Genomic DNA, 72089 nt, shown 5'->3' with positions numbered 1-72089 from the left:
TACAGTCATGTGAGGCTCATCTGAGGGCAATGGTGCCTTCTGTCTATTGTCTCTGTAAGCCACAGGTTGTTCGTGCTCAGTTATGGAGCCACTCAGCTTTTCCATCACATAGGGAAAACCATTATCTGAATCAGAGTGAATAGGTACAACATCCACACGAGAGTAAGAGCACTCAGGAAGATCAGCCCCAGGACCCTGGGTGCTAAAGGTCCCAAGTTGTCTGTCGGGCTCAAACATCATACAATCAAAGCCCACATGGTCAAGTATTCCATCACCATTTTCCAATCCTGGGTTTTGAGATATTTTGTTCACACTCAGGTTTTTTATTGATTCTGGCAAGAGGCTGCGGTTGTCTGTTTCGCCACTCACCCATATACAAGAGCTGGCGTTCTCCTGTTTGCTGATTGGTTGAGCAGCCTCTGTGTCGATGTTGGAATGCCTTTCTCCTCCATCAACACTGTGATTTAAAGCTTCTACAAAATAAATAACAGTGTGTGAACGTGAACTGGATGCTCATCATGAAGGTAATCATCAAATATCACAAATCAGTAAGAGGACATGAGCAATTTCAGATAAATGTATTGGTATACAGTGCATTCGGAAAGTATTCAGACACCTTGACTTTTTCCACATTTTGTTACGTTACAGCCTTATTCTAAAATTGATAACATTATTTTTTTTCCTCAGTCTACACCGAATACACAACAATGACAAAGTGAAAACAGATTTATAGAAATTTTCAACAAAAATAACAAATACCTTATTTACATAAGAATCAGACCCTTTGCTATGAGACTTGAAATTGAGCTCAGGTGCATTCTGTTTCCATTGATCATCCTTGAGATGTTTCTATAACTTGAATGGAGTCCACCTGTGGTAAATTCAATTGATTGGACATGATTTGGAAAGGGACACACCTGTCTAAATAAGGTCCCACAGTTGACAGTGCATGTCAGAGCAAAAACCAAGCCATGAAGTCGAAGGAATTGTCCGTAAAGCTCTGAGACAGGATTGTGTCGAGACACAGATCTGGGGAAGAGTACCAAACAATTTCTGCAGCATTGAAGGTTCCTAAGAACACAGTGGCATCCATCATTCTTAAATGGAAGAAGTTTGAAACCATCAAGACTCTTCCTAGAGCTGGCCGCCCAGCCAAACTGAGCAATAGGGGGAGAAGGGCCTTGGTCAGGGAGGTGACCAATAACCCGACGGTGACTGACAGAGCTCCAGAGTTCCTCTGTGGAGATGGGAGAACCATCCAGAAGGACAACCATCTCTGCAGCACTCCAACAATCAGGCCTTTATGGTAGAGCGGCCAGACGGAAGCCACTCCTCAATAAAAAGGCACATGACAGCCCGCATGGAGTTTGCCTAAAGACACCTAAAAATTCTCAGACCATGAGAAACAAGATTATCTGGTCTGATGAAACCAAGATTGAACTCTTTGGCCTGAATGCCAAGCGTCATGTCTGGAGGAAACCTGGCACCATCCCTATGCAGAAGCCTGGTGGTGGCAGCATCATGCTGTGGGGATGTTTTTCAGCAGCAGGGACTGGAAGACTAGTCAGGATCAAGGCAAATATGAACGTACAGAGAGATCCTTGATGAAAACCTGCTCCAGAGCACTCAGGACCTCAGACTGGGGCGAAGGGTCACCTTCCAATAGGACAGCAACCCTAAGCACACAGCCAAGACAACACAGGAGTGGCTTCGGGGCAAGTCTCTGAATCTCCTTGAGTGGCCCAGCCAGAGCCCGGACTCTATCCCGATCTAACATATCTGAAGAGACCTGAAAATATATGTGCAGCGACGCTCCCCATCAACCTGACAAGACTGAGAGGATCTGCAGAGAAGAATGGGAGAAACTCCCCAAATACAGGTATGCCAAGCTTGTAGCGTCATACCCAAGAAGACTTGAGGCTGTAATCGCGGCCAAAGATTATTCAACAAAGTACTGAGTAAAGGGTCTTATGTAAATGTAATATTTCCATTTTATTAAAACATTTACAAAGATTTGTAAAAACCTGTTTTTGCTTTGTCATTATGGGGTATTGTGTGTAGATTGATAACGGGGGAAAAAACAATGTAATCAATTTTAGAATAAGGCTGCAACGTAACAAAATGTGGATGTAGTAAAGCAGTCTGAATACTTTCCGAACGCACTGTAAATCTTGAAAGCCAAAATATTGGCATGAAATATTGGCATGAAATCTGAAGTATTTATAATTAAATACATTCATGAATTGTATGCAGTACGCAGTCTAACATTATTACAATTTTTTCAGTATTCATTATTTGTTTTATATATATATATGTATATATATTTTTTTTATGTTAGTTTATTCATATTTATGTGAAAAGGCAAAATGGTACGGCCTAGAAACTAAGTGTAATGAGATGTGCGTAATACAACACTTTTTCCCAAAAGGCATAAGGAAAACACTTGATTAAGTCAGTCTCCCATTTACTTACCGGTACTTAGTCTCTCTCGTTGGTCATGATTCTCCCAGGCTTCTTCCCGCTTCTCCTCCTTGATGGTAGGTGATTTGGCCTTTATATCATCGAATGCTGCAGGCTGTTGGACACAAGGTAGGGTAACATCAGTTGGGATGCCAGATATACAGTGCCTTCAGAAAGTATTCATAACCCTTGACTTATTCCACATTTAGTTTTGTTACAGCCCGAATTCAAAATGGATTTTTAAAATTATATACACTACCGTTCAAAAGTTTGGGGTCACTTAGATTAGGAAGGTGTTCCTAATGTTTTGTACACTCATTATGTGATTGTATACTTGGGATGTAAGCAAGGTTTGAAATTATTATGTTTTAGTCAAATGTGATATCAATTTCGGCTTCTTGCGGTCAATTTGCAGTCTACAAATTGTAATTATGTTCCGGCCCCCTGACCATCCGCTCAAAAATAAATTAGGCCATGCCTTTATCTACACTGAACAAAAATATAAACGCAAGATGTAAAGTGTTGGTACCATGTTTTCATGAGCTGAAATAAAAGATTCCAGACATTTTCCATACGCACAAAAAGCTGATTTGGCTCAGATTTTGTACACAAATTAGTTTACATTCCTGTTAGTGAGCATTTCTCCTTTGCCAAGATAATGCATCCACCTGACAGGTGTGGCATATCAAGAAGCTGATTAAACAGCACGATCATTACACAGGTGCACCTTGTTTTGGGGACAATAAACGGCCACTCTCAAATTTGCAGTTTTGTCACAACAATGCCACAGATGTCTCATGTTTTGAGGGAGCATGCAATTGGCATGCTGACTGCATGAATGTCCACCACAGTTGTTGCCAGAGAATTGAATGTTAATTTCTCTACCATAAGCAGCCTCCAACGTCGTTTTAGAGAATTTGGCAGTACATCAAATCAAATCAAATCAAATTTTATTGGTCACATGCGCCGAATACAACAGGTGCAGACATTACAGTGAAATGCTTACTTACAGCCCTTAACCAACAGTGCATTTATTTTAAACAAAAAAGTAAGAATAAAACAACAACAAAAAAAGTGTTGAGAAAAAAAGAGCAGAAGTAAAAAATAAAGTGACAGTAGGGAGGCTATATATACAATAGAATAAAGTGACAGTAGGGAGGCTATATATACAGGGGGGTACCGTTGCATAGTCAATGTGCGGGGGCACCGGCTAGTTGAGGTAGTTGAGGTAATATGTACATGTGGGTAGAGTTAAAGTGACTATGCATAAATACTTAACAGAGTAGCAGCAGCGTAAAAAGGATGGGGTGGGGGGGCAGTGCAAATAGTCCGGGTAGCCATGATTAGCTGTTCAGGAGTCTTATGGCTTGGGGGTAGAAGCTGTTGAGAAGTCTTTTGGACCTAGACTTGGCACTCCGGTACCGCTTGCCGTGCGGTAGCAGAGAGAACAGTCTATGACTAGGGTGACTGGAGTCTTTGACAATTTTGAGGGCCTTCCTCTGACACCGCCTGGTATAGAGGTCCTGGATGGCAGGGAGCTTTGCCCCAGTGATGTACTGGGCCGTACGCACTACCCTCTGTAGTGCCTTGCGGTCAGAGGCCAAGCAGTTGCCATACCAGGCGGTGATGCAACCAGTCAGGATGCTCTCGATGGTGCAGCTGTAGAATTTTTTGAGGATCTGAGGACCCATGCCAAATCTTTTTAGTCTCCTGAGGGGGAATAGGCTTTGTCGTGCCCTCTTCACGACTGTCTTGGTGTGTTTGGACCATGATAGTTCGTTGGTGATGTGGACACCAAGGAACTTGAAGCTCTCAACCTGTTCCACTACAGCCCCGTCGATGAGAATGGGGGCGTGCTCAGTCCTCTTTTTTTTCCTGTAGTCCACAATCATCTCCTTTGTCTTGGTCACGTTGAGGGAGAGGTTCTTGTCCTGGCACCACACGGCCAGATCTCTGACCTCCTCCCTATAGGCTGTCTCATCGTACATCCAACCGGCCTCACAACCGCAGACCATGTGTATGGCGTCGTGTGTGCGAAGGGCGTGCTCAGTCCTCTTTTTTTTCCTGTAGTCCACAATCATCTCCTTTGTCTTGGTCACGTTGAGGGAGAGGTTGTTGTCCTGGCACCACACGGCCAGATCTCTGACCTCCTCCCTATAGGCTGTCTCATCGTACATCCAACCGGCCTCACAACCGCAGACCATGTGTATGGCGTCGTGTGTGCGAAGGGTTTGCTGATGTCAACGTTGTGAACAGAGTGCCCCATGGTGGCGGTAGGGTTATGGTATGGGAAAGGGATAAGCTACGGAAAACGAACACAATTGCATTTTATCGATGGCAATTTGAATGCACAGAAATATTGTGACGAGATCCTGAGGCCCATTGTGAAGCCCATTTTTTAAAGGTATCTGTGACCAACAGATGCATATCTGTATTCCCGGTCATGTGAAATCTATAAATTAGGGCCTAATGAATTTATTTCAATTGACTGATTTCCTCATATGTGACCCGTTTCAGGAAACTAGGCGTATGTCGCAAGTCACGACTTCACAGGAGAGCCATATATATATACACACAGTGAGGGAAAAAAGTATTTGATCCCCTGCTGATTTTGTATGTTTGCCCACTGACAAAGACATGATCAGTCTATAATTTTAATGGTAGGTTTATTTGAACAGTGAGAGACAGAATAACAACAAAAAAATCCAGAAAAACACATGTCAAAAATGTTATTAATTGATTTGCATTTTAATGAGGGAAATAAGTATTTGACCCCTCTACAAAACATTACTTAGTACTTGGTGGCAAAACCCTTGTTGGCAATCACAGAGGTCAGACGTTTCTTGTAGTTGGCCACCAGGTTTGCACGCATCTCAGGAGGGATTTTGTTCCACTCCTCTTTGCAGATCTTCTCCAAGTCATTAAGGTTTCGAGGCTGACGTTTGGCAACTCGAACCTTCAGCTCCCTCCACAGATTTTCTATGGGATTAAGGTCTGGAGACTGGCAAGGCCACTCCAGGACCTTAATGTGCTTCTTCTTGAGCCACTCCTTTGTTGCCTTGGCCGTGTGTTTTGGGTCATTGTCATGCTGGAATACCCATCCACGACCCATTTTCAATGCCCTGGCTGAGGGAAGGAGGTTCTCACCCAAGATTTGACGGTACATGGCCCCGTCCATTGTCCCTTTGATGCGGTGAAGTTGTCCTGTCCCCGTAGCAGAAAAACACCCCCAAAGCATAATGTTTCCACCTCCATGTTTGACGGTGGGGATGGTGTTCTTGGGGTCATAGGCAGCATTCCTCCTCTTCCAAACACGGCGAGTTGAGTTGATGCCAAAGAGCTCCATTTTGGTCTCATCTGACCACAACACTTTCCCCCAGTTCTCATCTGAATCATTCAGATGCTCATTGGCAAACTTCAGACGTCCCTGTATATGTGCTTTCTTGAGCAGGGGGACCTTGCGGGCGCTGCAGGACTTTAGTCCTTATCGGCGTAGTGTGTTACCAATTGTTTTCTTGGTGACTATGGTCTCAGCTGCCTTGAGATCATTGACAAGATCCTCCCGTGTAGTTCTGGGCTGATTCCTCACCGTTCTCATGATCATTGCAACTCCACGAGGTGAGATCTTGCATGGAGCCCCAGGCCGAGGGAGATTGACAGTTATTTTGTGTTTCTTCCATTTGCGAATAATCGCACCAACTGTTGTCACCTTCTCACCAAGCGGCTTGGCGATGGTCTTGTAGCCCATTCCAGCCTTGTGTAGGTCTACAATCTTGTCCCTGACATCCTTGGAGAGCTCTTTGGTCTTGGCCATGGTGGAGAGTTTGGAATCTGATTGATTGATTGCTTCTGTGGACAGGTGTCTTTTATACAGGTAACAAGCTGAGATTAGGAGCACTCCCTTTAAGAGTGTGCTCCTAATCTGAGCTCGTTACCTGTATGAAAGACACCTGGGAGCCAGAAATCTTTCTGATTGAGAGGGGGTCAAATACTTGTTTCCCTCATTAAAATTTAAATCAATTTATAACATTTTTGACATGCGTTTTTCTGGATTTTTTTGTTATTCTGTCTCTCACTGCTCAAATATACCTACCACTAAAATTATAGACTGATAATTTCTTTGTCAGTGGGCAAACTTACAAAATCAGCAGGGGATCAAATACTTTTTTCCCCTCACTGTGTATATATATATATATATATATATATATATATATATATATATATATATATATATATATATATATATATATATATATATATATATATATATAAATGCATTTTGGGGAAGAAATGCCTTCTGGAGCATGTGAACTTTCATGTGCCTTAATAACAAACTTGTATGCCATCTGTAAATACGAATAAAATTGTTAAATTACGAGCCTTGTTGGTTAAGCCACAGAAAGAGACAGCAACCTTCCCACTAGCCATGATTGGCTGAAATAATGAGTGGAATGGACATGCCGAGAGAGGAGTTCGGATTGGTCTGTCATATAGAAGGCTTCTGTCAGTCTGTGTTGGTAATCCTGTCGAACGCGGCTTTAAAAAAAACATATATGGTGTAGCGGAGCTGCATATGTATTGCTCTCCACTTTCTGGAGGTTTGAGTTTTGAAATCAGTGGAATTAAGACTATGATAGCTAAAGAGATGGCGAAAACACCCGTCTCCGGATTACATCTTCAAACTAAAGGCAACCGTGGCATGGCATCCGAGGGAGACGCGTCCATCATGCATGATGATGTACGGGTTAGATAGTGTAGCTAGCTACATTTTCAGATATTACACGTTTCTAATTTTGACAAAGTGGTTTTATTTCAGGCTAAAGTGTACTGTTAGCTAGCTAGCTAGCTAATGTTTCGTGTATGACGTTATTATTCGTATCCCAGAACCGTTTGCTTTGCTAGTTATAGCCTAATGTTAGCTAGCTAACATTGAACCTGGTTGGTTAGCTCCCAGCAGATTAATGCAGGGTAGTAACGACATGATTTGGCACTATGTTCATTGTTCTCTAACTAGCTAACAGCTGGCTGGCTCGATAGCTAACGTTACGTGTGTGATCTTACACGTTGTTTAGGCCCTGTGTAGCTCAGTTGGTAGAGCATGGCGTTTGCAACGCCAGGGTTGTGGGTTCGATTCCCACGAGGGGCCAGTATGAAAATGTATGCACTCACTAACTGTAAGTCGCTCTGGATAAGAGCATCTGCTAAATGACTAAAATGTAAATGTTTACCTAGCTAGGTTCATTGTTTACCTAGCTAGCTAGCTACATGTCTTAAGCTAAAGTGTACAACACCTGTTGAATATGGCCGGTGTCAGTAGACGTCGGCATAAAAGCGTAATGTAATTGTTGCCAGCAGAGCTGGTTAGGCTGTTTTCATGTTATCCAGAGGTAAACAAATCATCAGCCAGAGCGTCAAGTGTGCGCTCTGAACGCTCCGAGAGCGAAACGAGATGGGTGAGGCTAAAGCTTAAGAGGGTGTGAACGATGATGAATGGGTGTAGACAAAGCAGAGCGCTTCACTAGATACCAAAACATTCAAATGCCATTTTCTCAAAAGTGAGTTTACAAGTATATCAACTTTCAAAGCAGAATTACTTTCCCATTGTTCCTCAAAAATACAGTGTATGATATACCATTTTGTAGCTCTGAGTCTCTACTTTTATCCAATGTAAAAAACAGCATTTCAAATGTTGCTACATAAGACCAATTCCAGGTGGTGAGTCACATATGAACTGTAACTCAGTAAAATCTTTCAAATTGTTGCATGTTGGGTTTATATTTTTGTTCAGTATAGTTGATGATCCCTGATGTAAAGGTTATTCCAAGTTTCTGTGTGGCCTTGGAATAATGTTAGTTTAAAGAGCACTACACACCAAACGTTTGCCCCCTGTTCTATTGATTTCAGCATGATATTGATGGAAGTGATTAACAAAAAGTGTTGCGCTACACTTAGTGTTGGTGACCCACTTGAATCAAAATGAAACACGTAATGTGATTGTCCTCTAACCAGTGATGTACACATTATTCCCAGATGGTTTTTGAGCTGTGTTATTCCTCATCTCCCCCCTCTCGCACAATTTATTTCAAAGAGATTGACAAAGCAGTGTTTCGTTTCTCTTTCTGTTTTGGTGACCCCTGTATCCAAATGTAACATTCCAAAATGTAGCTTACTGTGTTCTGCAGGTTGTCCTTTAACGAGTGATTTAAAACTACATACAGTTTCCATGTGGTTTTTTAGTTTTGGTAGTTTCAAGTGGCAATAAATTAATGACTGATTTATTTCCACTTCTCAAAACAACATGGTTTTTGGTATGTGTGCAGTTTATAAGGTTCTTGTTTAAAAATATACAAGTAATATGATTAGTATTGTTGCACATGAGTGTAGATAGTACATTTATATATATATCAAACTGTTTCTGCATATTGGTTATTGACTTGGACACTAAAATTGTGTTTTGACATTGAGCCATTTATCAAAATGTATTGTCAACAGGAAGCAGTGACAGCATAATTTTCAACTTAAGTTTTAGGCATTTAAATGTAACTTTCAAAACGTATTTCCAATAGTATTGTACTTAACCAGGTAATAACTGCTGAATGAGTCCAAAAAACGTGCTGTGATTTATTTATTTTGATGACATACCAGAAATCACCAGAACGGGTTTGCCCTGCCTACAGGTTATTTTTGCTTCCAGACCTGGTTGTGTTGATAAGCACTTTAATCGTGTGGAAAAATGGGGAACACGTGTAAAAGTAAAACGTACCTTTCTCTGTGTGGTAGTCTGTCCAGTTTCACCTGAGGACTTTCCCTCCCTAAACAGGCTGGTGACCAATTGGGAATCAACTGCTCTCAGACATTGTACATCGCCTAAAATGAGTAGACAAGGGAAATTGTTTGCATTCACACACACAACACACTTTATCAACGTTGTCTTGATAAAGTGGTTTCTAAAATGATGTTTTAACTAATAAATGTAGCTAGTATGTGCTCTATTGGCACGCCCAAATCTTACTGCTTGATGTCCTTTTCGATTCCATGCCAAAGTGAGCTTGAGAGCAACCGTGCGCGAGGGTGGAGCTTCCTATTTCTGCTCTCATAGCACTTCCACGAGACACTTTCAGGTCCATCAGCCGTAGTTTTCTCCTCAATGCTTCATTCTCCTTCTGCCCTCGAGATATCTCCAAATGCAGTATTGCATAGCCATTGTCAACAAGCTCGCAGATTTCAGCCACGGCCGCGTTGGCCAAAACCTCCATGATGGAGGCTAGCTGAGTGTGAAGGGCAACGGAATTTGCCATTTTTGGACCAGAAATTCCCTCAGAATAAGTTAATGGACGAACTGTGGGAAAAAAATAGATGTAGAAGTATAGATGTATAGAAGGCGATGCATCGAAATCACATTTATTGTAGCATCACTAAAATGTAAACATACAGTGGCGGCCTTATTCTTGCTAAGTCTTGCTTATTCTGATCAGCGTCTTCTTCGAGGTTTATTGGCAGACTACACTCATAAGGTGAACTTCCGCCACGCGCCACCTACTGTACCGGGGTAGTAAAAAAAAGACCCTCCCAAATGTGTTTTTGTTTTGGATGAACAAATTCATACTTATTACCAAAAACACTACCCAAATTCACGCTACTACCCTGAATTTAAAACAAAAACAAAAAAACGGTACTCCTCCAGTCGGATTTAAATGTATATTCAGATCCCTACACAGGGTCAGGAACCTGGGAGGGAGGACCCTCTTCATTCAGTACTCCCTGTAACATTTCGGCTGTAAAGTCCTGGAGATCCAGAAATCTATTTGCTGACTTCACAATGATGTCTAGCTTCTTAGATGTTGTAATAGTTTGACTAGTGCAATTTATCACTTGCGCTATAAACGCAACAAATGTCACCTTCTTCACTATTAGTGTGTCGGGATCCTTCTCCTGCATAGCATTCACTGCAGACTGTGGGACATCCACTACCATCTACTTAAGCTATTTTCACTGCCTCTACATAGGATACCTGCTGGATGGCCCTGATCCTAGCTACTGCGACCTTCATCGTACAGGGCACTCCGAGAAATCGGGAACATGATTCCCATCACAATTACAACAACATGCGAGCCGAATAGGTGAACAATCTGTCGATGTGCCCTTGAGCAAGGCACTTAACCCTAATTGTTCCTGTAAGTCGTTCTGGATAAGAGCGTCTGCTAAATGACAAAAAATGTAAATGTTATGCTTCATCTGACTCTTCAACTACTACATATTTATTCCTTCGCCAAACACTGCAGCGGCTTCTGTACATACGGTCTCACCGCATATATCACATATATATATAAGTTTTACATACGTTTGGGGAACCACTTCATCAAACGACAGTAAAACCGATAGGCTTTGCTCCTTCTTTCCGTCTATCATTCAACTCAAGCTACGTACGTCTACCACTCCTAGCATGTTATCCCTAAACCACACATCCTCTGTCCAAAGAAACACCTCGATCAGCGTCTCATTAGCAACACAAAAAAAGTACTTCCGGGTCACGATATTCCGATTTTTAAAAATAAAAGTCCCCCACGTCATAGTAGACAAGTGTCAATAGCAGTGCTTAATATGAGCCGGCACCTCTCCGTTTTTAACTGTTTTGTTGCGGAACCTATTTGGCCAGATAATAAAAGCGATCAAAGTTCATTCGAGTTGCCTCTTCGTTGCCTGCCCCCACAAAGAAACGTCATTTGAAAAAGTAGATTTTCAGCCCGGTACTAATATTCTAAGAGTTTATTCGGATTGACAGCCGTCCCATATATATTGGAAAATAGTTGGGAAGAGATTTTTGACGTACCGATCCCATGGCATAGTGTCTATTTAAATTATTATATACAATTCTTGCTACCAATAGAATGTTATTTATATGGGGGATACAATCTTCCCAGCTCTGCAGATTTTGCTGTGAAGAGACAGAATCATTAGATCATTTGTTTTGGTACTGTCCATTTGTAGCTTGTTTTTGGACACAGGTCCAGGAATGGCTAAAGGATTGCAATATTTACCTGGCGCTAACCCTGCAGATAGCATTACTGGGTGATCTGAAAAGTCATAGTCAATCGATCAATAATATAATAATACTTTTAGCAAAAATGTTTATTTAAAATGTACAATTTGTAGAAACAATGAGAATAGTAAGGTTCAGAACTTTTGTAAAACATCACAGTCCAGTTGAAAAATATATGGCAAATAAAAATCCAAAATGGATGGTGTTAAGCTATAGAGCGGTGGTGTTGAATGGAGCTGAAGGATGGGACTAATAACAACAACTAATAACAACAAGATAACTAATGTAAAGCATTCTGTGTCCATAATAAGTATATAGGTTATAGGTTGAGAGCTTTTGTGAAAGAGCACAGTTCGAAAGATATGGCATATAGAAGCAAACCGGATGGACATCATGAAAATGATCGGAGAGGTTGAGGGTAGAGGAAGTTCAGGAGTAAAAACAAACAAAATATAATTATTGTAAAATTGACTGTGTCCATAAAATGTATATAGTATGTATAAGCTGGAAGTAGAGGTCTAAGCATTGTTGTTCACTAGTTTACTCCAATTAGGGAAGGGGTGGTGGGGTTGGAAAGTAATAAAGGGAAATATATTTTTAAAAAGGAAATGTATATTTACATTTTAGTCATTTAGCAGACGCTCTTATCCAGAGCGACTTACAGTAGTGAGTGCATTCATTTATGTATATGTATATATATATATATATATATATATATATATATATATATATATATATATATATATATATATATATATATTTGCGAGAGAAAAAAAAAACATATGGGGGATTGGAAGTGATGCAGACAATTACATTGATGGAAGTTACAATCTATCTGCTATATTAAAGCTGATCTTCCCCCTAAAAAAATCATTTAAAAAAATGAAAAGTTGATTCGGGTTGGGCCGGCCGGTTTATGGTTTGCGCAACATTGTAACCTGTTTGAGACCAACGCGTGCCGTGGCTGTGTGAGAAGCAAGCAAGTATCTCTCACATAACTAGAATGAGATTCACTTTCTATGAACTCTCTCCTTCTCTGCTCTGATAGACATGAGCCTACAACAATCATCTCTCCGGCGTTGCACTTTTACATTTATTTCCTTATAGAATCATAGCCGCGTGAAGGGTTCTGAAGGAACTGCAGCACCCCGATACATTTAAATACATTTGCCAAAGTTATAGAATAACCGCTGTCTGTTCAGAAATAAATGAAGTCAACTACACCATGAGAAGGCCTATAATTTAGCCACAGAGGATCAATAGCTTCTTTTTTAAAATAGCTTAGCTGTGGATTGTAGCCCAATAACAAGGAATAGCCTACAGTCGGGAACACGTGGCAAATCTGCAAGCAGACAAAACAGGACTTTCGCAATATTTCAAATAAAATCGAGGAAAAACACAGGTTTGAAAGCAAAATGGCTCCTGTTGAAAACAGAAGACCAAAATATTTGATCAACTTCCAAATATTGTTTTACAAAAAAGAGAGGGGAGAGATAGGCTTTTGGCAGGAGCGCATTGGCCATCACCAGCAAGTGAGCTGCGCATAATTGGGTGAGTCAGTGAAACTGGAAAGTCTTTTTATTACTATAATTTCCTCCTCATATTGTAGGCTACAATACAGTATGTCTACACACACCTAGGCCTAGGCTATTGATGGATTCAAGACAAGGTCGTTTTTATTGATCTCAGATTCTCAGTTTGTCAGTGTCAAAGTAGCCTGCTATTTCTATCATTTGTGAGGTATTAAAAAAGATTCTGCCTAAGTCTCCAGTCATGTAAAATGATGTAGAATTGCATGGAATGCTTTTTTAAAAGGACATTTTTTTCCTGGATCCTAGCCTACCCATTTTTTCCCCCCCATGTGTGCAACTTCTGTAAGTGCCTCCACTCTACTGCTCTATGCCAATAAGCAAACGCGATGATATGCATGCAATGCTTCATTATAGAGGAGTTTATTTTTATTTTTCATGCATTCAGGTACCTCAGAACTCCCCAGGTCACCCCCCTCTTGCGCACACTTTTTGTTCTGGCACCTCCTGATTGACAAATTAAGTGTAAATTAAAAGTATTTTACACACATCATATATGTGTTCATTACAATCTATGCAAGAATCGGAATGCATGACTTGTCACCGGTACTTGAAAACATGTGAATAAAACAGTAAATACATTATTATCCATATATTCATACGGTGTGCTACAGCACACCTCTGGTTTCCACCCCGAGTCTAATGGGCAGGTGGAACGGGTAAATCAGGATGTGGGTAGGTTCCTGCGGTCCTACTGCCAGGAGTGTTCTTGCCATGGGCCGAATATGCCCAGAACTCTCTCCGTCACTCCTCCACTAACCTAACGTCATTCCAATATGTTTTAGGTTACCAACCGGTTCTGGCACTGTGGCACCAGAGCCAGACCGAGGCTCCTGCGGTGGATGACTGGTTTTGGCGCGAAGAGGAGACGTGGGACGCTGCCCACATCCACCTCCAACACGTCGTGTGTCTTCAGAAAGCCAACGCTGACCACCACCACAGTGAGGCCTCGGTCTTCGTACCGGGTGATCGGGTCTGGCTCTCGACCCGGAATCTGACCCTCCGCCTGCCCTGCTGGAAGCTGATCCCGCGGTTTGTGGGGCCGTTCAAAGTCCTGAGGAGAATCAACGAGGTTACCTATAGGTTATTACTCCCCCATGATTACCGTATTAACCCCTCGTTTCATGTGTCTCTCCTCCGGCCGGTGCTGGCTGGTCCGCTCCAGGAGTTTGAGGTGCGGGAGGTCCCTCCGCCTCCTCTGGACATCGAGGGGGCCCCGGCGTACTCCATCCGTTCCATCCTGGATTCGAAGCGTCGGGTGGGGGGCCTTCAGTACCTCGTGGAGTGGTAGGGGTACGGTCCGGAGGAACGGTGCTGGGTCCCGGTGAGGGATATCCTCGATCCCTCCCTGTTGCGGGATTTCCACCGTCGCCATCCGGCTCGCCCTGCTCCGCGTCCTCCTGGCCGTCCCTGTCCCCAGGTCGGCGCGCTGCTGGAGCTGCGTGTCAAGGGGGGGGGGGGAAGCTGCCTCCCCTCCTTGTTCAGGCAGGCTTCGGCGTTCGTCGTCACCGGCCGTCTAGCCACTGCCGCTCCATATCTAATCATTCCATTTGTCTTGTCAATTACACACACCTGGGTCATATTCCCCTCATTAGTATGTGTTTAAGTGTTCCCTCTGCCCCCTTGTCCTTGTGGGTGATTTTTCATTGTGAGGATTAGTAGCTCGGTTGAGCTCAGTATTTTGTATTGCCGGGGTATTTTCCCCGTGTGCATGTTTGTTCCAGTGCGCCTGTTTTGCACACTGGACTGGTTACGCTGGATTACAGAATAAACTCTGTATACTGTGATTTGCCCTCCTGCGCCTGACTCCTTCAAATCACGCATCACAAAGGCAACAAAGAGACCAAAGATAACCCTGAAGGAGCTGCAAAGCTCCACAGCGGAGATTGGAGTATCTGTCCATAGGACCACTTTAAGCCGTACACTCCACAGAGCTGGGCTTTACGGAAGAGTGGCCAGAAAAAAGCCATTGCTTAAAGAAAAAAATAAGTAAACACGTTTGGTGTTCGCCAAAAGGCATGTGGGAGACTCCCCAAACATATGGAAGAAGGTACTCTGGTCAGATGAGACTAAAATTGAGCTTTTTGGCCATCAAAGGAAAACACTATGTCTGGCGCAAACCCAACACCTCTCATCACCCCGAGAACACCATCCCCACAGTAAACATGGTGGTGGCAGCATCATGCTGTGGGGATGTTTTTCCATCGGCAGGAACTGGGAAACTGGTCAGAATTGAAGGAATGCTGGATGGCGCTGAATATAGGGAAATTCTTGAGGGAAACCTGTTTCAGACTTCCAGAGATTTGAGACTGGGACGGAGGTTCACCTTCTAGCAGGACAATGACCCTAAGCATACTGCTAAAGCAACACTCGAGTGGTTTAAGGGGAAACATGTACATGTCTTGGAATGGCCTAGTCAAAGCCCAGACCTCAATCCAATTGAGAATCTGTGGTATGACTTAAAGATTGCTTACACCAGCAGAACCCATCCAACTTGATGGAGCTGGAGCAGTTTTGCCTTGAAGAATGGGCAAAAATCCCAGTGGCTAGATGTGCCAACCTTATAGAGACATACCCCAAGAGACTTGCTGCTGTAATTGCTGCAAAAGTGGGCTCTACAAAGTATTGACCTGCGTTATGCACGCTCAAGTTCTGTTTTTTTGTCTTATTTCTTGTTTGTTTCACAATAAAAATGAAAGTGGTAGGCATGTTGTGTAAATCAAATGATACAAACCCCCCAAAAATCCAGGTTGTAAGGCAGGGGTGTCAAACGTCCGGCCCGTGGGCCGGATCAGGCCCGCAAACGGGTTTAATCCGGCCCGCGAGATGATTTAAAAAAAAAAAAAAATATATATAAATATTTGTAAAGTATAAAAATGCGCTGCAATTTTTCAATAAAATAAACTGCTGTTCCAATTGTGTCCACTGGATGGCGCAATAGCAATTGTGTTAAGCAAGCAAACTGTTTATACCGGGGCAGAGCAAGTAGGTCAAGCACGTGCAGCCAATGAGCTACTTTGTTTTGCCCGCGATATTTATTACGGCTTCTACTTTTAACATGATGTGCTTTGGCACCCTCATTGCCCCAATATGTCTCTGTCAAAAAAGAGAAAAGTGGACGCAGAGTGCAGAGTGTTCCAAGAAAAATGGTCATCCTATTTATGCTGAAAGAATATAACCTTCGTCGCCACTATGTGAGTCTTCATGCCGACAAATATGACAACTTTCAAGGACAGCGGAGATGAGAGAAGGTGAATGAACTGTTGGCGGGTCTGAAGAAACAGCAGTCTGTGTTTACTCACAGCCGAGACATCAGTGACGCTGCAGTGAAAGCTAGCTACCTCATTGCTAATGAAATCGCAGTGGCTTCAAAACCATTTAGTGAGGGTGAATTTGTAAAAACATGCATGATGAAGGCAGCGGAGATTGTGTGCCCTGAAAAGCGGCAGGCTTTTGCAAATATCAGCCTGACAAGAAACACAGTTGCAGACAGGATTTCCGATCTTTCAGTGGATTTGGACAGCCAGTTGAAGCAAAAAGTAAAGTCATTTATTGCGTTTTCGGTTGCAATTGATGAAAGCACGGACATTACAGATGTTGCACAACTGGCCATTTTCATCCGCGGAGTTGATGACACATTGACCGTCACCGAGGAGTTCGTGGAGTTGGTGCCGATGACAGATACAACGACAGCAGCTGATATTTTTACCGCACTCATCGGCGCGCTGGACAGGGTCGGAGTGGACTGGTCCCGCGCTGTCAGCCTGGCTACAGATGGTGCGCCCTCAATGATCGGGAAAAAAGCAGGCGTTGTGACAAAGTTCAGAGAGAAAGTGCAATCTGCAAATGGAGGACGTGATTTTTTGACTTTTCACTGTATTTTGCACCAGGAGGCTTTGTGTTGCAAGTCATTAAAGATGGATAACGTCATGAAGGTGGTCATCCAAACTGTTAATTTCATCCGATCCAGAAGCCTGAATCACCGTCAGTTTGACAGCCTTCTCAGAGAGAAAGACCACATCTATGGCCTGCCATACCACACTGAGGTAAGATGGTTAAGCCGAGGTGCTGTGCTGAGGCGTTTCTTTGATTTACGAGAAGAAATTGAACAGTTCATGGAAGAAAAGGGCAAACCAGTGTTAGAATTTCAGTCCGCAGAATGGATGCAGGACCTTGCATTTATGGTGGATGTTACAGAGCACCTGAATAACTTGAACAAACAGCTGCAAGGGCGCAACAAAGTTGTCACGCAGTATTATGACAGCATACGTTCTTTCAAGTTGAAGCTGTCATTGTGGGAGACGCAACTTGCCGGTGGTGATGCAGCTCACTTCCCCTGTCTGAAAAATGTGTGCGCGACCCAACATGTGGCAGACATGAAGCGGTTCAAAGATAAAATAACGGGACTGTTACGGGAGTTTGAGCAACGCTTTCAGATTTATGTTTATATGTTTTTATGTTGATGTGCTATTGTTTTTAATTGATTTTATTTTATTTGTATATTTAACCTATTCTTGACTCTGTGGTTCTTGCACTTGTTTGGGGAACAGGATTTCATTATTTTTATCTACATTTCTGCCTGAGAAATGACACCCTGATATAGTTCTGTGATATACTTCTGTGAATCACTGAGGCATTGTGTGTTTGTGTGTTCTTTGTCCTCAGAACTTTCAAATAACTTGAGGTGTTTTATGATTAATAGTGATGTTGTGCTTTTGGACACTGTCCTCAGGCTCCAGCTTTATGTTTATATGTTTTTATGTTGATGTGCTATTGTTTTTAATTGATTTTATTTTATTTGTATATTTAACCTATTCTTGACTCTGTGGTTCTTGTACTTGTTTGGGGAACAGGATTTCATTCTTTTTATCTACATTTCTGCCTGAGAAATGACACCCTGATATAGTTCTGTGATCTGTGAAACAGTTCTGTTAATCACTGAGGCATTGTGTGTTTGTGTGTTCTTTTTCTTTAGAATTTTCAAATAAACTTGACGTGTTTGATGATTATTAGTGATGTTGTGCTTGTACTATTTTGGACACACTGTCCTCAGGCTCCAGCTTTATGTTGTATGTTGATCGTATTAAAACAAAGAAAACAATCTGAAGTTGTTGTTTTTAAGTTATATATACACCATGATTTTTCCGGTCCGGCCCACTTGGGAATAGATTTTCCTCCATGTGGCCCCTGAGCTAAAATGAGTTTGACACCCCTGTTGTAAGGCAACAAAATAGGAAAAGTCACTGTAAATATTTGTATATTTTTCCATTTGTTTGCTGGTAAATATTTGAAACTTGCTCGAATTGGCTGTAAATGTACACATTTGCATATTAAATGTATTCATTGCAAGTAACATTTTCAATTGACTGAAATTGAATGTTCCGTTACCCAGTTCCTTACTGGTCCTTAACCTGTTCTCCCTAGCCATTCATCTTTTGTGCTCAATTCCAAATAAAATTTTAGGCCAGGGTTTGTATGGAATTGGACATTGGTTTCTAGTTAGTGTTTGCATATCTGGAGGTTCTAGATGTGTACGTAATATGGCAGAAGTGTCCCAGAGTCCATTACAGAGCAGGGTTGAGTCATCACCATATTCCTACACCTATCCAAGCCCCATCAGGTCAAACACTAAAAAGATAGAGTAGGGGGTTAAAGGCCTTAATTAAACTGGCCTGTACCTTGACGTGGTGAGAGGGCTTCCAACTAAACCAGGCCCATGTTATTGAAAATGAAGTATTCTTTGTTTGCTTTTCCGTCCCACCACCCCTGACTGAGACTGGCTGCCTGTCGAGGTCAAGTGACAGGAAGAACTAGCCGCAGCACCTGTCTCTTGATTCTGCCTCTTTCCTCTCTCCTCATCCTTTAACTCTTTCTCTCCTCTCCCTCCAGATGAAATTCTGCATTTGTGACGTCTGATTGCCCAAAAATCTGCCCACTCATCCCATCCCCTCCTCCATGTCATTACATCATCTAAAACTACTGTTATTGTCATGTTGTCATTATCTGCTAATAAAGTTTGCTAGCCGTATCATACTGGGCACATAATATGTGACATACACAGATGAACTAAAAACACTAGCACTGCAAACACTCAGAAAAATAGAGCAGCAGTGCCTGGACTTTGCAGTCTCCCTCTTCAAATCCCCCTTCAGAGACTGGCTGCCTGTTGAGAACAAGTGACAGGCAGAACCTTCCAACCACACAGCACCCACCACCTCAAAATTCCACACACCAGAATGAAGTATTTCAGTCTGATTGCCATGTGACAAACAATTATCTGTGAAAATAAATGATTGACACACCTGTATCACAAAAATATAAAAGTTTATGTATTAAAATCTTAAATATTGCCAGGTTGGTTTTCACAGCTGTTTCACAAGGTGTTCATTATTGTAAGTTGTAAGGTAGCCTTTGATGGTATTTATTTGTTCCACATTATTCATTGTTGTATCCTAGGACCTACAATAGATACATATATTCAACCACAAGGGTGTACTAATGAGCTATGCGAGATAGAAAAAATGAATCATAATAGAGGACTACTGAAATTATATTATTTCAGTGTAGATAAGGGAAGGTTAAAATAAAACATGACAGCCAGACAAGCCAGTGTATGAATCAAACGGATTTGCATATGAATGGAGTGGAAATTAGCTGACTATGTGATCTGTAAGGTAAGTAACTTTAATGTGTCAAGAAGATTACATGTTTTCTTTGCCATTTTCGAAACATAGCAACGTTTAAGACATGGATTTCATGTTGTAATGTTAACAAGGTAGCCAAAAGTAGTTTGAAGTAATGTTTTCATTTTATTAGCTAAACAAAACTTGTTTAAACAGCGAAATTGTTGCAGAAATCAGCCTTGTTTGCATAGCGATGATAAAAATAACATAATTTAGGCTGTAACGATCTCCAAAATTCTAATCATTAGGTCATCACACCGTTGATATAGCAATAGTTTATCGAATCCCATTGTGACACAGAGGGGAACACTTTTTGGCCAGGGGACATTATTTGGCATGACAGGCCCAAGCTCCTCCATTTCCCAATGCTTAATCTAGATGCAGGGCGTTTAAGAGTGTGCTTAGATGTCTCTTTCCTTTTCTCACCCTGGAAGATACTGTTATCTTCATTCCCTTGCCAGGGAACTTCTCGTTCCTGAACTGTGCTGGACTTTTCTCTTCCTTTCTTGCATTGGGGGATGTATGGGGAGCCACACCATCTCCTTCAACGGATGACACATTAACACCTGAAGGGAAATTTCAAAACAAAGCCATTGTGTTAAAGATTATGACTAGCAAGAACTAAATAGTGTAGAACAGCATGGTGGTAGCTAACTTTCTGAATGGTTTTATTAGACACAGACTAGTCGGAGGGGGTTATGATCAGTGTTGTAGTACTCAATTCCAGGACTCGAGTCATACTAGAGTCCAGGGGCGGTGTGTTCATTAGGGCGATATGGGCGACGCACTGCCAAACGGGAAAAGGAAGGGATTTTTTTTCTAATCAATTATATCACGGCAACAGTAGTTATCAGTGTTCTAATCTAGACGTCTGGGCCCGTATCCTTAAAGATTCTGAGAATCCTCTCAGAGAGCTCCTAACTTAACCTAAAAATTCCTTGCCAGGAGTTTTAGCTTAGAAGTGATTCCAGAACATTTTCAGTGAACTCTGAGCCAGGAATGGATGAAAAATCCTATCTTAGTGAGGAGGTGTGGTTGACCCCGTTGCTAGGTATGAGTCATCATTTCAAAAGCCGTGATTGGTTGATCCTACAAGTTTGATGAAAATGAACTTTTGGTGATAATGAGCAAAGGATGTACCCTCAAATCAATAAACATAATTATACACTCTAATCTTATGCAGACTATAATTGTAAATAATATTTCACATTCAAGAAAATATCTGGAAAATGAATAGTAAGCTGTAGGGGTTATAGCCTAACATTAGAATCTAAAATATGTGAAAACTTAAGCTCATTACACCCTGTTCAAATAATGATTTGTGTCTCATTTGCTCATATTAATATCCTAGCTGGCATATTTTGTACTTTCACTTCCATATGGACCCCATTGAAAACAAGATGGCCTATCTCAAGGGGCTGTCCTTAATGAAGTAGAAATTGCAACGTTACAACTCAGTGTGAACTTAACGAGGGTAACACAGCTCAGCTTTTAACAATGTCTGTGATTGCTGGCTGGTCTATTTATGAAGGCTTGTTAACAAATATCCTACAAACACAGAAAATGGAGAAAAAAAGGAATCGCAAGCCGAACTGGACTGAGGAGCAAGGTTTGTTGCTGGCCCAGTTGGTGAACGAACATAAAGGTATGTTACGAGGAAAATTTGGCCCAACTGTCACTAGCCAAGGCAAGAGGCGCGCCTGGGACACAATATCCCAAACAATCAATGCCTCTTTTCCACTGGTGGTGCGGACAGGCGACGATTGTGAGAAAAGGTGGTATGTGCTGCAGTCCAAGGCAAAAGATGAGATTGCAGCACACAAGCGGGAATCCTCACTCACAGGTGAGCAAAATACTATGGCCTACCACATAATCTGGCAATTTGCTCCTGCTGGCAAAGTTAATTTACATGCCTAAGTACTGTGTTCATTGACTGTTTCTTTCTAGGGGGTGGACCACCTGCAAAGCGGCTGTCCCAGGTGGCCGACACTGTCTTTCAAGTCCTGGGACACTCTGAGGTCAGTGTCACCGGGCTGCCAACAGGCATTGACACGTCAATGATGCAGGCCCTTGAAATGCAGCAAAGGTAGGACACAGGGTTATTCATATCAACAGTGTTTATTCATTGCAGAAGCCATTTCATGTGTTATCCATGCTCATTGTATTAAATTAATTTAATCAAAACAATAATTAAACTAGGCCTATGTATTTCTGTAGCATGGAGCCATCACAAGAACCGGGCCCATCAAGTTTGCCGCCTGAACCATCTGCAGCTGCTACTCAGGATAGCCCGGCGGATCAAACACCATTCCCATCCGCAGCACCTGCTCCGTCAGCATCCCTGCAGGAGAGAAGATTGCAACTCACAATTGATGTGTTTGAACAACAAAAAAAAGTCCTTTCCCTTCAGGAGGAGTACTACCGCCTTAAAATTGAACACCTAAAAAATAAACCATTTAGAGATTGTGTTCTGTGTCTTGCATTTAACAGTTGCAGGTGATGTGCAGTAAAACTGTGGTAGTTCTTAATACCATCACAAGTTCTCAAATGACATGGGGCTACAGCTTGCCTGAAATGTAAATTTGTGAAGTTTGCCCTGTAAGGCAGTCCACTCTGGGCTAGGTTCCCCTGTGGAATGTGAATATCTTCTTCACCACCATCCTCATCGTTGTCTCCATCCTCATCCTCATCGCCATCCTCCAGAGGTTCTGCAATCTGTCTAACCTTGCAAATATTGTGTAATATTGCACAGGCTATGATGAGTTTGCTGACTTTTTCAGGCCTCAGCCGCACCTCTCCGTGGAGAACATGAAAGCGCCTCTTAAGCTGGCCTATGCCACGCTCCACCACCGCTCTTGTTGTCTTGTGGGCCCTACAATAGAATACAGACCTTTAATTATTTGATGGAAATATTGCACTACTTGGATGCTCTAACATATTGCTTGCATTTCATTTCCATGATTTTTGTATTGTTTGGCTTACCTGTTATAGTTTAGTTGGGGCCCTTGGCGTGGCTGGAGGTAAGGTGTAAGGAGCCATGGTTTGCATGGGTAGCCACTGTCCCCTAACAAGTGGCAATTAGCTGGCACATAGCGTCTCTCAAAAAGCTGTCTGATGCCACTCTCGGAGAGCATTCTCGCATCATGTGTGGAGCCTGGCCATTTAGCCACAATGTCCAAAATCTTCCAGGCCGCATTGAACACTATTTGCACATTGATGCTGTGGAAATTCTTCCTGTTAACAAAGACAGCCTCGTCCTCTGATGGCGCAATTATTCTCACATGTGTTCCATCAATTACACCCACAACGCCAGGGAATCCTGCAATGTCCATAAATGCCCTTTTATGTGTGTGTAAAGTGCGGGCATCCAGCGGGAATGAAACAAATTGTGTCACAATATTAGGTTGTGACAAAGCTGTCAGTGTTTGGGTGATGACTCTGCTGACGGAGGATTGGGACAGACCCAAGTCATCACTGCTGCATTGTTGCATTTTCCCTGTTGCCAAATACCTCAGGGTTGTGATTACTTTCTTCTCCGGTGTAATAGCGTTGTGGCGTCGAGTTGGTGAAGTAATTGCATCTCTAAGGAGATCCACCACAAACATGATTCCTGCACGATCCAATCTGTAGCGTCTCAATAATTCCCTGTCATCCAGTGTTTGCAGGACATCTCTCCTGCCTCCTCTGTTGGCCATTTTGTGCAGCTGCTTAGGGTAACTCCTAAGCCACTAAAAGTCCTCTTCCCTGCTCTTAGCAGATCTCGCCTTAGGAGCCCTTTTAAGCGCTAGGACTCTTGAGGAATAGCTTTTATATTAACTGGGATTTTCGTGTCACTTTTAGGGGAAATTCTAAGAAAACGTCATGCCTCTGAGAATTTTCTTAGAATTTGGCCGCTAGGAGCCACTTTTTGCACAAAAATTCTTTAGAGATACGGGCCCTGATCTGCCACTAAATGTCCAATCAGGCTAAAGTCGTGCTTCAAATGGCCCCGCCCCTTTTGGGGCGATTTCAGTCAGGTTGAAAATCGCCCAAGAAGTCTCTCATAGACTCATGTAAAATCTTTTTTTTTCAAATATCAGAGCTTTCAATACAATCTCTATGGGTTCCGGGAGGGCTTGCACTTACGCGCTTTCGTCATACGTAACATAACCATGAACATAACTAAGAAAAGAGCGGGTAGCAGCGTCAATCAATTCACGTACTACTGTCAAGATGGCTAGCGTTCAGTGCAACTCGATTGTCTCTTTGAAAGAAGTTCCTTTTTGTCGGCGAACAAATCAAGATAAATTGGCAACGAAACAATTAGGACCTCCCAGACCAAATTTAATAATTCAACAGGTTTCTACTAAAGGGGGAAAGTCCTACACCCAAGGATTTTCCAAAAATTGGTACGAACGAAAAACCTGGCTAGCAGGCTGCGATGTAGCTAATGCAGTCTTCTGCTACCCCTGCTTACTCTTTCACCCTGAAGGCGGCACGGCAGACAGCACCGCTTGGACAGCGACTGGTGTAACGGACATGCACCATCTTTCAGAAAAGATTAAGAAACATGAGCTGTCAAAGACCCACATGGATAGCTGTTTGAGATTGTCTGCTTTGGGGAGAGTGAACATTGCCACTCAACTGGATGAGGGATACAGGCTAGCTGTCCACCGCCACAACGATGAGGTTAGCAAGAACCGCCACATCCTCAGCCGGCTAATCCAGTGTGTGAAGTTTTGCGGAGTGTTTGAGTTAGCTTTGCGAGGCAAAGATGAAACTGAGGGCTCCACCAACCCTGGTATTTTTCTTGGACTTGTCAACTTTGTGGCACAATTAGATGAGGTGTTTGATGACCATCTTAAAAATGCTAAAGTTTTCAAGGGCACATCAAAGACCATTCAAAACGAGCTACTGGAGTGTATGCTAGCGGTCATGAGGGAACATATTGTGGAGGAGGTGAAGTCGGCGAACTTCGTAGCTATCCAAGCTGACGAGACCACGGACGTTTCTACACAGACACAGCTGGTGCTTGTGCTGAGGTACATAGATAGCAACCACAAAGTGCAGGAGCGCTTTTTTGAGTTCCTTCCCATCTCGGAATCAACCTCAGTCTCAATCGCCAGTGTGCTTTTGGAGAGACTGAACGGTCTTTTTGCCGACGACGAGAAAGTCAAACTCATTGCGCAAGCTTACGATGGAGCCAGTGTGATGAGGGGAGAGAAGGCTGGTGTGCAGCAAAAGGTGCGTGAGCATTTCAAGAATGCCCATTACGTGCATTGCTATGCGCATCAGCTGAATTTGATCATGCAGCAAGCTACTTCTCGCATCAAAAAAGTGAACATTTTCTTTTCCGATCTGAGCGGGATTGCAACTTTTTTTTCCCGGTCACCCAAACGCACCAGCATTCTTGACCAGACTGTTGCACGAAGACTGCCCAGACCTTCATCCACACGGTGGAACTTCAACAGCAGAGTCGTGAACACTGTCTACGAGAATCGAGACGACCTCATAGAATGTTTTGAAGCCATCCGGACGGGTTCATTGGGTTCATTTGACCAGCCCACCGTGAGAGAGGCATCTGGCTACGTGAGGATGCTACATGATGAAGATTTTATTTTTTTCCTGGGGCTTTTTCACAAAATCATGCCCCACGTCGACATTCTGTACCAGAAGCTACAGAAGAAGGACATCGATGCTGTCTTCATCAAACGTGCCCTCGACAGCTTCACAAGCAGTGTGCAGGCCATAAGGTAAGATTAAACAATATCATTCGATCTTTCTCAAAGCAGATCTTTATTTGAAAATGTATGCATGAAAGGAGACTGCATTTGTGTTTGAAATTACATTATTCTCATTATATATGGCCAGTGGTGTAATCTAGCTTATTTTATATACTATGTGTACTGTACAGTGGTGCTCATAAGTGTATGAACACATTCTAAAGTTGACTAAAAAGAGGAATACAAAAATAAAAAAAATCATCTTTTGGAAATTGATGTTAATGACTTAATTAAAAAAGTTGGAAAATCCAACCTTTAAGGACATCAATTGTCTTTTCTTTTTTATTCCTCTTTTTAGTCAACTTTAGCATGGGCTCATAAGCTTATGAGCACCACTGTATACTGTGCTGAACATCCAGGCTATATGAGACACAAAGGCTAACTTAAACACTAAAGACTTTATGCATCCCTGCCCATTTTAAGTGGAACTGAAGTATTTGTACTATACATGGATACATTGCATATACCTGTGCATCACATAGACAACAATACTGTACAAAGCCAACAAACACATTGGTCTGTTTGCCTTCAGGGACTCCTCTCAACAGCAGCTGCAAGAAGCAACAGGAGCCAAAAGACCCAGAACAGCTTTGAGAGAAGAGGAGAAGCAGAGGCTGTCTGAAGAGGTCTGCAACACCATCCTGGATCACACCAAAGAAAGGTTCTCTTTCTCTGGCCACCTTGTGAGTGCTACCTTACTGCAAGCAGACATGTTTGAAAGGTACTGCCATTCATTTCCTGATGAGGCTCTGAATGCCACTGTGAATGCATACCCCATGCTGAGCAAGGCAAAGCTCAAGACAGAACTATCTCTGATCTATGAGAATCCTGAATTCAAGGGCTGCTGTGGTGCACTGGCACTGTACCAGGTTCTCATGAGCTACAACCTCCAGGAGACGTTCTCTGAGACTGTGACTAGTGTTGAACATCCTCATAACTACTCCCATGACAACAGCTGAAGCTGAGAGATGTTTCTCAACTTTGACACGAGTTAAGACATTCCTGCGAAATTCAATGGGCCAGGAACGTCTGAATGCACTGGCCATGCTTTCCATGGAGAGGGAACTAGTCCTCAGCATGCCTGATTTCAATGAGAAAGTCATTGACCGCTTTGCTGCATTGAAAGAGAGAAGAGAACAGTTTCAGTACAAGTAATGTAGCCTCTCGCTCTCTTTGTCCCTCCCTGTCTGTCTCTTTAACACACACACGCCCAAATCAGTTCACAGTTGATGTTGTTTAAAAGTTATTTTTCATTTAAAAAAAAGTAAAAAAAAATAAAAAATCTGTTCATGTTCATTTTTACAAATCTATACAATTGGCCAGAATATGGTTGTTCATATTTACAAATCTATACAATTGGCCAGAATATGGTTGTTCATTTTTACAAAGCCATACAGATAGCTGTGTTTACCTTTTCTAGAAATTATTTTCAAATTCTGTTTTCAGGCAAAATGTCTATCACTGTTCATTTTCACAAATCTATACAAGAGGGCAGAATATGGAAGTCTATAAAAATTTCTTATTACCAATAACTTGCATCAATGTTTTCAGTAGCCTCTATCAAAAGCTCCTGCTTGCTTGTTGTGAATTATGCTCAGGTGCACATATTTCCAATTCAACCATGAGGCCTTTTTGAAGCAAGTAATGTGTATATGAAAAATGAAAATAAATATGAAAATAACAGATTGACCTGCTCTGCCTCTGATTGGCTAGTACTCGTTGCCATCTGGGTCAGAGCCAATTAGAAGCAGGATGTGGGTGGGAAAAAACTCTGCTGTCTCCTGTGTGTATGGGGAAAGGGGAGGGACAGAGGGAACAGGCAAGACTGCTTGACAACTTACTATGGAGCTGGGAACAAGCCCAAATAAGCAACTACACTTTAGAAACAAGCCCAAAAAAAAACGCGACCCGCGACTACCAATATTTGTAAGCGACTTTACAGAAAAACAAGCCCAAAGTCGCTTATAATAAGCGGACTTGGCAACACTGATCCACTTCTCTCAACAATTTGTCTACTTGTTATTGCCATGCTGTTACTATTTATTGTGTAAGTGTGGATTTCTCTTTTACTCTTAAACATTATTTGGCTGCACTACCATTGAAATGTTGTAAATGTGGTAAAAGCTCTTGTTGATCCTGCAATCTGAACAAATACCAAGATGCTGTATTTTCAGCTGATATTTCATTTGTTTATGGAAATGCATATTGTTTATGCAGTGTTGAGGAATGTGAAAGAACACCCTTGATTATTTTTACTGTGATAACTTATTTTGCTTTTGTAAGCCAACACTTTTGAGGTCAGTCAATAAATGCTTCTGGTATTGACTTATATGCTGCCCCTGTCTTCATGTTGTTGCTGGACATATCTTTTTTTAAATGTGTGTAGGTCACCTAAATCATCAGAAAAATTGCCCCCCCTGAGAATTTTTTCAGGAGCCGCCACTGCTAGAGTCCCGATTTGCATTACTTGTGACTTGACTCGGACTCACCTTCTCGTGACTTGTATTTGCACTGGATAGGCTACTATGATAAGAAGCATATTAGCAGCACTGGGTGTGCAGAGCAGCGAGGGTTCTGTTCTCTAGCAATGGGAAGGCTGCGCCAGATCCGGCACACACAGCCTAAATCAGCTGGTGAGCAAGCGATGAGTGTGAGCAGGCAGAATCCGGCTCCACCTCCAATCATACGCTACACATAATGCAAGCGATTCTCTTTCTTCCTCGTAACCAACAGTCACCAGCATACTTTTTTAGCTTTGCCTGGTTAAGAAACACAAACAGCTTTACTTTTCTATACCTTGAGTATAGAAAAGTAGGCTGTCTTTGAATTTGTTGTCTCACTCTACCCTTCCAATTTCCCTTTAGTTTTCACTCTGCAATAAAAAGCCTACACAAATATCAGTGGGTGATTGCAAAAAGTCACTCTGACAGGAGCAATAGCCAATTCCGTCTAGAGACCATTCATCCCTTCAAAACATCATGACTGATTTGACAACTATTGAACATTATATTAAAATAAAATGTGTGTGAGCCTGTATATGAATTACTTATTTATTTCATGGGCTATTGCATATTGCAGGCAATTATGACCATGGGGCAACAGGAGAAAAATCTTTGCGTTACTTTAATGCTCACATGAAAATCTTTCCGCCAGCCCACCACAGAAGCGAATACCGGAATCATGTGAAATTCAAGACCCAGGGACTCAGACTTGAGCACTTGGACCATGACTCAAGCACTGGGACTCGAACTTCAGCCATAGGGACTCGTGACTTGACAATTGGTGGCTCGGACTTGGACTCGGACTCGGACTCAACTAGAACGAGCCATAGGGACTCGTGACCCGACTTGGACTCAAGCAAAAGGGACTTCGGAGTCGACTCGGACTTGAGGTTTAGTGACTCGACAACAACACTGGTTATGATTAGCTCATTTGTGACCCGTTTCAGGAAGCTAGGCGTATGTCGCACGTCACTACTTCACAGGAGAGGAATTTGAACATAATATAATTTATTTTATTTTATCAAAATGCGTTTTTTCCCAGAAATGCCTTCTGGAACATGTGGACTCGTATTTACAGATGTATGCCATCTGGAAATACAAATAAAATTGATCAATTATGAGCCTAGTTGGTTTTGCCACAGAAAAAGACAGGAACCTTCCCGCTAGCCATGATTGGCTGAGATAATGGGTGGGCTGGACATATTGAGTTCGGATTGGTCTGCCATGTAGCATGCTTCTGCCTATAACATGAGCTACTCAGTATGGGTACATAATCCTTGCTATTGCTCTCAACAACATTGCTGCCTTGAATTTAGCAGGCACTATCAGCCAGGTGTGTCTGGGGGTGATTACAGCCATCTATTGTATTTCATGAACATGTGTACATGTCTAGACAGTGACCCATCCACTTCGCTAGATTTGGCTGGGGGGTGATTAAAGCTTTTCTTCCACAGGATCCATCAATTTAGACAAGTGTGTCTGGTTAAGCATCATCTAATAATTCTGAAATATATACAGTGCATTCGGAAAGTTTTCAGACCACTTGACTTTTTCCATATTTTGTTACATTACAGCCTTGTTCAAAAAATGATTAAATTCAATTTTTTCCTCATCAATCTACACACAATACCCTATAATAAAAAAGTGAAAACAGGTCTTTAGAAATTTTGGGAAATGTATAAAAAAAATTAAAATAAATAAATAAATGTACATACATATTCGGACCCTTTGCTACGAGACTTAAAATTGAGCTCAGGTTAATCCTGTTTCCATTGATCACCCTTGAGATGCTTCTACAACTTGATTGGAGTCCACCTGTGGTAAATTCAATTAAATGGACATGATTTGGAAAGGCACACACACCTGTCTATATAAGGTCCCACAGTTGACAGTGCATGTCAGAGGAAAAACTGAGCAATCAGGGGAGAAGGGCCTTGGTCAGGGAGGTGACCAAGAACCCGATGGTCACTCTGACAGAGCTCCAGAGTTCCTCTGTGGAGATGGGAGAACCTTCCAGAAGGACAACCATCTCTGCAGCATTCCACCAATCAGGCCTTAATGGTAGAGTGCCCAGACGGAAGCCACTCCTCAGTAAAAGGCACATGACAGCCCGCTTGGAGTTTGCCAAAAGGCACCTAAAGGACTCTGAGACCATGAGATACCAGATTCTCTGGTCTGATAAAACCAAGACTGAACTCTTTGGCCTGAATGCCAAGCGTCACGTCTGGAGGAAACCTGGCACCATCCCTAAGGTGAAGCATGGTGGTGGCAGAATCATGCTGTGGGGATGTTTTTCAGCCGCAGGGACTGGGAGACTAGGCGGGTTCGAGGGAAAGATGAACGGAGCAAAGAGATCCTTGATGAAAACCTGCTCCAGAGTGCTCAGGACCTCAGACTGGGGCGAAGGTTCACCTTCCAACAGGACAACAACCCTAAGCACACAGCCAAGACAACGCAGGAGTGGCTTCGGGAGAAGTCTCTGAATGTCCTAGAGTGGCCCAGCCAGAGCCCGGACTTGAACCCGATTGAATATCTCTGGAGAGACCTGAAAATAGCTGTGCAGTGACGCTCCCCATCCAACCTACAGAGCTTAAGAGTATCTGCAGGGAAGAAACTCCCCAAATACAGGTGTGCCAAGCTTGTAGCATCATACCCAAGAAGAATCGAGGCTGTAATCGCTGCCAAAGGTGCTTCAACAAAGTACTGCGTAAAGGGTCTGAATACTTATGTAAAATGTGATATTTCAGTTTTTGTGTACAAACATTTCTAAAAACCAGTTTTTGCTTTGTCATTATGGGGTATTGTGTGTAGATTGATGAGGGGTTAAAAAACAATTTAATCAATTTTAGAAGAAGGCTGTAACGTAACAAAATGTGGGAAAAGTCAAGGGGTCTGAATACTTTCTGAATGCACTGAATGAGTTAAATATGGGAACTGACCTCTTCATTTTCTTCTTCAACAAAGTAGCAATCTCCAGCGGTTATTGTTATGCCATTACTTATGACAGGTGTCCTCCTGCTGCGACTGATTTGGATGGAGACCTTCACCTGGTGGGACTGGTTCTGTAACAACAGCTTGAGTTCTCGCTTTCCCATCGCTTCCTTGGGAAATTATAGGTCCTCGTTTTCCTTGTAGTTTATTGATATTTCTAATTGCAAAATTGCATAACCTTCATCAACTTCACAGATGTCAGCCACTGCTGCCTTGGTCAACGCACCAAAGGACGCCAACTGCTTGTGCAAAGCCTTGGAATTCCACATGGGTCTGGGTATTCTGTTCATTTTCAGGGCTAGTCTGTTACAGTTTATCATTTGACACTTTAAAATGTCAAATTATATTTGGGTGGTACTATGGAAATACCGATGTGCAAAAAGTTTGTTCTTCTGGAGAATAGCTAGCTACAAACAATAGGAAAGGGGTGAAGAAGAGATACTTCCTGTACCCCATACTCAGTCTTCAAAATAAAAGTTTTAAACAGCAGCCTTGGTGACAGCCTGCGTTCTCATCACACAAATGCTGCAGGTGGATCCCCTGAAGTTGCACAGGCAGGAACCAGATAAATGTGGTTATGTTCACTTTACTATATACCTTTGTGAAGTGTATTATGTGACAGTTATGTAAATGCATTGTAAAGGAACTCAGAAATTACAAAACGGATATTCATGAATATTAGAAATATATTGCAATGCACAAGTTCTCAACAATTACCTGATGGTGAGCTAGAATTGACTTATTCCTGACTTTTTATATTGCATATGAACAAGTAATAAACACTGTTCTGACTCACTAATTTCAGACATATTGTGGAAGTTATTCACCTTCAATGTCAACACACTGCCAAACCCAAATATTGACAATTACATGCTAATTGTATGGCTCCCACTTTAAACAAACTACAATCTATAAAGGCTTTATATAGTGTGCATAGTCTTCATAAGAACACCATAGATGTTTCACAAATCATCTATAAGCTATTGTCATATTCCTACTGTATAAATGGTGGCATTACATATGACATTGCCCTATCTAGGGGCTTTCCTCAATACAACCAATGTCATGTGTAATGTCACCATCAGCATTACACCATGTAATCCTTTGTATGTTTTTGGGGGGGGAATGGGTTATGGTACATTGCAAAATGTGACGTGCAACAGCCAGACCTGGCCTAGAGCGTGTTCTGACCCTGGAGTTGTAAATGTCATATTTACAGCATGTTTTATGGTAAAGCTGAGATAATAACACATGGTCTCAGTAAACAGGTAATAAATCAATACATTTAAAAGGGTTTAGCTGAAATTGTATTTTGTTCAAACTGTCGTTTGACATGTCTGGAGGAACACACACTCACTCTTATCCATAATAATCTCATCATGTAGACTAGCCTACTGTATCTGCGAGCTGTTGGCCAGAGCGCACGTGCCAAGACCAGAGTAGGCACATTTGCTATTGAATGCAACAGTTTGTGACAAAGCTATCGGTAGAGTTGAAAATGCAATGGAAACACATTGAACACATTTTATCCAGTACCTGAAAACTTAAACGAAAAAGTAAATTGTGTGCACTGTCATCAGGCACTGATTTGTATCCGCAAGAAGTCCGGAAACAGACCACTGGTTGGAAAATGCGCATTTTCTTTATGCAGATTTTATAATTTTGGCATGAAAATCACCAATTGGATGGAAACCTAGCTACTGACCCACAAAACGTCTTTGTAGATACATGAGTGTTGTTAGACAAAACAAGGAAAGTGAACTTCAAAACGTGATGTCGTTTTATTGGGATTTGCAGCTGTTGGTAAATAATGAATCTTCTGAAATAACTTACATCCTTTAAATAAACTTTCCTGCTGTCCGTATTGTTAAAAGGTGAGTTTACTGGGAGAACACATTTTCTCTTACAGTTCTTGCGAGTTATCTTCTTGCAATCACACTAATAATGTTATATTGTTACGTATAATTACAACCCTTTATAAAGCACAGCTTTTTTGAGAATTTTCATAGTAGGATATGATGCATTAGGCAATGCACTTTATAGTTCCTATGAATACTTTATGTGTGCTATATAAAGCCTTTATGAATTGTGGTTCATTTAAAGTGTGACCATTATGGTAACAACTTATATGGAATGACTGTTCCATTTTCAAAATACATTCAAATAGCTTTGTTTCATTGGGTTAAATATTCTCAATTGTATCATTTCAAAAGGCAATTAAATGGAAAAGAAATTGAAATGAGAGCATCGCAATGTTAGGCCACGTTTTTCACCTCTACCATTCTTGCGAAGTTCATCCATCAAAACATATCATCAGTGTGAAAATACAAAATAGCCTAATCTTTATGACTAATGTTCAAACTTAGATGTCAAACAGTGTCAAGGTTCTGGTCTAAAGCTTCTAAAAATGTTAGGCATAACCGTATTCATGGAGCTCTCAACTAGCGTCACACCTTACGGATTAGGGTGGTTTTTCTGTTGGTGTAACCTCAAATTTTGTTTCCCTGCAAATCTTTTACCACACTGCTCGCAGGCAAATGGCCGCTCTCCGGTATGTACGCTCTGGTGTGTTTTCAGATGGCCAGACTGGGTGAACCTCTTCCCACACTGGGCGCAGCTGTACGGTCTCTCTCCTGTGTGAACCCGCAGGTGTGTCTCCAGATTTCGCGACGATGTAAAACACTTGCTGCAGAAGGTGCAAATAAAACGCTTGCCGTCTCTGCTGTCGTACTTGGCTGCAGCGTGAAGTCCGGCGGCGGTCATTTGATATTGGCTAGAGCTCAAGTCTGCAGCCTTGTCAAGCAGCATTTCCCTGCGGTCCGGTTTCAGGTATTGCCCGTGCTGCATGGAAACCATTCCCAGCATACCCTGGTTGCTCCATGAAGAACACATATCCAGTTCCACGTCGTAAGGTAGAGAGCTGACCATGGAAACTTCTCTTTTCATTTCGAAATTCCCAGCGAGAGAATTTGGACTACTGTCTGGTTCAAAAGGAAACCGTTTCCCTGTCAGGTGAGTAGGGGGGATGTCGGTGTCTGTTTCTGAAGGGAAATCATAAACGGGTTCCACTGTCTCCATTTCATCACCCCCCCCCTGTGGACTGGAGGACCCAGACTCACTGGGTGTCTCATGCAGCGTGTAGTCAAGGCTCAGGGGGTTCCATCTTCCGGCCGTGAACTTAGAGCGCAAAAACTGGGGGGTCCTCTGAGAACTCTCGTTCCCCTGCTCGGATCGGTGGCCACTATCCTCTCCACTTCTGTCCCACTCCCTCGTAGTCATGTTGGAGGAGGTCATTCTGGATGTCCCTTCTTCACAGTCATTCACTTCGACATACAACGCCTCAGTACCTTAGGGAAGAGATTGGAGCAAATAGGGATGTCAATAAACACAGCGATGAACCTGTGTTTCCATTGTTTTGTAAGGGGAGAGGTAGGAGATGTGCCTGGCAACAGGGTGGGGGTACATATTGCCCTACACAAGCAATAATAATGTAGATGATAAAGATTTTTCCTATGTCTCAAAAACATTTTAAACAGGGTTGTAGTTCAGCCATCTGCAACTAATGTCTGGGAGATGCAGATGAACCAGTTTGGCCCAAAACGCTCACGACAAATGATTGTCAGCGTTGATGTGCGGAGCAATATTGCCAGTAATGGGGGAGCTTGTGTAGGCCTACACTTTGTTTTTTGTGTGACAATGTTAGGAGTGTGATTCAACTAAGTTCACTTTACCACATCGGGGAGAGAAAAGCAGTTGACATAATAACAGAGGTAGAATTTCCAATGTACATACAATTCCACCTGGCTAACAATTCATGTGTACACCTTTCACTTACCCTTCTCACTGAATAGCAGAACATCCTGTGTGTCATTACTATTATCCAAGTCCCCGCCCAGCTTCTCCTCCTTGATCAAGACTATGTCAGGTCCGCTCTTCTCCTCGTCAGGTAACTGCAAAACCACCTGATATGGTGAGAGAGCATATTTAATTGAAAATACAGGAACATGCAGGGTTTGCGGAATGAGTTGTAGAGGCAGCAGAATTGGGGACATGTACTGTAAGTCATGTTAAAAGACAAACTAGACATTAATAGTATAAAATGTTTGTATAGACCAGGGGTGTCAGACATACAGCATCTGGGTTCGATCTACACTGAAATGGCTCAAACCCAATAAAAACTGTGTAGACATGATAATAGTCACTTCACTCTGTCCAACTCGCTAACAATTACCGAAAGAAAAGTTAGGACATGGAGGATTGAAAATTCAGAAAATGATGGATAGAGGACTAGCACATTTTGAAGGTAAGGAAATATAGCACATTTTCAGTGTGTTCCTCCAGACCTTGGTGAAGACAGAATGCGGCCTGCGGGACAAAATGAGTTTGACACCCCTGGTATAGACATTGTGGTTTCACCAGTAGAGTCCATTACTTCCTAATGGAAAATGTCCCAAGACACTCAATGTAATGGAACCACCAAGTAATGGTTTTAGTTTGGATGTAGTGGAAACCATTAGATTGCGGTCTACTGGTCACTGATGTTTTTTAAAGATGGGCTCTCAACAGAAAAAACAGAATGCATTTGGGATAAATCAAGGATTTATCATCAATTAAACATGGATGGCAAAACAGAACATTAGAGAAAGCAATAAACCATCTCTAATAAAAGCTTAATGTAGACATTTTTTCTATTACCTCTTTATTTTCAGACTGTTGTGTGGCTTCCCGAACAGCTGTGATCTTTCCAGCTCCTCTTAGATTTTCATTTGACTGCTTGGTACAGGCAGCCCTTCCAGATGAAGAGGAACGTTCTAGGGACAAAGTGAGAAGTAGGCCTGATAACTAAGTAAGCTACAATATTGTAATGAAGACAGTATGTGCCATCAATGAATAACATATGATGGACAAGACCATCAAACACACACAACCAAAAGTATGTGGACACCTGCTCGTCTCATTCCGAAATCATCAGCATTAATATGGAGTTGGTCCCCCCCTTTGCTGCTATAACAGCCTCCACTCTTCTGGGAAGGCTTTTCACTAGATGTTGGAACATCTGAGTGTACAAAACATTAGGAACACCTTCTCTTTCATTTACATTTACATTTTGCAGACGCTCTTATCCAGAGCGACTTACAGTTAGTGAATACATATTATTATTATTATTTGATTTTTTTATACTGGCCCCCCGTGGGAATCGAACCCACAACCCTGGCGTTGCAAACGCCATGCTCTATCAACTGAGCTACATCCCTGCCGGCCATTCCCTCCCCTACCCTGGACGACGCCGGGCCAATTGTGCGCCACCCATGAGTCTCCCGGTCGCGGCCGGCTGCGACAGAGCCTGGATTCGAACCAGGATCTCTAGTGGCACAGTTAGCACTGCGATGCAGTGCCTTAGACCACTGCGCCACTCAGGAGTACTGAGTGACAGACTGACCAGGTGAATACAGGTGACGGCTATAATCCCTTATTGATGTCACATGTTAAATCCACTTTAGTGTAGATGAAGAGACAGGTTAAAGAAGGATATTAAAGCCTTGAGACAATTTAGAATGTGTGTCATTCTAAGTGTGTGGGCGGGCAACCGCAGGGTTCATGTGACACGTCTAGTGCAGTAGTGCCTAGGTAGAGGTAAGCTGCATGCGCGCTTAACACATGCTTTCATACTCTCAATTTACAGCTCGCTGCCGTTAGCCCTTGTAGTGAATTGCGGAGCAGCTTCATGCAAAGCCTTGCCGGTACAAAGCCTCTCCATGACCAAGACTGGCAGGAGAGTCAGGCCTCCTTGTGGCGGCACACGTTAACTGGTTGTCTTGAAACTCCAGGCTAACAGGCAGAGATGAGTCTGTACAGGCACACCTCTGTGTGGACACGCCCTGGCAGCCATCAACCACTGGCCCACTGCCTTGTGGGTTAGTCTGGTACGACAAAGGCTAGGTGAGCACACCCTGAGAGAAAAGCAGAGTAATGGCGGTGCCCGGTAGGCAGATGCAGACAGACTGGGGATCCGGGAGCCTACTTCAGCTGTGGAAGATGCTGGTCGTCCTGGGTTTCCCCCCTTGCCACTGGAATCCACCTTCCTACAGTGAAGTAGTGCTGTTGGGGATTGCGCACCCTCAGTGGCACTTTAAATAACCTCCTTTGCGCAGGTATCCACTTCTGACCTGGGTGAAGTCATCAACCGGAAACCAGACTAAAGCCTTGCAGAGTTGGAGTGTCTGGTGACAGGGGTAGGAGTGAATGCACCGGGAGCCCTTAATCAGACCCCTGCACGCCAGCGGCACAAGGCTATTATGGTCGCCAGCAGCTGGGACTTGAGTGGCAGCTGCTTTTGGCAGGCTACTGTGGGACTCAGCAGCCCTATTTAGGAGCCACACTGCTCACCCCAGCTGAGGAGAGGCCTAGAAAAGGTGGCCCAAAAATTGCCCACTCATTCATCCCTGGATAGGCTACTGCACCTATCGGGAGTTCCACTCAGCAGTCGAAAAATGCTAAAGAAAATAATTCCCCTGAAATTGGAGGAGACATGAAACATCAGAACTCTTTTGGACACTGATGACAATAACGATAGACCCTATCGGAGAACAACTCTGATTGCTGCAGAACTAAGACACTACAACATTGACATTGCTGCCCTGAGTGAGATCAGGTTCCTGGATGAAGGTTCCCTGAAAGAGGAGGGAGAAGGCTACACCTTCTTCTGGAAAGTTTACGCTCCGGGTGGACAACATCAGCACGGTGTGGGACTGGCAATTAAGAACAGCCTTTTACCCAGTCTCTCCGAAACACCTGTCGGCATAAGTGAAAGACTCATGTCTCCGTATCCCCCTAGCCACGATGCGCTACGCCACTCTTCTCAGTGCAATACACGACAATGTTACCATCTGAAAATGAGGCAAAGGACTGCTTCTACCAGTCACTAGATGAGGCCCTTCACCACATCCCCAGGAATGACAAGATATTTCTGCTGGGTGACTTCAATGCTAGGGTGGGACAGAACAACCGGATATAGAGCGGAGAGCTGGGTAGGCATGATGTTGGCCAAGTCAATGAGAACGGCATGAGACTGCTAACTCTATGTGCCGAGCATGATCTCATCATCACTAGCACCTTGCTCCAGCAGAAGAACAAATATAAAACACCCATGGATGCACCAAACACTGGCACCTGATCGACTAAGTCATAGTGAGACGTTCTGACACCAATGACGTCCTGCTAACATGTGCCATTAGGGGTGCAGAATGCTGGACAGATCATTGTATGACACTGGTTAAACTCCAGGTGAGAATATGTCACCCCTAACGCCTGCAGAAGTCCAGGAAGAGGAGTCTGCACTGTACCCGGCTTGAGAAAGCTGCAGTAGGGGACGAGGGAGATTGAGTTGAGAAGAAGCTCAGAGGAACCCATAGACCAGAAGTGGGCATCTATCAGCTCAGTGCTCTATCAGGCAGCGGCCCACTCCATTGGCTAGAGAGGTAGGAAACATAAGGACTGGTTCATTGAGAACTCGGACACCATCACAACCTTACTGGACAATATGCACAAAGCGCACAGGGATACTCTCAACAGCCCCACATCTGCTACCCTCCGCCAGCAATGGTGAGCATCACGCAAGGAAGTGCAAACAACCTTGCGTGCTCCACAAAAGGAATGGTGGACGAATAAAGCACAGGAAATCCAAATTTATGCCAACCAATACAACATGCACAATTTCTACAACTCAGCTAAAGCCATCTATGGCCATATAAATTGCTCCATCACCCCCCTGAAAACAGCTGATGTTCTGACTCTCTTGAAGGACCAAAACTAGATCCTGCGGAGGTGGGCTGACCATTTTGAAGCACTACTCAATCAGCGCTCTCCAACAGACCACTCCATCCTGGAAGAACTGCCTGCCTGTCCACCCATTCGAGACCTCAACCATTCGTCAACCTTCCTAGAGGTGTTATCAGCTATCCATTCCCTCAAGAACAACAAGACTCCTGGTGCTGACAGCCTCCCGGCAGAGCTACTGAAGAAGGGAGGTTACTTCTGCACCAGAACGCTCCACCAGTACATCACCGAGGTTTGGGACCGGGAGATTATCCCCCAACAGTGGCGGGATGCAAACATTGTCACCATCTATAAAGAACAAGGGTGACAAGTTCATCTGTGGCAACGGCCAGGGGATATCCCTTCTTGCTGTTGCTGGAAAGGTCCTGGCCAAGGTGATGCTACACAGGCCGGTGAATAACATCACATAGGAACTGCTGCTAGAGTCAAAATGCAGCTTCCGAAAGAACAGAAGCACGGTCGACATAATATTCACGGCAACTCCAGGAAAAGTGCCTTGAACAACATCAGGACCTTTTCATGGCCATTGTTGATCTCTCAATTGGGTGGAGGTCAGGGGAATGTGGAGGCCAGGTCATCTGATGCAGCACTCCATCACTCTCCTTCTTGGTAAAATAGCCCTTACACAGCCTGGAGGTGTGTTGGGTCATTGTCCAGTTGAAAAACAAATGATAGTCCCACTAAGCCCAAACCAGATGGGATGGCGTATCACTGCAGAATGCTGTGGAAGCCATGCTGGTTAAGTGTGCCTTGAATTTTTAAGAAATCACAGACAGTGTCACCAGCAAAGCACCCACACACCATAACACCTCCTCCTCCATGCTTTACAGTGGGAAATACACATGCAGAGATCATCCGTTCACCCACACTGCGTCTCACAAAGACACAGCGGTTCGAACAAAAATCTCAAATTTGGACTCCAGACCAAAGGACAAATTCCCACCGGTCTAATGTCCATTGCTCGTGTTTCTTCGCCCAAGCAAGTCTCTTCTTCTTATTGGTGTCCTTTAGTAGTGGATTCTTTGCAGCAATTCGACCATGAAGGCCTGATTCACACAGTCTCCTCTGAACAGTTGATGTTCAGAGTGTCTGTTACTTGAACTCTGTGAAGCATTTATTTGGGCTGCAATTTCTGAGGCTGGTAACTAATTAACTTATCCTCTGCAACAGAGGTAACTCTGGGTCTTCCATTCCTGTGGCGGTCCTCATGAGAGCCAGTTTCATCATAGCGCTTGATAGTTTTTGCGACTGCACTTGAAGAAACTTTCAAAGTTCTTGACATTTTCCAGATTGACTGACCTTCATGTCTTAAAGTAATGATGGACTGTCGTTTCTCTTTGCTTATTTGAGCTGTTCTTGCCATAATACGGACTTGGTCTTTTATCAAATAAGGCTATCTTCTGTATACCTTGTCACAACACAACTGATTGGCTCAAACGCATTAAGAAGTAAAGAAATTCCACAAATTAACTTTTAACAAGGCACACCTGTTAATTGAAATGCATTCCAGGTGACTACCTCATGAAGCTGGTTGAGAGAATGCCAAGAGTGTGCAAAGCTGTCATCAAGGCAAAGGTTGGCTATAAATAGATATATTTTTATTTGTTTAACACTTTTTGGGTTACTACATGATTCCATATGTGTTACTTCATAGTTTTGATGTCTTCACTATTATTCTACAATGTAAATTTTTTTTACAAATAAAGAAAAGGCCTTGAATGAGTTGGTGTGTCCAAACTTTTGACTGGTAGTGTACACACACACTCTGAACAAAAATATAAAGCAACATGCAACAATTTCAACGATTATACTGAGTCACAGTTCATATAAGGAAATCAGTCAATTGAAATACATTTATTAGGCCCTAATCTATGGATTTCATATGACTGGGCAGGGGTGCAGCCATGGGTGGGCCTGGGAGTGCATAAACCCACCCACTAGGGAGCTAGGCCCAGCCAATCAGAATTAGTTTTTCCCCATTAAAGGGCTGTATTACAGACAGCAATACTCCTCAGTTTCATCAGCTGTCCGGGTGGCTGGTCTCAAGACGATCCCGCAGGTGAAGAAGCCGGATGTGGAGGTCCTGGGCTGGCGTGGTTACACGTGGTCTGCGGTTGTGAGGCCGGTTGGACATACTGCCAAATTCTCTAAAAAAACGGATGCGGCTTATGGTAGAGAAATTAACAATAAATTCTCTGGCAACAAATCTGGTGAACATTCCTGGTCAACATTCTGTTGTGTGACAAAACTTCACATTTTAGAGTGGTCTTTTATTGTCCCCAGCACAAGGTGTACCTGTGTAATGATCATGCTGTTTAATCAGCTTCTTGATATGCCATACCTGTCAGGTGGATGGATTATCTTGGCAAAGGAGAAATGCTCACAAACAGGGATGTAAACACATTTGTGCACAACATTTGAGAGAAATAAGCTTTTTGTGCAGGACTTTTAGTTATCAAAATCCTCAACTTAATTGAGAGAACAACAGTAGGCCTATAGCTTATTGGCACCAGCGGAGAGCATCGGCCATATCCCCGGTGAGTGCGCACTTCACATATTCACTCTTTATCATTGTTGGGTCAGTGCCACTTAAAAGCTTGTTTTTGGACAATTTCCTCCTCCAGTTTAGATGACGTCATATTCTATTTGTCTCTCCCCTTTTCATAGGCCTATTATATGGACAACGTCGTTTCTATTAATCTGTTTGTCAGTGCAGGCAGAGTAGGCTACCCTGTAATTTGTCATACTAAAAAAGATTCTGCTAATGTCTCCAGTCATATAAAGTGTAGTAGAATTGCATGAAATGTCTGGGAATACAGATATGCATCTGTTGGTCACAGATACCTTAAAAAAGTAGGGGCTTGGATCAGAAAACCAGTTAGTATCTGGTGTGACCACCATTTGCCTCATGCAGTGCGACACATCTCCTTCGCATAGAGTTGATCAGGCTGTCAATTGTGGCCTGTGGAATGATGTCCCACTCCTCTGTGTGAAGTTGCTGGATATTGGCGGGAACTGGAACACACTGTTGTACACGTCGATCTAGAGCATCTCAAACATGCTCAATGGGTGACATGTCTGGTGAGTATGCAGGCCATTGAAGAACTGGAACATTTTCAGCTTCCAGGAATTGTGTACAGATCCTTGCGACACGGGGCCGTGCATTATAATGCTGAAACACGAGGTGATGGTGGCGGATGAATGGCACGACAATGGGCCTCAGGATCTCGTCATGGTATCTGCGCATTCAAATTGCCATCGATAAAAAGCAATTGTGTTCGTTGTTCGCAGCTTACGCCTGCCCATACCATAACCTCACTGCTACCATGAGGCACTCTGTTCACAACATTGACATCAGCAAACCGCTCGTCCACACGACGCCATACATGTGGTCTGCGGTTGTGAGGTCGGTTGGACGTACTACCAAATTCTCTAAATTGACGTTGGAGGCAGTTTATGGTAGAGAAATTAACATAAAATTATCTGACAACAGCTCTGGTGGACATTCCTGCAGTCAGCACGGCAATTGCTAGCTCCCTCAAAACTTGAGACATCTGTGGCATTGTGTTGTGTGACAAAACTGCACATTTTAGACTGGCCTTTTGTCCCCAGCACAAGGTGAATCTGTGTAATGATCATGTGGTTTAATCAGCTTCTTGATATGCCACACTTGTCAGGTGGAAGGATTATCTTGGCAAAGCTTTTTGTGCATATGGAAAGATGTTGGGATCTTATTTCAGCTCATGAAACCAACACTTTAATGTTGCGTTTATATTTTTGTTCAGCATACATTTTGGAACATTCGCGGGTAGCCTACTGCCATGTGCGCTTATAATGTGAATAAATAGTTTATCAACATTAAGTTAAAACGTTCTAATCTGTTGCATTAGCCTAGTTGTATGAATTTTGGATCTAACGTCTCAGAGTCGATCAAAACTATCATGGCAACCCTGCTGTCTGTGTGGGAGGAGGGTGGTGTGTGGTACCCTTTCAGTTGTTGATTGATGGTCCTGTATGGCTCAGATGGTAGAGCATGGTGCTGGCAATGCCAGGATTATAGGTCTCGATTCCCAGGCTACCCATTCGTTAAAATTGTATGCACACAAAGTTTTCGTTATGAAAATGTGACTTTTAATATACCGGATATTTGAGAAATGACATAAAATGACAATTAAAGTTATGGTTAAATAGTTTCAAAATGCTGACTGCCTCCGCTCAGATTGCAAGGTGGGTGATGTGTGCAGTGCGCAACAGGCACTGGCCATTCTCTCTGTTCATGACCATTTGATCTGAACGAACCATGCCTCGAGTATGTCAACAGAATCAAGCCTTTAGACATTAATGTTAAATATCCTACATTATAATTGTCAAACATGACTGCCGTTTAGCCTATATTTATGTAATTAAAATTCACATTAAAGTTTAGCTACATTTTCTGGCGCCTCCCTCATGTCAGTATCGGTGTGGACATGAGGTTGTAGCCAAAATGCATAACAACCTAGGATACAGTTTTACATGTAGTCTAATTATTAATGTACATTAATGCAAAATATGATTCAAATATTCACCTTTTTAGAGACACTTTTTTATGTGAATTTTTTGCCTCATTTGACAGCCCCATTTATCAATTTCAGTAGTAGGCTACTCTTCTTAGCCTTTTAAATCATTGTGAATGACACTATGGTACTATGATTAGACCCATGTTGTCGCATATATACAGCTCTGGAAAAAATTAAGCGACCACTGCAAATTGTTCTTAAATCAGCATCTCTACATGTATGACAGCCATTCCATTCCAGTGTCTGTTAAATTCCAACACAGGCACACCTCATTCTACTGAATTACAGTCGTATGAAAAAGTTTGGGCACCCCTCTGAGGCTGCATAATAATTTACTCTGTCGTCACAGAAAATGATCACAGTGGCATGCCATTCATTTTCTAATAAAAGCTGAGTACTGGGGTATTGTCCAGACAAAGATTTTTAGTATAGCAATATTAAGTTGTATGAAATTTAATCAGATGTGAAAAATAGGGTATGCAGAAATTTGGGCACCCTTGTCATTCTGTTGATTTGAATACCTGTAACTACTTAGCACTGATTAATTGGAACACACAATTGGTTTGGTGAGCTCATTAATCCTTGAACTTCATAGACAAGTGCATCCAATCATGAGAAAAGGTATTTAAGTTGGCCAATTGCAAGTTGTTGTTCTCTTTGACTCTCCTCTGAAGAGTGGCAACATGGGGGCCTCAAAACAACTCTCAAATGACCTGAAAACAAAGATTGTTCAACATGATGGTTTAGGGGAAGGCTACAAAAAGCTAACGCAGAGATGAAAGCTGTCAGTGTCCACTGTGAGGAACATAGTGAGGAAATGGAAGACCACAGGCACAGTTCTTGTTAAGGCCAGAAGTGGCAGGCCAAGTAAAATATCAGAGAGGCAAAGGCAAAGGATGATGAGAACGGTCAAAAAACAGCCCACAGACCACCTCTAAAGACCTACAACATCATCTTGCTGCAGATGGTGTCACTGTGCATCGTTCAACAATTCAGCGCACTTTGCACAAGGAGAAGCTGTACGGGAGAGTGATGCGGAAGAAGCCCTTTCTGCAAACACGCCACAAACAGAGTCGCTTGAGGTATGCAAACGCACATTTGGACAAGCCAGCTTCATTTTAGAATAAGGTGCAGTGGACTGATGAAACAAAGATTGAGTTATTTGGTCATAACAAGGGGCGTTATGCATGGCGGCAAAAGAACACAGCGTTCCAAGAAAAACACTTGCTACCCACAGTAAAATTTGGTGGGGGTTCCATCATGCTGTGGGGCCAGTGCCGGTACTGGGAATATTGTTAAAGTTGAGGGTCACATGTATTCCACTCAATATCAGCAGATTCTTGGGAATAATGTTGAAGAATCAGTCACAAAGTTGAAGTTACGCCGGGGCTGGATATTTCAACAAGACAACGACCCAAAACACTGCTCAAAATCTACCCGGGCATTTATGCAGAGGAACAAGTACAATGTTTTGGAATGGCCATCCCAGTCCCCAGACCTGAATATCATTGAGAATCTATGGGATGATTTGAAGCGGGCTGTCCATGCGCGGCAACGATTACATTTACATTTTACATTTTAGTCATTTAGCAGACGCTCTTATCCAGAGCGACTTACAGTTAGCACATACATTATTTTATCGAACCCACAACCCTGGCGTTGCAAACGCCATGCTCTACCAACTGAGCTACATCCCCTGCCAGCCATTCCCTCCCCTACCCTGGACGACGCTGGGCCAATTGTGCGCCGCCCCATGGGTCTCCCGGTCGCGGCCGGCTACGACAGAGCCTGGATTCGAACCAGGATCTCTAGTGGCACAGCTAGCACTGCGATGCAGTGCCTTAGACCACTGCGCCACTCGGGAGAGCAACCACAAACCTAACTGAAGTGGAGATGTTTTGTAAGGAGGAATGGTCCAAAATACCTTCATCCAGACACTCATTAGAGGCTATAGGAAGCGTCTAGAGGCTGTTATTTTAGCAAAAGGAGGCTCTACTAAATATTGATGTGATTTTTCTGTTGGGGTGCCCAAATGTATGCACCTGTCTAATTTCGTTTGGTTGCATATTGCACTTTCTGTTAATCCAATAAACCTCATTTCACTACTGAAATATTACTGTGTCCTTCAGTTATTTGATAGATCAAAATGAAACTGCTGATCCAAAACCCAATTATTTATAAATGGAAATCATGGAAATTGTCAGGGGTGCCCAAACTTTTTCATACGACTGTAGGTACTGATTAGGTGATCACCTGAACCAAATCTTTATTTAACAAGGAAAAGTATAAAAACCACTGCTGTGGTCATCACTATACGCTTGCAATAGGACAAGCTGGATGGCAAAAAGTGCTAATAGTACCTCAAAAGTAATAATAAATCAAAAAACAACTATTGACCATGCCAAAAGAGTTGAAAAGGAAAGTTTTGAGTGAGGAAAAGAAGGGTTAAATTCTGGCTTTACTGGCAGAGGGATACAGTGAGCGTCAGGTTGCTTCCATCCTTAAAATGTAAAATACGGCAGTTCATAAGAACAAGGTCAAGCAGCAGACATTGGGGACAACAAAGCTACAGACCGGCAGAGGGCGAAAATGACTCTCTACTGACCGGAATGACCGGCAACTCATTCGAATGTCACTCAACAACCGTAGGATGACATCAAGTGACCTACAAAAAGAATGGCAAATGGCAGCTGGGGTGAAGTGCATGGCGAGGACGGTTCGAAACAGGCTCCTAGGGACAGGGCTGAAGTCGTGCAAAGCTAGAAAAAAGCCCTTCATCAATGAGAAGCAAAGAAGAGCCAGGCTGAGGTTTGCAAAATACCATAAGGATTGGACCGTAGATGACTGGAGTAAGGTCATCTTCTCTGATGAGTCCAATTTTCACCTTTGCCCAACACCTGGTCGTCTAATGGTTAGACGGAGACCTGGAGAGGCCTACAAGCCACAGTGTCTCGCATCCACTGTGAAATTTGGTGGAGGATCGGTGATAATCTGGGGGTGCTTCAGCAAGGCTGGAATCGGGCAGATTTGTCTTTGTGAAGGACGCATGAATCAAGCCACGTACAAGGTTGTCCTGGAAGAAAACGTTCTTCCTTTTGCTCTGACATTGTTCCCCAACTCTGAGGATTGGTTTTTCCAGCAGGACAATGCGCCATGCCACACAGCCAGGTCAATCAAGGTGTGGATGGAGGACCACCAGATCAAGACCCTGTCATGGCCAGCCCAATCTCCAGACCTGAACCCCATTGGAATGTGATCAAGAGGAAGATAGATGGTCACAAGCCATCAAACAAAGCCGAGCTGCTTGAATTTTTGCGCCAGGAGTGGCATAACGTCACCCAACATCAATGTGAAAGACTGGTGGAGAGCATGCCAAGACGCATGAAAGCTGTGATTGAAAATCAGGGTTATTCCACCAAATATTGATTTCTGAACTCTTCCTAAATTAAAACATTACTATTGTGTTGTTTAAAAATGAACATGAACTTATTTTCTTTGCATTATTCGAGGTCTGACAACACTGCATCTTTTTTTGTTATTTTGACCAGTTGTCATTGTCTGTAAATAAATGCTCTAAATGACAATATTTTTATTTGGAATTTGGGATAAATTTTGTCAGTAGTTCATAGAATAAAACAAAAATGTTATTTTTGCCCAAACACATACCTATAAATAGTAAAACCAGAAAAACTTTTAATTTTGCAGTGGTCTCTTAATTTTTTCCGCAGCTGTAAATAAATTATATATATATATATATATATATATATATATATATATATATATATATATATATATATATATATATATATATATATATATATATATATATACACACACACACACACAGTTGAAGTCAGACGTTTACATACACCTTAGCAAAATACATTTAAACTCAGTTTTTCACAATTCCTGACATTTAATCCTAGTAAACATTTCCTGTCTTAGTTAGGATCACCAATTTATTTTAAGAATGTGAAATGTCAGAATAATAGGTAGAGAGGATTATTTATTTCAGCTTTTATTTCTTTCATCACATTCCCAGTGGGTCAGAAGTTTACATACACTCAATTAGTATTTGGTAGCATTGCCTTTAAATTGTTTAACTTGGGTCAAACGTTTCGGGTAGCCTTCCACAAGCTTCCCACAATAAGTTGGGTGAATTTTGGCCCATTCCTCCTGACAGAGCTGGTGTAACTGGAGTCAGGTTTGTAGGCCTCCTTGCTCGCACACGCTTTTCAGTTCTGCCCACACATTTTCTATAGGATTGAGGTCAGGGCTTTGTGATGGCCACTCCAATACCTTGACTTTGTTGTCCTTAAGCCATTTTGCCACAACTTTGGAAGTATGCTTGGGGTCATTATCCATTTGGAAGACCCATTTGCGACCAAGCTTTAACTTCCTGACTGATGTCTTGAGTCCCCTGTAGCTCAGTTGGTAGAGCATGGCGCTTGCAACGCCAGGGTTGGGAGTTCGTTTCCCACGGGGGGCCAGTATGAAAAATGTATGCACCCACTAACTGTAAGTCGGTCTGGATAAGAATGTCTGCTAAAAGACTAAAATGTAAAATGTAGAGATGTTGCTTCAGTATATCCACATAATTTTCCTTCTTCATGATGCCATCTATTTTGTGAAGTGCACCAGTCCCTCCTGCAGCAAAGCACCCCCACAGCATGATGCTAACACATCCGTGCTTCACGGTTGGGATGGTGTTCTTCGGCTTGCAAGTCACCCCCTTTTCCTCCAAACATAACGATGGTCATTATGGACAAACAGTTATATTTTTGTTTCATCAGACCAGAGGACATTTCTCCAAAAAGTACGATCTTTGTCCCCACGTGCAGTTGCAAACCGTAGTCTTGCTTTTTTATGGCGGTTTTGGAGCAGTGGCTTCTTCCTTGCTGAGCGGACTTTCAGGTTATGTTGATGTAAGACTTGTTTTACTGTGGATATAGATACTTTTGTACTTGTTTCCTCCAGCATCTTCACAAGGTCCTTTGCTGTTCTTCTGGGATTGATATGCACTTTTCGCACCAAAGTATGTTCATCTCTAGGAAACTGAACGCGTCACCTTCCTGAGCGGTATGACGGCTGAATGGTCCCATGGTGTTTATATTTGCGTACAATTGTTTGTACAGATGAACGTGGTACCTTCAGGCGTTTGGAAATTGCTCCCAAGGATGAACCAGACTTGTGGAGGTCTACACATTTTTTTCTGAGGTCTTGGCTGATTTATTTTGATTTTCCCATGATGTCAAGCAAAGAGGCACTGGGTTTGAAGGTAGGCCTTGAAATACATCCACAGGTACACCTCCAATTGACTCAAATGATGTCAATTAGCCTATCAGAAGCTTTTAAAGCCATGACATCATTTTCTGGAATTTTCCAAGCTGTTTAAAGGCACAGTCAATTTAGGGTATGTAAACTTCTGACCCACTGGAATTGTGATACAGTGAATTATAAGTGAAATAATCTGTCTGTAAACAATTGTTGGAAAAATTACTTGTGTCATGCACAAAGTAGATGTCCTAACAGACTTGCCAAAACTATAGTTTGTTAAAAATTAATTTGTTGAGTGGTTGAAAAACGAGTTTTAATGACTCCAACCTAAGTGTATGTAAACTTCACACTTCAACTGTACACACACATACATATATATACACATACATACATACAGTGAGGGAAAAAAGTATTTGATCCCCTGCTGATTTTGTATGTTTGCCCACTGACAAAGAAATGATCAGTCTATAATTTTAATGGTAGGTTTATTTGAACAGTGAGACAGAATAACAAAAAAATCCAGAAAAACGCATGTCAAAAATGTTATAAATTGATTTGCATTTTAATGAGGGAAATAAGTATTTGACCCCCTCTCAATCAGAAAGATTTCTGGCTCCCAGGTGTCTTTTATACAGGTAACGAGCTGAGATTAGGAGCACACGCTTAAAAGGGAGTGCTCTAATCTCAGCTTGTTACCTGTATAAAAGACACCTGTCCACAGAAGCAATCAATCAATCAATCAGATTCCAAACTCTCCACCATGGCCAAGACCAAAATAGCTCTCCAAGGATGTCAGGGACAAGATTGTAGCCCTACACAAGGCTGGAATGGGCTATAAGACCATCGCCAAGCAGTTTGGTGAGAAGGTGACAACAGTTGGTGCGATTATTCACAAATGGAAGAAACACAAAAGAACTGTCAATCTCCCTCGGCCTGGCGCTCCATGCAAGATCTTACCTCGTGGAGTTGCAATGATCATGAGAACGGTGAGGAATCAGCCCTGAACTACACGGGAGGATCTTGTCAATGATCTCAAGGCAGCTGGGACCATAGTCACTACGAAAACAATTGGTAACACAATACGCCGTGAATTACTGAAATCCTGCAGTGCCCGCAAGGTCCCCCTGCTCAAGAAAGCACATATACAGGCCGGTCTGAAGTTTGCCAATGAACATCTGAATGATTCAGAGGAGAACTGGGTGAAAGTGTTGTGGTCAGATGAGACCAAAATCGAGCTCTTTGGCATCAACTCAACTCGCCGTGTTCGGAGGAGGAGGAAGGCTGCCTATGACCCCAAGAACACCATCCCCACCGTCAAACATGGAGGTGGAAACATTATGCTTTGGGGGTGTTTTTCTGCTAAGGGGACAGGACAACTTCACCGCATCAAAGGGACGATGGACGGGGCCATGTACTGTCAAATCTTGGGTGAGAACCTCCTTCCCTCAGCCAGGGCATTGAAAATGGGTCGTGGATGGGTATTCCAGCATGACAATGACCTAAAACACACGGCCCAGGCAACAAAGGAGTGGCTCAAGAAGAAGCACATTAAGGTCCTGGAGTGGCCTAGCAGTCTCCAGACCTTAATACCATAGAAAAACTGTGGAGGGAGCTGAAAGTTCGAGTTGCCAAACGTCAGCCTTGAAACCTTAATGACTTGGAGAAGATCTGCAAAGAGGAGTGGAACAAAATCCCTCCTGAGATGTGTGCAAACCTGGTGGCCAACTACAAGAAACGTCTTGGTTTTGCCACCAAGTACTAAGTCATGCTTTGCAGAGGGGTCAAATACTTATTTCCCTCATTAAATGCAAATCAATTTATAATATTTTTGACATGCGTTTTTCTGTCTCTCACTGTTCAAATAAACCTACCATTAAAATGATAGACTGATCATGTCTTTGTCAGTGGGCAAACGTACAAAATCAGCAGGGGATCAAATACTTTTTTCCCTCACTGTACATACACACACACACAGACACACACAGTGCCTTCGGAAAGTATTCAGACCACTTGACTTTTTTCAGATTTTGATAGGTTACAGCCTTATTCTAAAATTGATTCAATTGGGGGTTTTTCTCCACACCAATCTATACACAATACCCCATAATGACAAAGCAAAAACAGTTTAGAATTGTTTTGCTAATTTATAAAACCAAATATCACATTTACATAAGAGACCCTTTACTCAGTACTTTGTTGAAGCACCTTTGGCAGCAATTAGAGCATTGAGTCTTCTTGGGTATGACGCTATAAGCTTGCACACCTGTATTTGGGGAGTTTCTCCCATACTTCTCTGCAGATCCTCTCAAGCGCTGTCAGGTTGGATGAGGAGCGTTGCTGCACAGCTATTTTCAGGTCTCTCCAGAGATATTAGATTGGGTTCAAGTCCGGGGCTTTGGCTGGGCCACTCAACGACATTCAGAGACTTGTTCCGAAGCCACCCCTGCTGTGTGCTTAGGGTCGTCGTCCTGTTGAGGTCCTGAGCGCTCTGGAGCAGGTTTTCATCAAGGATCTCTCTGTACTTTGCGCCGTTCATCTTTCCCTCGATCCTGACTAGTCTCACAGTCCCTGCCGCTGAAAAACACCCCCATAGCATGATGCTGCCACCCCCATGCTTCACCGTAGGGATGGTGCCAGGTTTCCTCCAGATGTGACGCTTTGCATTCAGACCAGAGAATCTTGTTTCTCATGGTCTGAGAGTCTTTAGGTGCCTTTTGGCAAACTCCAAGTGGGCTGTCATGTGCCTTTTACTGAGGAGTGGCTTCTGTCTGGCCACTACCATAAAGGCCTGATTGGTGGAGTGCTGCAGAGATGGTTGTCCTTCTGGAAGGTTCTCCCATCTCCACAGAGGAACTTTAGAGCTCTGTCAGAGTGACCATCGGGTTCTTGGTCACCTCCCTGACCAAGGCCCTTCTCCCCCGATTGCTCAGTTTGGCCGGGCGGCCAGCTCTAGGAAGAGTCTTGGTGGTTCCAAACTTCTTCCATTTAAGAATAATGGAGGCCACTGTGTTCTTGGGGACCTTCAATGCTGCAGAAATGTTTTGGTACCCTTCCCCAGATCTGTGCCTCGACACGATCCTGTCTCGGAGCTCTACGTACAATTCCCTCACCCTCATGGCTTGGTTTTTACTCTGACATGCACTGTCAACTGTGGGACCTTATATAGACAGGTGTGTGCCTTTCCAAATCATGTCCAATCAATTGAATTTACCACAGGTGGACTCCAATCAAGTTGTAGAAACATATCAAGGATGATCAATGGAAACAGGATGCACCTGAGCTCAATTTCGAGTCTCATAGCAAAGGGTCTGAATACTTATGTAAATAAGGTATTTATTTTATTTTATACATTTGCAAACATTTTAAAAACCTGTTTTTGCTTTGTCATTATTGTTTATTTGTGTGTAGATTGATGAGGAAATATTTCAATTTTAGAATAAGGCTGTAACGTAACAAAATGTGGGAAAAGGGAAGGGGTCTGAATACTTTCCGAATGCACTGATATATATATATAAATAAATTGGGACAGTTTAAATTGCGCTTCAGAACGATTCTGGGCCAGTGATGAAAAAAGTTAGTCTCGAGCGATTTATATACCCCTGTTGAAAATGCTTTTATTTTAGAGCAATGTGACTTGTATTAACACTATTTCAATGGTTAACATTTTACGAGGATGTTTTCTGTGGAAAAAAACATACATTTGACCATTCACTATCAATCACTTCTATGGTTCAGATTAAATAATTTGGTGTGATGAACCAATAAAGGGAGAAATGCAGAGAACAAGGTAAAGCAAGTTTACCAGTTGTATTTAGATTGTTATTATGGAGACACCTATTGGATAAATGTGGCAACTCCTCTTTAGTTGCGAAAAACATTTTTGGGGTTAGTTTTCAGGCCTTGCGGGCAGGTTTTGAGTCCTCATTGTTTAAACAATTTCAGCTACAGCTGGCAACCCTGAGACACACACACGCGCGCTTACTTACACACACACTTACCAGCATTGATGGAATCAATGTTATCTTGCTGGTTTGTTTCAGCCATATTCCCTCTCTGCCCACGCGCAATGATGGTCTCGATCAACTCGAGTTTCCTTCTCAATGCCTCATTCTCTTTGTGGCTTCGAGATATTTCCAATTGTAAAAGAGCATAACTGTCATCTACGAGCTCGCAGATTTCTGCCACTGCCGCTTTGGTCAATGAATCCATGATGGACGACAGTTGTGTCTGAAAACCTCTGTAGTTGGTCATTGTGTTCGGTAGAATTTGACGCACAGCTCGCATCTTCTCCAGTGACCATAGGTCTTCTCCCGTGGAAATATGGTGTAAACGGCCTCTTCGAATTAAATCAAAAACGCAGATTTTGTTATCTGTGAATTTATCAAGTGAGCCTGTACGGTGGTCCCAGAGAATTGAGCTAGCTTATCTCTGAACCGCAACAAATAAAATAAATGTTCCGGTTTTTGTTTTCTTCTTCTTCTTCTTCTTCTGTGGTTTTGTTGACGTTCAGGAACTTTCAAAATAAAAGCCCTCATCCATAAAATTCGCCAGCCAGAGAGGATAAGCATTGAAGAGCACCGGTGTTATTATTTTAATTGCAACAAAACATATCAATACAAAAATGCATTATTAGATGGACCCCTGTCCAACAGCCAGCGATATAAAGGGTAAAATACCATATAATAAATCATATTTTAGTAGGCCACATTCCAATATTAAATATAGCTGCAAGCGGCAAAGAACGTGGTTCACAGGATGACGGAAACCCAGTTAGCAATAAGCACTCGGGAGGCCGGTGTCCCTCCAGAGTGGTCGAGCGCCGTGCGACAGCTTTTTTGCCCGTTGGCCTCATTCACCGGGCGCCCGCTATAGGCCGCTTTCTCAAGCGGCAGCCGTGCTCCGCTGTTCACGTGCCTTTTCCTCAGCTCCGCTGTTCACGTGCCTTTTCCTCAGCTCCGCTGTTCACGTGCCTTTTCCTCACACAGTCCACCCGCCATTAATCCTAACACTACAGCTGCCAGTTGGAGACGAGACACTTTTTTTCAGGGTGAAGCCACCGGCTTTCCTACTCCCTTATTGATTTTTATTATTTAAGATACATTGGGTGCCATTTGAAAAACATTTGTGGAATAGTACTGTAAATGATTATGTATGTGCTAAATCTATCCTATAACGAGGGCCAGTCCTGGTCACCTGGATCCACTGGTGATGACAAATCAAATCCAAATCCAGTCAAATCAAATGTTATTGTCATGTACTTGCAGGCTTCTCACACAGTGCGACAAAAGTGACATAGTAATCAAATAAGTAACATAGGAAAGCAATCAAATAAGTGACATTGTAAATATATAACAAACTAATAAAAAGAGGCATGCAGATAAAATAAAATAATATATCAATTAAAATAAGATTGTAAACAATTGCCTATAGGGATATAGCATGGATATTGTTCGCCCATGGGCATATTGAGTGGAATAAGGTACAGCGCAGTAGCAGCATAGAATTATATGAAAGTATATCCATTAGTAGTGCAGTAAGGTGACATAACTATTGCATTGGTCCGGTAGACAAAGGTAGTTTCAGTGTGTACAGAATATAAATAAATGGTAAGCGTGTGGTAGGATGCCGTAGTCAGCCCAGGGTTGAGCTGTTGTAACAGTCTTGTGGCTTGCGGGTTGAGGCTGGCTTTGAGACAGGTGGTCCGAGACTTGATGTTGACCCTGAATGCAGCGGATCCCTCTCCCCCGTGCGACATCGCCTCCCACCTTCACAATCAGAGGCCCCTTTCAGGGAATGGGTGACCTAAATCTGCATGTCGGAGTGAACAGCTGTGTTTGAGAGGCGCTCCGGCAACTTTTTATGAAACAACCTAACTTGACCTACTTTACTGCCCTTTTTGCACCATAAGTCTCTTTTTAATACAATATTATAACTTTTTATGTCAACATGTAGGATAATAAGCGACTAAAGGATAAGAAATCCTCATCGAAGGCCTCCTCCCTACCGCACAACGAGACAGCCATGGCAGAAGGCACATGTAATAATGTGACACTTTCAGAACTTACCCTGGCTCTGGGAGAATTACGTGTTGCTATAGCTGAGGATTTCAAGGCTGTGATTGGTGAACTGGATGCCAAAATCGTGAGCACTAACAGAACGGTTGCTTCGCAGGGCCAGAGTATTGTGGATCTTGAGAAGGCTGCTGAATTCAACACTGGTAGGATTGACGAGTTAGAGAAGCTAAGGACATCTTTGCAGGAGAGTGTGCAGAGGCTTTCCGTGAAAGTGGTCGACTTAGAGGGCAGGTCCAGATGTCATAGCCTTCTTATTATTGGTCTAGCAAGGGGGTGGAGGCTGGATCTCGCCCCACCAACTTCTTGCCTGTTTGATTGGCTTGCCAGGTCTGATCATTGACACTTTTGAATTGATGTCCTTATATTCCCCCATTTTTGTTTTATTTTGATAGTTATTTGTTTATCAATTATTACAAAAAAAAAAAAAACATTCTATATCTCGGTTGAATGTATACAGTACCAGTCAAAAGTTTGGACACACCTACTCATTCCAGGGTTTTTCTTTATTTTTACTATTTTCTACATTGTAGAATAATAGTGAAGACATCAAAACTATGAAGTAACACAAGTCCCCTGTAGCTCAGTTGGTAGATCATGGTGCTTGCAACGCCAGGGTTGTGGGTTCGTTTCCCATGGGGGGCCAGTATAAAATGTATGCACTCACTAACTGTAAGTCGCTCTGGATAAGAGAGTCTGCTAAATGACAAAAAATGTTTTTTTTTAAAAATATGGAAACACGTAGTAACCAAAAAAGTGTTGTGGTCAGCAGTGGAGTGGAGTGGTAAGTTGATGAGTGGTCAGTAGTTGTGTTGTCAGAAGTTATGTGGTTGTGATCAGCAGTTTTGTGGTTGTGGTCAGAATTTGTGTGGTTACGTTCAGTTGATTTGGTAAGTAGATGAGTGATCAGTAGTTGTGTGTTCAGAAGTTGGGTGGTTGAGGTCAGTAGTTGTGTGGTTGTGGTCACTAGATGTCGTCAGAAGTCGTGTGGTTGTGGTCAGTAGTTGTTTGGTTGTGGTCAGAAGTTTAGAGGTTCTGGTTGCTAGATGTGGTCAGCAGTTGTGTGGTTGTTTTCAGCAGTTGTATGGTTTGGTCAGACTTTTTGGTAGTTATGGTCAGTTGTTATGTGGTTGTGGTCAATAGATGTGGTCAGCAGTTGTGGGTTGTGTTCAGAACTTGTGTGGCTGTGGTCAGGTGATATAGTCAGTAGATAAATGGTCAGGAGTTGTGTGATCAAAAGTTGGTTGGTTGTTGTCAGTAGTTGTTGTCAGTAGTTGGTGGGTTGTGTTCAGAACTTGTGTGGCTGTGGTCAGGTGATATAGTCAGTAGATGAGGTCAGAAGTTGTGTGGTTGTGGTCAGTATTGTGGTCAGCAGTTGTGTGCTAAGCAGTTGTGTGGCCAGAAGTTGTTTGGTTTTGGTCAGTAATTTGGTGGTTGTGGTCACTAGTTGTGGTAAGCAGTTGTGTGGTTGTGAACAGAAGTTTAGTGGTTGTGGTCAGTAGTTGTGTGGTTGTGGTCAGATGTTGTGTGATTGTTGTCAGTAGTTGTGTGGTTGTGGTTAGATATTGCGTGTCAGTGGTCACTAGATGTGGTCAGAAGTTGTGGGCTCTTGATCAGTAGTTATGGTCAGAAGTTGTGTGGTTGTCGTTAGTAGTTGTAGTCAGTAGTGGAGTGGTCAGTAGTTGTGTGATCATGGTCAGTAGTTGTGTGGTTGTGGTCAGACGTTGTGTGGTTGTGGTCAGTAGTTGTGGTCAGTAGTTGTGTTGTTGTTGTCAGAAGTTGTTTGGTTGTGGTCAGTTGTTGTGGTAAGTAAATTAGTGATTAGTAGTTGTGTGGTCAGAAGTTGGGTGGTTGTTGTCAGTAGTTGTGTGGTTTTGGTCACTAGATGTGGTAAGCAGTTGTATGGTTGTAGTCAGTGGATAAGTGGTCAGTATTTGTGTGGTCAGAAAGTTGTGTGGTTGTTGTAATTAGTTGTGTGGTTGTGGGCACTAGATGTTGTAAGCAGTATTGTGGTTGTGGTCATTAGATGAGTGGTCAGTAGTTGTGTGGTCAGTAGTTGTGTAGTCAGATGTTGTGTGGTTGATTGTGTTTAGTAGTTGTGTGGTTGTTGTCAGTAGTTCTGTGGTTTTGTTCAGTAGCTATGTGGTAGTTGTCCCTAGATGTGTTCAGAAGTATTGAGATTGTGCTCAGTAGTGTGGTTGTGGTCAGAAGTTGTGTGGTTGTGGTCAGAATTTGTGTGGTTGTGGTCAGTAGTTTTTGTCAGCAGTTTAGTGGTCGGTAGTTGTATTTTCAGAAGTTGTGTGGTTGTGGTCAACAGTTATGTGGTTGTGGTCAGAAATTGTGTGATTTTGGTCAATAGTTGTGTGATTGTGGTAACTTATTGTGGTAAGCAGTTGTGGTTGTGCTCAGAAGTTGTGTGGTAGTGGTCACTAGACGTGGTTGGAAGTTGTGTGGTCTTCGTCATTAGTTCTTTGGTTATGGTCACATTGTGTTCAGAAGTTATGTGATTGTAGTCAGATGTGTGGTTGTGGTCAGTAGTTTTGGTCAGCAGTTTAGTGGTCAGTAGTTGTTTGGTCAAAAGTTGTATGGTTGTGGTCAGTAGTTATGTGGTTGTGGTCAGATGTTGTGTGGTTTTTATCAGTAGTTATGTGGTTGAGGTCATTTATTGTGGTAAGCAGTTGTGTGATTGTGCTCAGGAGTTGTGTGGTAGTGGTCACTAGATGTGGTTGTGTGCTCTTTGTCATTAGTTCTTTGGTTTTGGCAAAAAGTTGTGGCGTTGTGGTCAGTAGTTGTGGTCAGCAGTGGAGTGGTCAGTAAAATTGGGTTCAGAAGTTATGTGATTGTGGTCAGATGTTGTGTGGTTTTTGTCAGTAGTTGTGTGGTTGTGGTAATTTGTTGTGGTGCCTCGTCGTCCACGGCGTGAGCCCCCCCCTAAATTTTTTTTGGGCTTGTCTCTCCCCCGTGATCATGGCCTCCATCCCTCTTGCCAGACTCTCGCTCATCTCCTCCCAAGTCCATCCTCTCTCCTCGTCACGCTGCTTGATCCAGGATTGGTGGGATCTTCTGTCAGGCTCGTTTACGGACGAGACGGACCAAGGCGCAGCGTGATAAGCGTACATGTTTATTGACGACTAAACATACGACAAAACAACAAACGAAACGTGACGTCCAAGGTAGACAAATAACATACCTCACACGGAACAAGATCCCACACCCCACTAGTGCCAACAGGCTACCTAAGTATGGTCCCCAATCAGAGACAACGAGCTACAGCTGCCTCTGATTGGGAACCACACTGGCCAACATAGATCTAAACGATCTAGAAACTAACCTAGACAAACCCAACACAGAAAATACACACACTGACTCAACAAATACAAGTCCCTAGAGTCAGGGCGTGACAGTACCCCCCCCCCCCCCCCCAAAGGTGCGGACTCCGACCGGGCCACATAAACCTAACAGGGTAGGGGCCGGGTGGGCATTCCACCTCAGAGGCGGATCCGGCTCCGGGTGTGACCACCACTTACTCTCCACCTCCTCGTTGCGCCCCTGGTCTGGTCTGGACCTTGGCGCGCTGCTTCCTCTCTCCTTCCTCCCACAAAGTACCACGCCCTGTCTGGACCCTGGTGTGGGAGACCCCGAACCTGGAGAGGGGCTGACATCTTGGTCTGGACTGGAACCGCTGACTGGAGCTGGACCCGACGACGGTGGATCGAACTGCTCTGGCTCCGGGGTGGAGCCGCTGACCGGAACTGGATCAGGCACCGGTGGAGCGGACTGCTCTGGCTCCGGAGTGGAGCCGCTGACTGGTGCCGGACCAGGCACCGGGGAGCAGGAACGGGCCGGACTGGGCTGACGACACGCACCCCTGGCTTGGTGCGGGGAGCAGGAACGGGCCGGACTGGGCTGACGACGCGCACCACTGGCTTGGTGCGGGGAGCAGGAACGGGCCGTACCGGACTGGCGACGCGCACCACTGGCCTGGTGCGTGGAGCAGGAACAGGCCGGGCCGGGCTGGCGACGCGCACCACTGGCTTGGTGTGAGGGACAGGAACAGGTCGGACCGGGCTGGCGACGCGCACCACTGGCTTGGTGCACGGGGCAGGAACAGGCCGGGCCGGGCTGGCGACGCGCACCACTGACTTGGTGCGAGGGACAGGAACAGGCCGGACCGGGCTGGCGATGCGCACCACTGGCTTGATGCGAGGAGCAGGAACGGGTCGAACCATACTGGGAACACCCACCACTGGCTTAGTGCGGGAATCAGGTACGGGTCGGACCGGACTGGCGACACGCACCATTTGATTGGTGCGAGGAGCGGGACTGGGTTCCTTCATTAACCCCCGCTCCTTCTGCTGCCTAACCAGCTCCTCTCGCCGTGCCTCTACACTTTCCTTCTGTTCCCTCTGAACCAATGACCCCCTTAATCTAGCGGCCTCCTCTGCTAAACGGCTGAACCGCTCTATCGTGGCCTCCTGCTGCCTCGTCGTCCACGGCGTGAGCCCCCCCCTAAAAATTTTTTGGGCTTGTCTCTCCCCCGTGATCATGGCCTCCATCCCTCTTGCCAGACTCTCGCTCATCTCCTCCCAAGTCCATCCTCTCTCCTCGTCACACTGCTTGATCCAGGATTGGTGGGATCTTCTGTCAGGCTCGTTTACGGACGAGACGGACCAAGACGCAGCGTGATAAGCGTACATGTTTATTGACGACTAAACATACGACAAAACAACAAACGAAACGTGACGTCCAAGGTAGACAAATAACATACCTCACACGGAACAAGATCCCACACCCCACTAGTGCCAACAGGCTACCTTAGTATGGTCCCCAATCAGAGACAACGAGCTACAGCTGCCTCTGATTGGGAACCACCCTGGCCAACATAGATCTAAACGATCTAGAAACTAACCTAGACAAACCCAACACAGAAAATACACACCCTGACTCAACAAATACAAGTCCCTAGAGTCAGGGCGTGACAGTTGTGTGGTTTTGGTCAGAAGTTTTGGTCAGCAGTTTACTGGTCAGTAGGTATGTGGTCAGAAATTCTGTGGTTTTGATCAGTTGTTATGTGGTTGTGGTCAGAAGTTGTGTGATTTTGGTCAATAGTTGTGTGATTGTGGTAACTTATTGTGGTAAGTAGTTGTGGTTGTGCTCAGAAGTTGTGTGGTAATGGTCACTAGATGTGGTTGGAAGTTGTGTGGTCTTCTTCAGTAGTTATTTGGTTGTGGTCAAATTGTGTTCAGAAGTTATTTGATTGTGTTCAGAAGTTATTTGATTGTGGTCAGATGTTGTTTGGTTGTGGTCAGAAGTTGTGTGGTTATGGTCATTAATTCTCTGGTTGTGGTCACTAGATGTGGTAAACAGTTTTTGGTTGTGGTCATTATATGAGTGGTCAGTAGTTGTGTGGTCAGTAGTTGTGTGGTCAGATGTTATGTGGTTGTGTTTAGTAGTTGTGTGAATGTGGTCAGACGTTGTGCGGTTGTGTTCAGAATCTGTGTGGTAGTGGTCTCTAGATGTGGTCAGAAGTTGTGTGATTGTCCTCAGTAGTTTTGTGGTTGTGGTCAGTCGTTTTGGTCAGCAGTTTATTGGTAAGTAGTTTTGTGGTCAGATGTTGTGTGGTTGTGGTCAGATGTTGTGTGGTTTTTGTCAGTAGTTGTGTGGTTGTGGTCATTTATTGTGGTAAGCAGTTGTGTGGTTGTGCTCAGAAGTTGTGTGGTTATGGTCATTCATTCTCTGGTTGTGGTCACTAGATGTGGTAAGCAGTTGTGTGGTTGTGGTCATTAGATCAAATCAAATCAAATCACATTTTATTGGCCACATGCGCCAAATACAACAGGTGCAGACATTACAGTGAAATGCTTACTTACAGCCCTTAACCAACAGTGCATTTATTTTTAATAAAAAAGTAAAATAAAACAACAACAAAAAAGTGTTGAGAAAAAAAAGAGCAGAAGTAAAATAAAATAACAGTAGGGAGACTATATATACAGTGGGGTACCGGTGCAGAGTCAATGTGCGGGGGCACCGGCTAGTTGAGGTAGTTGAAGTAATATGTACATGTGGGTAGAGTTAAAGTGACTATGCATAAATAATTAACAGAGTAGCAGCAGCGTAAAAAGATGGGGTGGGGGGGCAGTGCAAATAGTCCGGGTAGCCATGATTAGCTGTTCAGGAGTCTTATGGCTTGGGGGTAGAAGCTGTTGAGAAGTCTTTTGGACCTAGACTTGGCACTCCGGTACCGCTTGCCGTGCGGTAGCAGAGAGAACAGTCTATGACTAGGGTGGCTGGAGTCTTTGACAATTTTGAGGGCCTTCCTCTGACACCGCCTGGTATAGAGGTCCTGGATGGCAGGAAGCTTGGCACCAGTGATGTACTGGGCCGTACGCACTAGATGAGTGGTCAGTAGTTGTGTGGTCAGTAGTTGTGTGGTCAGATGTGTGGTTGTGTTTAGTAGTTGTGTGAATGTGGTCAGACATTGTGTGGTTGTGTTCAGTAGCTGTGTGGTAGTGGTCGCTAGATGTGGTCAGAGGTTGTGTGATTGTCCTCAGTAGTTTTGTGGTTGTGGTCAGTCGTTTTGGTCAGCAGTTTAGTGGTAAGTAGTTGTGTGGTCAGACGTTTTGTGGTTGTGGTCAGATGTTGTGTGGGTTTTTGTCAGTAGTTGTGTGGTTGTGGTCATTTATTGTGGTAAGCAGTTGTGTGGTTGTGCTCAGAAGTTGTGTGGTAGTGGTTTTTAGATGTTGTTTGAATTTCTGTGGTCTTTGTCATTAGTTCTTTGGTTTTGGCCAAACGTTGTGTTGTTGTGGTCAGTAGTTGTGGTAAGCAGTGGAGTGGTCAGTAGAATTGTGTTCTGAAGTTATGTGATTGTGGTCAGAAGTTGTGTGGTTGTGGTTAGTTGTGATGGTCAGTAAATGAGTGGTCAGTAGCTGTGTGGTCAGAAGTTATGCGGTTGTGGTCAGTAGCTGTGGTCAGGAGTGTTGCAGTTGTGGCCAGTTGTTGGTCAGAAGTTGTGTGGTCAGATGTTGTGTGGTTGTGTTAAATCGTTCTGTGGTTATGGTCAGACGTTGTGTGGTTGTGTTCAGCAGCTGTGTGGTAGTGGTCAGTAGATGTGGTCAGAAGTTTTTTGATTGTGGTCAGTAGTTGTGTGGTTGTGGTCAGTTGTTTTCGTAAGTAAATGACTGCTCAGTAGTTGTGTGGTCAGACGTTGTGTGGTTATTGTCAGTAGTTGTGTGGTTGTGGTCAATATATGTGGTCAGAAGTTGTGTTTTTGTGGTCAGTAGTTCTGTGGTTGTGTTCAGTAGCTGTGTGGTAGTGGTCACTAGACGTGGTCTGAAGATTTGTGATTGTACTCAGTCATGTGTGGTTGTGGTCAGACGTTGTGTGGTTGTGGTCATTAGTTTTGGTCAATTGTTTAGTGGTCAGTAGTTGTGTGGTCAGAAGTTCTGTGGTTGTGGTCAGTAGTTATGTGGTTGTGGTCAGAAGTTGTGTGGTTTTTGTCATTGGTTGTGTGGTTGTGGTCAATATCTGTGGTTAGAAGTTGTGTGGTCAGATGTTGTGTGGTTGTGTTTAGTAGTTGTGTGGTTATGGTTAGACGTTGTGTGGTTGTGGTCAGTAGTTGTGTGGTTGTGTTCAGTAGCTGTGTGGTAGTGGTCACTAGATGTGGTCAGAAGTTCTGTGATTTTGCTCAGTAGTTGTGTGGTTGTGCTCAGAAGTTGTGTGGTAGTGGTTTTTAGATGTTGTTTGAATTTCTGTGGTCTTTGTCATTAGTTCTTTGGTTTTGGCCAAAAGTTGTGTTGTTGTGGTCAGTTGTTGTGGTAAGCAGTGGAGTGGTCAGTAGAATTGTGTTCAGAAGTTATGTGATTGTGGTCAGAAGTTGTGTGGTTGTGGTTAGTTGTGATTGTCAGTAAATGAGCGGTCAGTATCTGTGTGGTTAGAAGTTATGTGGTTGTGGTCAGTAGTTGTGGTCAGGAGTTTTGTGGTTGTGGTCAGTTGTTTTGGTAAGTAAATGAGTGGTCAGTAGTTGTGTGGTCAGAAGTTGTGTGGTTATTGTCAGTAGTTGTGTGGTTGTGGTCAATATATGTGGTCAGATTTTTGTGGTCAGAATTTCTGTCACTTATTGTGGTAAGCAGTTGTGTGGTTGCGCTCAGAAGTTGTTTGGTAGGTGTCACTAGATTTGGTTGGAAGTTGTGGTCTTTGTCATTAGTTCTGTTTTTGTGGTCAGATGTTGTGTGGTAGTGGTCAGTTGTGATGGTCAGTAGATGAGTGGTCAGTAGTTGAGAGGTTGTAATTAGAAGTTGTGTTGTTGTGGTCACTAGATGTGGTCAGCAGTTGTGTGGTCGTGGTCAGCAGTTGTTTGGTTGTGGTCAGTTGTGGTGGTCATTAGATGAGTGGTCAGTAGTTGTGTGGTCTGTAGTTGTGGGGTTGTGGTCAGAAGTTGTATGGTTGTGGTCAGTAGTTGTTTGGTTGTGGTCACTAGTTGTGGTAAGCAGTTGTGTGATTGTGGTCAGAAGTTATGTGGTTGTAGTCAGCAGTTCAATCAATCAATCAAATGTTATTTATAAAGCTATTTTTACATCAACAGATGTCACAAAGTGCTATACAGAAACCCAGCTTAAAACCCCAAACAGCAAGCAATATTGATGTAGAAGCAGTTGTGTTGTAGTGTTCACTAGAAGTGGTCAGAAGTTATGGGGTCTTGAACAGTAGTTGTGTGGTTGTGTTCAGAAGATGTGTGGTTGTGGTCAGTAGTTGTGTGGTTGTGGTCAAAAGATGTGGTTGAAAGTGGTGGTCTTCGTCATTAGTTCTTTGGTTGTGGGTAAAAGTTGTGTGGTTGTGGTGAGTAGTGGTCAACAGTGGAGTGGTCAGTAGAATTGTTTTTGTGGTCAGATGTTGTGTGGTTGTGGTCAGTTGTGATGGTCAGTAGATGAGTGGTCAGTAGTTGTATGGTCAGAAGTAATGTGGTTGGGGTCAGTAGTTGCGTTGTTGTGGTCAGTAGTTGTGGTCAGGAGTTGTGTGGTTGTGGTCAGAAGTTGTGTGGTAGTGGTCAGTTGTGGTAATCAGATGAGTGGTAGGTAGTTGTGTGGTCAAAGGTTGTATGGTTGTTGTCAGAAGTTGTGTGGTTGTGGTCAGAAGTAGAGTGGTTGTGATTAGAAGTTGTGTGGTTGTGTCACTAGATGTGATCAGCAGTTGTGTGGTTGTGGTCAGTTGTGGTGGTCATTAGATGAGTGGTCAGTAGTTGTGTGGTCAAAGGTCGTGTGGTTGTGGCCAGTTGTTGTGTGGTCAGAAGTTGTGTGGGTTTGGTCTGTAGTTATGTGGTTGTGGTCAGTAGTTGTGGTCAGCAGTTGAGTGCTCAGTAGTTGTGTTGTTGTGTTCAGAAGTTGTGTGGTTGTGGTCAGAAGTTGTGTGGTTGTGGTCAGTAGTTTTGGTCAGAAGTTGTGGGGTCTTGATCAGTAGTTGTGTAGTTGTGTTCAGAAGTTGTGTGGTTGTGGTCAGAAGTTGTGTGGTTAGGCCCCCTGAGTGGCACAGCAGTCTAAGGCACTGCTGAGTTGTCATTACAGACCCGGGTTCGATCCCGGGCTGTGTCGTAGCCAGCCGCGACCGGGAGATCAATGAGGCGGTGCATAATTGGCCCAGCGTCGTCAGGGTTAGGGGAGGGTTTGGCCGTCCGGGATGTCCTTGTCTCATCGTGCTTTAGCAACTCCTTTGGCGCACCGGGCTCCTGCACGGTCTTTCCTCCGACACTTTGGTGCGGTTGGCAGGGTTGTTTTTTGGAGGACGCATGGCTCTCGACCTTCGCCTCTCCCAAGCACGTACGGGAGTTGAAGCAATGGGACAAGACTTTAACTACCATTTGGATATCACGAATTGAGCGGGGAAAAAATATATATATAAAGAAGTTGTGTGGTTGTGGTCAGTAATTGTGTGGTTGTGTTCACTAAATGTGGTCAGAAGTTGTTTGGTTGTGGTCAGGTGTTATGGTCAGTAGATAAGTGGTCAATAGTTGTGTGGTCAGTAGTTGTTTGTCCTGTAGTTTTGTGGTCAGATGTTGTGTGGTTGTGGTCAGTAGTTGTCTGGTTGTGGTCAGTAAACGTGGTCAGCAGTTGTGTGGTTGCGGTCAGTAATTGTGTGGTTGTGGTCAGTTGTGATGGTCAGCAGTTGAGTGTTCTGTAGCTGTGTGGTCAATCGTTGTTTGGTCAGATGTGTGGTCATGGTCAGTAGTTGTGTGGTTGTGGTCAGGTGTTATGGTCAATAGAAGAGTGGTCAGTAGTTGTGTGGTCAGAAGTTGGGTGAGTGTTGTCAGTTGTTGTGATCATTAGATGTGGTCAGAAGTTGTGTTTATTATGGTCAGTAGTTTTTTAGTTGTGGTTAGATGTTGTGTGGTTGTGGTTAGTAGTTGTGTGGTTGTGGTCACTAATTGTGGTAAACAGTTGTGTGGTTGTGATCAGATGTTGTGTGGTTGTTGTCAGAAGTTGTGTGGTTTTGATCAGTAGTTGTGTGGTTGTGGTCACTAATTGTGGTATGCAGTTGTGTGGTTGTGGTCAGAAGTTGTGTGGTTATATTCAGTAGTTGTGTGGTAGTGGTCACTAGATGTGGTCGGAAGTTGTGTGGTCAGTAGTTCTGTGGTTAGAAGTTGTGTGGTTGTGGTCACTAAGTGTAGTCAGCAGTTGTATGTTTGTGATCATTAGATGTGGTCAGAAGTTGTGTTGTTGTGGTCTCTAGATGTGTGGTTGTGGTCAGGTGTTATGGTCAGTTGATGAGTGGTCAGTAGTTGTGTTGTCAAATGTTGGGTGCTTGTTGTCAGTAGTTGTGTTGTTGTGGTCTGTAGTTGTGTGTTTGTGGTCAGGTGTTATGGTCAGTTGATGAGTGGTCAGTAGTTGTGTTGTCAGATGTTGTGTGGTTGTGTTCAGAAGTTGTGTGGTTGTGGTCAGAGGTTGTGAAGTTGTGGTAAATTATGGTGGTCAACAGTTGAGTGGTCTGTAGCTGTGTGGTCAGTTGTTGTTTGGTCAGAAGTGTGGTTGTGGTTAGTAGTTGTGTGGTTGTTGTCAGAAGTTGTGTGGTTGTGGTCAGCAGTTGTGTGGTTGTGGTCAGACATTGTGCATTGTGGTCAGTTGTTGTGTGGTAGTGGTCACCAGATGTAGTCAGAGGTTGTGGGGTCTTGATCATTAGTTGTGTGGTTGTATTCAGAAGTTGTGTGGTTGTGGTCAAAAGTTGTGTGGTTGTGGTCATTAGATGTGGTCAGATGTTGTGTTGTTGTGGTCAGATGTTGTGTGGTTGTGGTTAGTAGTTGTATGGTTGTTGTCACTAATTGTGGTAAGCAGTTGTATGGTTGTGGTCAGAAGTTGTGTGGTTATTGTCAGTAGTTGTGTGCTAGTGGTCACTAGATGTGGTCGGATGCTGTGTGTTCAGTAGTTCTGTTGTTAGAAGTTGTGTGGTTGTGGTCACTAAGTATAGTCAGCAGTTGTGTGGTTGTGGTCAGCAGTTGTGTGGTTGTGGTCAGGTGTTATGGTAAGTTGATGAGTGGTCAAGTAGTTGTGTTGTCAGTGGTCAGTAGTTGTGTTGTCAGATGTTGGGTGGTTGTTGTCAGTAGTTGTATGATTGTGATCATTAGATGTGATCAGAAGTTGTGTTGTTGTGGTCAGAAGTTGTGTGGTTGTGGTCAGTTGTTGTGTGGTTGTGGTCAGATGTTGTGTGGTAGTGGTCACTAGATATGGTCAGAAGTTGTGTGGTCTTGGTCAGTAGTTTTTTGGTTTTGGTCAGAATGTGTGTGGTTGTGGTCAGTAGTTGTGGTCAGCAGTGGAGTGGTCAGTAGATGTGTGGTTGTGATCAGTAATTGTGTGGTTGTGGTCAGAAGTTGTGTGGTTGTGGTCAGTAGTTGTGGTCAACAGATGAGTGGTCAGTAGTTCTGTGGTTAGAATTGATGTGGTTATGGTCACTAAATGTAGTCAGTAGTTGCGTTGTAGTGGTCAGATGTAGTGTGGCTGTGGTCTGATGTTATGGTCAGTAAATTAGTGGTCAGTAGTTGTGTGGTTGTGGTCAGATGTTGTGTTGTTGTGGTCACTAATTGTGGTAAGCAGTTGTGTGGTTGTGGTCAGAATTTGTGCGGTTGTGGTCAGAATTGTGTACTTTTGGTCAGTAATTGTGTGCTTGTGGTAAGTCATTGTGGTAAGCAGTTGTGTTGTTGTGGTCATAAATTGTGTGGTTGTTGTCAGTAGTTGTGTGGTAGTGGTCACTAGATGTGGTCAGTAGTTGTGTGGTTGTGGTCAGAAGGTGTTTGGTTGTTGTCAGTAGTTATGGTCAGCAGTGGAGTGGTCAGTGTGATTGTGGTCAATAATTGTGTGGTTGTGGTCAGTTGTTGTGTGGTTGTGCTCAATATAGTAGTTTTGTGGTTGGTGTCAGAAGTTGTATGTTTGTGGTCAGTAGTTGTGGTCAGCTGTTGAGTGGTCAGTAGTGTTGTGGTCAGAGTTTGTGTGGTCGTGTTCAGTAGTTATGTTGTGTTAACTAGATGTGGTCAGTAGCTGAATGGTCAGTAGTTGTGTAGTCAGAAGTTTCGTGTTTGTGGTCAGTAGTTGTGTGGTTGTGGTCAGACATTTGTGTGGTTTTGGTCGGTAGTTTAGTGGTTGTGGTCACTAATTGTTTTAATCAGTTGTGTGATTGTGGTCAGTAGTTGTGTGATTGTGGTCAGTATTTGTGTGGTTGTGGTCAGAAGTTGTGTGGTTGTTATGGGTAGCTGGGTAGGTGTGATCACTAGATGTGGTCAGAAGTTGTGTGGTTTTGGTCAGGTGTTATGTTCAGTAGATGAGCGGTCAGTAGTTGTGTGGTCAGAAGTTGGGTGGTTGTGGTCAGATGTGTGGTTGTGGTCAGCAGTTGTGTAGCGGGCCATTTAGGTTGGCAGTGGATTGTTGATGAAATGCAGGCATCGCAGCAGAGCTAGGAAGCGGTCTTGGGAAAAGAAGGTGGAAACGAAGGGAGTTGCAAACATAGGATCTGTGCTCCAGTATTCTCTTTGGGAATTCTTCTTCACTATTCCCATGAGAATGACTGTCACCAGGAATTAATACATTTCACTAATTGGGGTTGTTACCTACAGTGGGGAAAAAAAGTATTTAGTCAGCCACCAATTGTGCAAGTTCTCCCACTTAAAAAGATGAGAGAGGCCTGTAATTTTCATCATAGGTACACGTCAACTATGACAGACAAAATGAGAAAAAAAAATCCAGAAAATCACATTGTAGGATTTTTAATGAATTGATTTGCAAATTATGGTGGAAAATAAGTATTTGGTCAATAACAAAAGTTTCTCAATACTTTGTTATATACCCTTTGTTGGCAAAGACACAGGTCAAACGTTTTCTGTAAGTCTTCACAAGGTTTTCACACACTGTTGCTGGTATTTTGGCCCATTCCTCCATGCAGATCTCCTTTAGAGCAGTGATGTTTTGGGGCTGTCGCTGGGCAACACAGACTTTCAACTCCCTCCAAAGATTTTCTATGGGGTTGAGATCTGGAGACTGGCTAGGCCACTCCAGGACCTTGAAATGCTTCTTACGAAGCCACTCCTTCGTTGCCCGGGCGGTGTGTTTGGGATCATTGTCATGCTGAAAGACCCAGCCACGTTTCATCTTCAATGCCCTTGCTGATGGAAGGAGGTTTTCACTCAAAATCTCACGATATATGGCCCCATTCATTCTTTCCTTTACACGGATCAGTCGTCCTGGTCCCTTTGCAGAAAAACAGCCCCAAAGCATGATGTTTCCACCCCCATGCTTCACAGTAGGTATGGTGTTCTTTGGATGCAACTCAGCATTCTTTGTCCTCCAAACACGACGAGTTGAGTTTTTACCAAAATGTTCTATTTTGGTTTCATCTGACCATATGACATTCTCCCAATCCTCTTCTGGATCATCCAAATGCACTCTAGCAAACTTCAGACGGGCCTGGCTTAAGCAGGGGGACACGTCTTTCACTGCAGGATTTGAGTCCCTGGCGGCGTAGTGTGTTACTGAGGGTAGGCTTTGTTACTTTGGTCCCAGCTCTCTGCAGGTCATTCACTAGGTCCCCCCGTGTGGTTCTGGGATTTTTGCTCACCGTTCTTGTGATCATTTTGACCCCACGGGGTGAGATCTTGCGTGGAGCCCCAGATCGAGGGAGATTATCAGTGGTCTTGTATGTCTTCCATTTCCTAATAATTTCTCCCACAGTTGATTTCTTCAAACCAAGCTGCTTACCTATAGCAGATTCAGTCTTCCCAGCCTGGTGCAGGTCTACAATTTTGTTTCTGGTGTCCTTTGACAGCTCTTTGGTCTTGGCCATAGTGGAGTTTGGAGTGTGACTGTTTGAGGTTGTGGACAGGTGTCTTTTATACTGATAACAAGTTCAAACAGGTGCCATTAATACAGGTAACGAGTGGAGGACAGAGGAGCCTCTTAAAGAAGAAGTTACAGGTCTGTGAGAGCCAGAAATCTTGCTTGTTTGTAGGTGACCAAATACTTATTTTCCACCATAATTTGCAAATAAATTCATAAAAAATCCTACAATGTTATTTTCTGGATTTTATTTCCTCAATTTGTCTGTCATAGTTGACGTGTACCTATGATGAAAATTACAGGCCTCTCTCATCTTTTTAAGTGGGAGAACTTGCACAATTGGTGGCTGACTAAATACTTTTTTCCCCCACTGTATTTAGCAAGTTTCCCCCTCAGTCCTGGCACTCTCTTCTCCTGTAGCTCCAAGGCATAGCGATTGGTCTCCTCCACTATGTCTCGCACCAGCTCCTCTGTCAGAAACAGCTTGAAGCACTCTGCCTCAGAGGGAAATGGCAAGGGGCTTTGCACTCCAGACTGGGACTCATCAATGCAAACAGCAGGCCAGGAGGGGTGAAATGGCTGGTGGCCATCCAGCTACCACAGACCTCCTGTACGTCATCCACTGTCGGTCTGCCTCCATCACCACCAGCATCTTCAAAGGGATCTGGGATTTCATCAGTGGGCAAGAGGTCCTCAGATTCAGCGTTCTCAATGGCAAAAAGGTTGGGGGGCAGCTCCTCACTGTCGCTGTCACCGTCAGTGGGCAAGGGGTCCTCAGATTCAGGGTTCTCAATGGCTACAAGGTTGGGGGGCTGCGCCTCACTGTCACTGTCACTGTCAGAATCTGATTCCTGACTGTCATACACAGACTCAGAATGTATAAAAATCTCCAGAATTTCCACACTTGTGAGTTGTCTCCTTTTGAAAGACGTTGCTAATTCCACAGCTTAGCCCACAATCTACAGTGGGGAAGAAAAGTATTTAGTCAGCCACCAATTGTGCAAGTTCTCCCACTTAAAAAGATGAGAGAGGCCTGTAATTTTCATCATAGGTACACGTCAACTATGACAGACAAATTGAGAAAATAAAATCCAGAAAATCACATTGTAGGATTTTTAATGAATTTTTTTGAATATTATGGTGGAAAATAAGTATTTGGTCACCTACAAACAAACAAGATTTCTGGCTCTCACAGACCTGTAACTTCTTCTTTAAGAGGCTCCTCTGTCCTCCACTCGTTACCTGTATTAATGGCACCTGTTTGAACTTGTTATCAGTATAAAAGACACCTGTCCACAACCTCAAACAGTCACACTCCAAACTCCACTATGGCCAAGACCAAAGAGCTGTCAAAGGACACCAGAAACAAAATTGTAGACCTGCACCAGGCTGGGAAGACTGAATCTGCAATAGGTAAGCAATTATTAGGAAATGGAAGACATACAAGACCACTGATAATCTCCCTCGATCTGGGGCTCCACGCAAGATCTCACCCCGTGGGGTCAAAATGATCACAAGAACGGTGAGCAAAAATCCCAGAACCACACGGGGGGACCTAGTGAATGACATGCAGAGAGCTGGGACCAAAGTAACAAAGCCTACCATCAGTAACACACTACGCCGCCAGGGACTCAAATCCTGCAGTGCCAGACGTGTCCCCCTGCTTAAGCCAGTACATGTCCAGGACCGTCAGAAGTTTGCTAGAGTGCATTTGGATGATCCAGAAGAGGATTGGGAGAATGTCATATGGTCAGATGAAACCAAAATATAACTTTTTGGTAAAAACTCAACTCGTCGTGTTTGGAGGACAAAGAATGCTGAGTTGCATCCAAAGAACACCATACCTACTGTGAAGCATGGGGGTGGAAACATCATGCTTTGGAGCTGTTTTTCTGCAAAGGGACCAGGACTACTGATCCGTGTAAAGGAAAGAATGAATGGGGCCATGTATCGTGAGATTTTGAGTGAAAACCTCCTTCCATCAGCAAGGGCATTGAAGATGAAACGTGGCTGGGTCTTTCAGCATGACAATGATCCCAAACACACCGCCCAGGCAACGAAGGAGTGGCTTCGTAAGAAGCATTTCAAGGTCCTGGAGTGGCCTAGCCAGTCTCCAGACCTCAACCCCATAGAAAATCTTTGGAGGGAGTTGAAAGTCCGTCTTGCCCAGCGACAGCCCCAAAACATCACTGCTCTAGAGGAGATATGCATGGAGGAATGGGCCAAAATACCAGCAACAGTGTGTGAAAACCTTGTGAAGACTTACAGAAAACATTTGACCTGTGTCATTGCCAACAAAGGGTATATAACAAAGTATTGAGAAACTTTTGTTATTGACCAAATACTTATTTTCCACCATGATTTGCAAATAAATTCATAAGAAATCCTACAATGTGATTTTCTGGATTTTTTTCCTCATTTTGTCTGTCATAGTTGACGTATCTATGATGAAAATGACAGGCCTCTCTCATCTTTTTAAGTGGGAGAACTTGCACAATTGGTGGCTGACTAAGTACTTTTTTTCCCCACTGTACATACAGTGAGGGAAAAAAGTATTTTATCCCCTGCTGATTTTGTACGTTTGCCCACTGACAAAGAAATTATCAGTCTATACTTTTAATGGTAGGTTTATTTGAACAGTGAGAGACAGAATAACAACAAAAAAATCCAGAAAAACGCATGTCAAATATGTTATAAATTGATTTGCATATTAATGAGGGAAATACGTATTTGACCCCTCTGCAAAACATGACTTAGTACTTAGTAGCAAAACCCTTGTTGGCAATCACAGAGGTCAGACGTTTCTTGTAGTTGGCCACCAGGTTTGCACACATCTCAGGAGGGATTTTGTCCCACTCCTCTTTGCAGATCTTCTCCAAGACATTAAGGTTTCGAGGATGACGTTTGGCAACTCGAACCTTCAGCTCCCTCCACAGATTTTCTATGGGATTAAGGTCTGGAGACTGGCTAGGCCACTCCAGGACCTTAATGTGCTTCTTCTTGAGCAACTCCTTTGT

At 43.4% G+C, this 72089-nt stretch overlaps 2 protein-coding genes and 1 long non-coding RNA gene across 4 annotated transcripts in view; 1 reads left to right on the top strand and 2 right to left on the bottom strand.

Moving 5' to 3' along the window:
* Positions 1-10888, bottom strand: part of LOC311144580 (uncharacterized protein) — a 12086-nt gene extending 1198 nt beyond the window's left edge. Inside the window, exons 1-5 of the mRNA XM_084180613.1 lie at positions 10802-10888; positions 9473-9799; positions 9224-9327; positions 2473-2575; positions 1-473 (exon numbers count right to left, since the gene is read on the bottom strand). The exon at positions 1-473 is cut by the window's left edge and continues 1198 nt beyond it. Coding sequence (XP_084036739.1) covers positions 1-473; positions 2473-2575; positions 9224-9327; positions 9473-9799; positions 10802-10820 — 1026 coding nt within the window. The 5' untranslated portion in view covers positions 10821-10888. The remainder of the gene's footprint in view (positions 474-2472; positions 2576-9223; positions 9328-9472; positions 9800-10801) is intronic.
* A 10301-nt stretch (positions 10889-21189) lies between these two features.
* On the top strand, positions 21190-22240 carry LOC311144595. 2 transcript variants are annotated; one of them, XR_014614513.1, is made up of 2 exons: positions 21190-21858; positions 21990-22240. It is a non-coding gene; the product is annotated as an uncharacterized lncRNA (long non-coding RNA). The 2 variants fall into 2 exon arrangements; XR_014614514.1 differs by having other exon boundaries at positions 21972-22240.
* A 10543-nt stretch (positions 22241-32783) lies between these two features.
* On the bottom strand, positions 32784-53184 carry LOC311144198 (uncharacterized protein). The gene is made up of 4 exons (XM_084180205.1): positions 52697-53184; positions 35722-35837; positions 34862-34988; positions 32784-34373 (listed from the first exon to the last, which is right to left on the bottom strand). Exons 1-4 carry the CDS (start codon positions 52980-52982, stop codon positions 33481-33483), a joined length of 1422 nt encoding a protein of 473 aa, XP_084036331.1. The 5' UTR covers positions 52983-53184; the 3' UTR covers positions 32784-33480.
* Between the last annotated feature and the right edge of the window lie 18905 nt (positions 53185-72089).

Source organism: Coregonus lavaretus, assembly GCF_964263955.1.
Source record: "Coregonus lavaretus genome assembly, chromosome: 17".
In the NCBI taxonomy this organism is placed as follows: Eukaryota; Metazoa; Chordata; class Actinopteri; order Salmoniformes; family Salmonidae; genus Coregonus; species Coregonus lavaretus.
This window is presented reverse-complemented; position numbering and strand designations above follow the sequence as displayed.

Bases quoted from the DNA above. Each gene is read 5' to 3' on its own strand.
- LOC311144198 (XM_084180205.1), bottom strand. From the start codon at position 52,982: ATGCGAGCTGTGCGTCAAATTCTACCGAACACAATGACCAACTACAGA. The intron at 34,989-35,721 runs GTAATAGAAAAA...TCACCATATCAG, and splicing joins AACAGTCTGAAAATAAAGAG to GTGGTTTTGCAGTTACCTGA. The intron at 34,374-34,861 runs GTAAGTGAAAGG...CTCTTCCCTAAG, and splicing joins TCTGCTATTCAGTGAGAAGG to GTACTGAGGCGTTGTATGTC.